The sequence below is a fragment of the Vombatus ursinus genome, unplaced genomic scaffold, assembly GCF_900497805.2.
Source record: "Vombatus ursinus unplaced genomic scaffold, bare-nosed wombat genome assembly UNPS02014499.1, whole genome shotgun sequence".
In the NCBI taxonomy this organism is placed as follows: domain Eukaryota; kingdom Metazoa; phylum Chordata; class Mammalia; order Diprotodontia; family Vombatidae; genus Vombatus; species Vombatus ursinus.
Genome location: NW_020954277.1, coordinates 41,733 through 113,821, shown reverse-complemented (window position 1 = coordinate 113,821; position 72,089 = coordinate 41,733). Strand labels below are relative to the sequence as shown.

The following is a 72,089-nucleotide window of genomic DNA, read 5'->3' as shown; positions in this document are numbered from 1 at the left end:
GTCTGTGGGCCAGAAGCTCTCACTGAGGTCATAGACTTTTCCTACTGACCTTCTAAGTTGTCTTTGGCATTTGTGGGTTGAGAATTCTGGAAATTGCCACCGCTGCCTGTGATTCAATCCTCTGAGGCCTGCTCCAGGTTTGCTGAGGCCTGGTCTTTGCATGTGCACCCACAATGAACTGTGTTCCTCTCTCAGCCTGGTGCAGTAGACCTTTCCAGTCAACCATCTAGTTTGTCTTGGGCTGGAAATTTGTTTGCCTCTGTCTTTTTGTGGGTTCTGCTACTCTAGAATTTGTTTAGAGCCATTTTTTACAGGTATTTGGAGGGGTTTAAGGGAGAGCTCAAGCAAGTCGCTGCTTTTACTCCGCCGTCTATCCTCTGCCCTTGGTATCTCACATAAAAAAGATTTTCCTCTTTTTCCTTTCTCTTCTCTTTGAAAAACACAACCTTATTTAGGTCAGGTTGAGCCATTACAATATGCTTTTGGCCAGGAGCATTTTAGCAGCTCCTTAGCCTCTTCCCTCAGCCTGTGGTCCTGCTTTGTCCCATGGGAGGTCCTATCTGGAACACTGGGTTGTCCCCTTAGCATGTGTTGCTCCTGAGCTGCTTGTAGCTCCAGATTGCTGGGGATTTTTCTGTCCCATTGACTCATCCCATTTGTTCATTAGACCTATTCCCCCACACCTCCAGCCCTGTGACCACATCCTTTGTCCACCATGGTATCAACTGAGATCCTGAAAGCACACCCTGAACATGAGCTGTTGTAATGGTTCCCACTGCAACTACCTCCTAGCCACAGGGTTTCACGCACCACTTCCTTTCTCTCCCCATTTCTCTGGGGGATGGTCTGGAGCTTTTTGCTTCCCGGTTATATAGCTTTTGCTCATAGGCCCAGGCTGGCCAGAGTGATCTGAAGGAATCTCCCACACTGTGAGAAATATTTATCCCCTCCAGGCCCCATCATGCATCTTCCTTCCACCATGGATGAACAGAAAGTTGGAAGGGGCTCATTGATCGAAAGTCTGTGGAATCTTTCTATGGGCCTTGGGTGCAGGAGTCTCTGGAGGGGCTGTAGATCATAGTAGGTCTCTAGGGCACAGATGTAGGGTTTTTTGATGGGCCAAAAGTGTAAGGAATCTTCCTGTGGCCACAGGGAGTCTTCTCTAGGCAGTGGATGTAGTAGTGTTCTGTGAACCATACATGTAGGATCCTTTCTACAGGCTTCAGGTGTAGGCGTAGGGATATTTCTCTGGATTACAGAGGTAGCAGTCCTTATCTGGGCTGTAGGAATAGGAGTCTCTGTCTCTGGGCTACAAATATAGAAGTCTTTCTACATGCTACGAAAATAGGGGACTCATTCTGGGCTACAGGAGAGAGAAGAGGTCTCTTTCTGGGCTACAGGTGCAGGGATCTTTCTACTGGCCACAGGTATAGGGATCTTTCTGCAGGCCACAGATGTATCCTATCTAGCCTTGTTCCAACTCTCCTTTGTACAGAATCATTCCCTTGGGAGCCAAGATAGCCAGACAATTCATTGGCTAGTCCTTTCTTGGGGAGTGCTGGATATCCCAGTCACTTCCCTATATCTGCTCCCATGCATCCTGCCCTTCATGTTTCAACATGAGATTATGCCATTGATTGTTCACCTATCAAAATGCATCCATAGTTTTAATATAATTTTCTCCTTACAAGAACATGTGAGAGAAATTGTGCTGGGAAATATTGCCATATTTCAGATTTGGAATTAAAACTCATTTAGATAACAATGTTATCCTCTTCCGTCTTTCTTTCTACTCCGTTCCTCAGAGAGGTTAGATTTTTCCTGTGACTTCCCTTCTTGGTAGGTATGAACATGTATAGTCAATCAAAGCAAATTTCCACTTTGCCATGTCTTAAATAACATTTGTCTCTTTCTGCATTCTGCATCCTTCTCCTCTCTCAAGAGTTGGGGAGCTTGTTTCATCATTAGTTATCTGGAATCTTGGTTGGTCATTACACTGATAAAAGTTCAGCACAATATTATTCCATCCCATCTATATACCATAACTTGTTCATCTGTTCCCAAGTTTGTGGCCACCCCCACAGATTCCCAATTCTTACCAACTCAGAAAGGGTTCTAAATATTTTTGCATATCCTTGGTTTGTTTTGCTTAGTACTAATCCCCATACCTTAATCTACCCTCCCTCTAATGCCTCCTCTTCCCTTCGATTCCTTTACCTCCTATTTCCCTGTTGAGTAAAATGTATTTCTGTACCTTGTGTGTGCAAGTGTGTGTATTCTTTCTTTTGATCAATTCAGATGAGAGTGAGGTTCAAGTGTCAGCTGCTCCCCCAACCCACTCTTCCTCATTTGTGTAGATGTTTACTTATATACCCTGATTAGATAAGATAATTTTCCTTATGTTCTTTTCCTCCCCTTTTCCCAGTGTATTCCTCTTCATCTCTGTCTGTTCTTTTCTTAAAAACATCAAGACCTAATGGAGTAACTCCCAGGCCTGGTCTAACTGGACTCTCTCTGAACCCTGATAATGATACTGTTCAGAAAGGTGACACACATTTTTTCTCCCCATATTTAATTGTAATCAGTTCATCCTTACTTAATCCTTTACCATTATTCATTCAGTACCTTTGTACATTTCTCTTCATTTTCTTCACTCCCGAGTTTGAACTTCTCATTTTCTCCATAGCTTTGGTCCTTCCAAAGGCTTGGAAATCTTCTGTTTCTTTAAAGGTCCGTTTTTTTTTCCCCTCTATAGCTTTATATTCAGTTTTGCTGGGTAAGTTATTCTTGGCTATAAGCCCATGTCCTTTACCATCTGAAGTATCATATTCCAAGTTCTCTGCTTCTTTTTAGTGATGGCTGCTAAAATGTATGAGTTTCACTCTGGTTCCTTGGTACTTGAATTCTTTCACTCTGGCTTCTTTGATTTAGAGGCTCTGAATTTTGGCTGTGATGTTCCTGGGAGCTTTTTGGGGGGGGGTTTCTTTCGGGAGGTGACAAGCAGATTTCTTTCTTTACCCTCTAGTTCTAAGAGATCTGGGCAGTTTTTTTTCAAAATTTCTTGAAATATGATGTCTAGGCTTTTTTTTGGTCGTGGAGTTTAGATAGTCTAATGATTCTTAAGTTTTTTATGCTAGATCTGTTTTTTAGGCGAGATGTTTTTACAGTGAGATACCTCACACTTTCTTGTATTTTATTCAGTCTTTTGACTGTTTTAATGTTTTTTGTTGTCTCATGAAGTCAGTGTCTTGTGTTTGGTCTGATTTTATTTTCAGGGAGTTTGTTGCTTGGACAAGTTTTTGTCCCTCTTGTACCAAGCTGTTAATTCCTTTTCCAATTCCTGCTTCTATTAGTTTCATCATACCAGTTGATAATACTTCAGATATTTTAAAACAACAAGCACATCGTATTTGAAGTTTTCTCCATGATAAACATTCTCAGGGCTTTTACCCAGTCTTCAAGTTTTGGTATCCTGATCATTCACCATCTTTCTGCCTTCTCATCCACTCTTCCCCCCCCATTTCAAAATAATAATAAAGCAAATTTATCTATTGTTGCATGTTGTGCTTTTTATTGTATCAAACCACCAGGTATTTATTCACTTGAGCTGTCTTCCAACAGGTTTTACCCTGACTTGAAATGGTGTGGATGAATCTTTTAACATTGAATAACTGTGGGTCTTCAAGATTGATCCCTGTTAAATTTCATATCCTGCTTCTTGGGTTTCTCCACTGAAGTCCTACATCAATACTTCATCAGGATATGAAAGTAGTTGTTGGCACCCTTAGCCTATGTTAGAGGAGGGTAAATTGTGGTGGGTCCTGCTAAGCTTGAAGATCTTCTGGTGTCTAGCCTTGACCATTGTTGATATGGCCTTCCTAGCAACTTTGGTAAGGATCTTCACCAGGTTATCCATGGACTGATGAATTTTGGGGCCACACAAATGCTAAAAGGTGAAATACCACATAGTAGAGGGGTTGTAACCTATGTCCATGGAGCAAGTACACACACGTCCTTGAAGCACTTGAAAAATAATTCCATCTCCTTTAGGTTCTTAAATCTGAATTATGTCATCTAGTGCATTAGCTGTCCTTTATAGCTTTGTGTAGGCAACAAATATGATTAGCACATCTTCTTTGTTTTGAAATTCAGTAAAATTATAGGAGAGAGTAAAGTACATAACCTATTGTATATGTGGCAATAGATACTTCTTTGCAGGTTAATATCTATCTAGTAATTTGATTCTGTTATATATGATATTTCAGTCAGTCAGAGATCTCATAACTGAAGTGTATTTTATGACCAGTCCTTGCAGCAGCAAGGGTAACCTAAAAGATTTTTGTCAGATATGTCGTTGAAATCTAACTCCATGATGACTAAAGCAGCCTTCCTAATAGAGTAGGATGAATTCTCATCAGTAAGGAAATGGGGGGGGGGGCAGCTAGGTGGCACAGTGGATAGAGCACCAGCCCTGAAGTCAGGAGGACCTGAGTTCAAATCTGGCCTCAGACCAAACACTTGTCACTAACTAGCTATGTGACCCTGGGCAAGTCACTTAACCCCAAATTGCCTAAAAAACAAACAAAAAAAGAAATGAGGGATAGTTGAGTTGGCATGGCTTGAATTTTTGCTTTTTGATTACTTACAAAATGTGTGCTCTGATTTGATCAGACATTGATATCAAAAGGGTAAGTGACTTTTATATAGCTCTTTAGGTTCTAAAAAGCACTTTATCTTATTTAATCTTTACAACATCCCTACAGCTATTGGCATTCCCAATTTGTAGATTAGAAAACTGCACCTAAAGAGTTTAGTGACTTGTCCTGATTTCAAGTTCAATGCTACCTCTTGCCAGTTGTAGTTTTCAGAATCTACTTCTTTCTCCATTTAAAAAAGTATGACATCTGTCACAGTTCTTTTAGGAACATACTTTTTCTTCATGATTTCTCAGACATTAACATACCTTTGCAGGTTGTTTGAGTACCCTGTGATATAATCCTTTGGGATCTGGATATTGGAACTTACTCACTTTGAATACCTGTTCATATGGTATCTCTCAGCATTGACTTCTGATCCTTATATAATGTTTGAGAAGCAGTTAAGTGGTGTAGAAGGAGCCATGGACTAAGCTAGTCAGAAGATCTGCTGTGGAGGTCTAGTCAGCCCTCATTAGCAGTTTGGTCATTCACAAAGTTAAGTTTGCTCTGAGCCTTCAAATGTAACAATATGTGTCGCAGTTTGCTTCGTAGGGTTGTTGAAAAGATTAAATGAAGTAATATATGTGAAAGCACTTTATAAACTGTCATCACTAAAAACATGTAAATGCTGGTATTTAATTTATTCATTCCAGAATGGAAAACTGAGCCTGAAACAAAGGAATCTGTTTCAAATGACATTGTTATGGACAAATCATCCCAGGAACAATACTCAAAAGATGATTACCAGTGTGCCAAGTTGGGAGAAGAATGGAATTATGATCCTGAGAAACCTTCTGTGCACAATGAATGTGGGGAATCATTCAAGTGTAATTCAAACCTTTTTCAGGATCATATAATATATAACGTAAATCAAACTCGTGGTTATAATGAGTTTGGAAAAGACTTAATTCAGGGTAAACACCATACTGAGCATCAGAAAATCCATCCTAGAGAGAAACTTCACGTATGTAAAGACTGTGGCAAAACTTTTAGCTTCAGCTCATCCCTTATGTACCATCAGAAAATTCATACTGGAGAGAAACCTCATAAATGTGATGAATGTGGAAAAGCTTTCATTCTTCGAACACAGCTTAATTCCCACCAACGAATTCATACAGGAGGGAAACCATATGAATGTAATGAATGTGGAAAAACTTTTAGATACAATTCATCCTTTACGTACCACCAGAAAATTCATACTGGAGAGAAACCTTATGAATGTTACGAATGTGGGAAGGTCTTCAGAGGAAACACACAGCTTAATTCCCATCAAAGAATTCACACAGGAGAGAAACCTTATGAATGTGATGAATGTGGGAAAACCTTCAATCAGAGCACACAGCTTACTTTCCACAAGAGAATTCATACTGGAGAAAAACCTTACGAATGTAACGAATGTGGGAAGGCCTTCATGCAGAGTGCACATCTTGTTTCCCATCAAAAAATTCATACTGGAGAGAAACCTTATGAATGTAATGAATGTGGGAAAGCTTTTAGTTCTAGTACATCCCTTACTTACCACCGGAGAATTCACACTGGAGAGAAACCTTATAAGTGTAATGAATGTGGGAAGGCTTTCATCCAGAGTGCACATCTTACTTCCCACCAGAAAATTCATACTGGAGAGAAACCTTATGAATGTAGAGACTGTGGGAAAGTTTTTAGCTCCAACTCATCTCTTATTTACCACCAGAGAATTCATACTGGAGAGAAACCTTATGTATGTAATGAATGTGGGCAGGCCTTCAGAGTGAACACACAGCTTACTTCCCATCAGAGGATTCATACTGGAGAAAAGCCTTATGAGTGTAATGAATGTGGGAAAGCCTTTGTTCACAGCACACATCTTACCTTCCACCAGAGGATCCATACCGGAGAGAAACCATATGAATGTAACGAATGTGGGAAAGCTTTTAGCTCTGGTTCTTCCCTTACTAACCACCAGAGAGTTCATACTGGAGAAAAACCTTATGAATGTAATGAATGTGGGAAATCTTTTAGACATAATTCATCCTTTCTTTACCACCAGAGAATTCACACCGGAGAGAAACCTTATATATGTAGTGAATGTGGAAAGGGCTTCATTCTCCGAACACAGCTCACTTCCCACCAGAAAAAGCATACTGAAGAGAAACTTTATGAACATAATGAATATGGAAAAGCTTTTTGATACAGTGAATTGCTTATTTATCTCCCAGACGCTTTGTAGCAGAAGGAAATGTTAATGTAATAATGTTGGAAAGCCTTCTACTGGAGCATATACTTTAGCATCAAGATGTATGTCCTGAAAAGATCTATAGAAGTAATGAATGTGTGAAAGTATTCATTTTAAGCTCAGAGAAACTTTATAAGGAATTATGGAAAGCTCTTCCAACAAGGTGTACACAATAGAGAATACCAGAAAAATACTGGAGAGAAGTCCTGTAATTGTAATTCATGTGGGGAGGGCTTTAAACATCAATCACCCTTTAATTACCATAGGAGAATTCTCGAAAGTGAATTTTTTGGAGAACGTAACTGACTCCATTTTGTTCTGTGTTGGCCATTTTTCTATGTGGGAACCCTGCATGAACTGAAAGACCTGCTACTATAGTTGGTTCTCTTCAATTTCTTCTTTCATCTTCTAATTGGTCCAAAAAGACTTGATTGCTGAAAAAGGAGGATTCAACAATCTCTGGAATGTCTTCCCTCCCTTATCTAGCCTGACAGGTAGTTCCCTTTGACTTAGTGAAATTAGCTATACTAAAAAGGGCACATCCCTTCTCTGTCTCCTATAGCTAATCATATACACTTTCTTTAACAAGTACATGTTTTTCTTTGTAACACCAGTTGCATTGTAATGAACAGCCATCTTTTTTTCCTTTGTTTCATGTAATGTATAAATAATGTGAATGATATATTTGCATCAACTGCTGGTGGAGTGTCTTGCTCTCTGAGTGTATGATAAAACCTGTTTCTCTGATTTGTGCTGGCATATTGGCAAAGGCTATTCAAACTGATAAGAAAATTCACACCACAATTTTGGCAACATGGTGTGATGCTGGCTAGTTCAATCTTTACAGATCCCCATCTCCAAGAACTTTCCAACCACGTACCAGTGATTTACCAGTTCAGGAACTTCTAGAGATGGGGAACTGGGAGGGCTGATAAAGGCACAGCCTAACACTTTTGTGCTCCAAATCATGAGATCTACAGAGACAAGTTAATGTTTTCTGTGTTTTTGTATTGTGTGGTCTGTTCGTGTTCACTCGCTGTTTTGGCCAACCTTCCTATCTAAATTCTTGGTTAAATTTTTATTCTGGTCTGGTGTCTGGCACTAAGATACCAAGGAGCCTTTGGAAAAACGATAACTTGGTAGTGCAGAACCAGAGGAAATTGTGGTGGATGTCAAATAGGTCATCTAACCATAAACTCAAGTGGTGGGGGGGGGATCCCAAACATTAATGATATAAAACTGATAAAAGCCTCAATTTGACCTTGAGTAATCAGTCATCATATGGTATCTGCTTGGTATTTCTTTTCTAGAATAGAATATTCAGATCCATTTTGGTGAATTGGGAAAAAAATTCTAGGAAGGACTAGTCTCTAAGTGTGAAGTTGTTCTTTGTTAAACTAAATGGTCATCTGATATTTAATCTTAATACATAATGGCCCCGGCCATTATGATCTCATGAACATGATCATGAAACTCTATAAATTCTAGAGGGAAAAAATAGAGGTCCATTTCCCAAGACAAATGAGTTATTGATTTATTTGGGTAGATCCTGAAGTGCATAAATTTTGCCAACCAAATTGTGAAATTAATGAATCTTTCTCATGGGGAAAGAGAATGCCGCCTCCTTGTGAGGCTTTGCCAGAGGATGGATGCTGGCATTCTTTGTTACATTTTCCACCTAGTGCTCCACCACTTGTCTCAGATACTCCCTCTCTGGAGATACCAGCTACCCAGAGACAGTACCTTGTTCTTTTAAGGGACAGTAACATTGCCCTTTACAACCTTGCCCTTTAGGGGCAAGAAAAAGCTCTCTCTGAAATCCTCTTGCTGATAACTTTTATCTTCAGTGAATGGGATGAGAAGAGAGAAAGGTAAAGACCCAGATGCAGGAAGATCACCAAGTACAACTTTTAGCCACCTTGCAGTAGAATTCTGGCCAAGACTGCTATCACCTCTGGCAGTGGCAGAAGAAATGCCCTTTTCATCCAAAATACCCAGCCAGTTAACAGTGTTAAACTGTCCCATTCCCATTAAACTTTCCATAGAAAATTAGGGGTGGGAAGGAGGGAATGAGGACTTTATGCCACAAATTTCAAATCTTTCAGAAGATATAATTCTGTATTCTTAATTCTAGCCAGGTTGGGAGTACACAGAAAGAGATCGATAAGAGGGACTAAAATCCTTTTCCCATTTACATAAATTTATGGTATTATAAACTAATTAGAGACTAAATTTGTGACTGAATGTAATTTCTTTACTGTGAATTTCCAAAATGTGGTTTGGATGTTTTTATAAAGGCTGAAATAATCTCATGAATTTTTGGGGTTGATGCTTCCCAAAACTTTAAAAAAAATGAAAACTTTGTGAAAATTACATGCAAATAGCACTTCACCTTTTTTTTTTTTAACCACCCTCTCTCTTCCTTGAAGTGTGACAGATTTATTGTTTTAAGGTAAGAGTAGAAGGTGATTTCACTGACTAGAGAAAGCTAAGAAAGCTTTAAACAGTAAAAAAATAAATAAAAGAAAATAGATAAAGAAACATGGTTTTGAAGTCTGCAGTTTCTAAGTATCTGGTGCTTATGAACCACATAGTGCAATTATTAACTCTTCTATACAAATTGGAAAGAAAGGTTTGTTTAAATCATCAAAATTTCATTTTAAGGGAAAGTTTTCATTTTACCTCTGTGTTCTGTGAATGACTTAATAAAGTTTAATTGCCTAAGTAAATTAGAAGCAGTCAGCTGAAAAAAAAATTAGAATTGACTGCATTTGCAAATCCTTGAAGAAGCAAATTGGAAATGTTTTACCTGACAAAATAAGGAACTATCTGTAAGCCTTAAAGTTTCAATTTTGATCAAGGAAAAAGTAAAAGTTTTGCAGTTAACTGGAATTGTATAATAAAACTTGTGCTAATTTAGAGAGGAGAGATTTTAGTGGCATAAAGAAAATTAGTTTTGTGGATGGAGTGGGATATGATTGGGAAATAAAAGATATGAGGAATTGAGAAAGTAGAGAAGGAAAGTGAAGGGTTGAATCAGTTTGGAAATCAAAGTTCAGTTTTGAAGGGAACAGAAAGTTAAAGGATATTTGGAGACCATTTGCACTTAGTGTGAATATAAAGCTTAATTAGAAAGCAATGAGAATTGAGAGTTAAGATTTCTCAAAAAGCAGGAATATTTCTTTACCTAAGTTGGCACAATACAGAGTCCTTATCTCTGCCTGCTGCCAGAATGTCCAGAAGAGTCAAAAGAAAAGCCAAGAAGGTAATAAAGTATTATAGAGAAGTTTAAGTTAAATCTTACAGCTAGTCTAGATTAGAGGAGAATAGGAAGATCTCCATGCCAGTAAGATGATTGTTACATCTGGAGAAGTGCTTATTTTCTTCTTAGATAGTTAAAAGTTAATTTTGAGATTTCTCATGATTGCCAAGCTTTATTTCATTAATTTGTTCATGTAGAAAAGTAGCTAGAATTGAGCCAAAATTTAAAATTGAGCATTTAAAAATTTTTATTTATACTGCCTTTTGATAAATCCGGCGAAATTACTATTTTCAACATGAAATGTGTTCTGAATGGTAATTACTGATGCCATCTTTTATAATATAAGGGCATTCAGTTTTAATTACTCCATACTGATCTCTGAATGCAACTAACATAGAATGCCAAAATCGATAGATGAAATGGTTTTCTTTGTAAGATAATTCAGAATGCATTCAACTGAGTTGATGTCATTTGACTTGCAATGTTTTGTTTCATGTTTGAAGTCCATAATATTTTTTAAAATAATGTTCCTAATTTTTTGCATTGTGATTTTGGGAAACCATATAAGAAATGGTGTTTATTTGAAAAATGATACCTAGAGTGTACTTACTGTACATTTGTATTATTAGGATATTAACTCCTTTGATCTGAATGCTATGAAATGATGAATTTGAGCTATCACATATTAGAGACTTATCATTATGGTAAACACACACACAAACACACACACCCCAAAAACTTGTCTATTTCCTTGGTTATATTTTGCTTAAAAAATGAATAATGATGGTAATTATTTAGAATTTGGCAAAACCTAAAGACCTTGTAAATTCTTATCTGTGAAATTCTTTAAGGACTTGCCAGGTCCTTTGGATCTTCAACTTAGGCAAGATCATAAAATTTTATCAGCTTCATGGAAGAAGGAACTAAAAGAACATACATGACAAATGAGAACTTTGCAAATTCTAAAATAGTAAATTGAATTACTAATTAAGAAATTTATGAAAATGGTTAAACTAGATAAAATTATATCTGAAAAATATGCATTGAAGTTATATCTTTGAGCCAACATAGTATAGGTCCCAGTGAGAATATTTTTCTTTTTGCCTTAGAAGTTAATATATGATACCCTAAGATATCCAAACTGACAGAAGCCACTTTCTCAAATTTGAGTGAACTGTATCAAACATCCAATTTTTGTATAAAGCCCTAGAATATGATTATTTTCTTAATCTTTAACTACTTGGTTATGACATCAGGATGTCTGAATATATACATACACAGAAATGAATTAAAGTTTTTTTTTTTTAAATGCCTTGTATATACTTGGTGAATACTGAGGATCAATTTTTAAAATTATTTATTTTAATCGAATATTATTGCAACAACAAGAAAATAACTATGTCCTCCCTTAAGTTGTGAATAGTGGAATTTTCTATGTTAAAGGAGTTAACTTCTTGGGAGTATAATTGGATTTGCTCAGAGTTTTGAATTCAGGTATAACTGTTTGAATTACTGCACCATTCAAAGGAAATGCCATGAACAGCTGAAAGGGTGTGTGTTCCGAGAAATACTACAGGTGGATGTAAGTACCTGGGAAGACTGAGAAAAGACAGCCTTATGAAGGTAATGGAAGGATTTTCTAGACTCAGTTTCCCCACTGTGGCTCTTTCCTTTCTGAATAGCAAAATTTCCCACCTGGTTTATATTGAGCCTGGCCATGATACCCTATGAATAATGTGAAACTTGCATGATTGGTTGTTCCAAAATGTTACTATGAACCCAAAATCAGCAAAAAAACAAAAACAAAACAAAAAAACTTTATCCTGTTATATTTATGATAGATCAGTCTGTGCTTTAGGCTTAATCCTGAAGGAACATTCTTCACATTGTTACAACCATGTCCTTCCTTTTTTCCGTTTCATAGCAAGTGTCTATAACCACGGTAGGTGAACTACAAAGGTTTTCTAATGAATCTTAGTGTTACAAGCCTTGAGCATCTCTGAGCTGCTGTATTGGGATGCATGTAGGAAGGCCCCTATTGCTTTTATTTTTACTATTTGGAGTAGGTAACCACTACTCATTTCAACTTTCTAACCTAAATTACTAGGACAAGTCAGTTCATAGACTTGCCATCTCCTTGCTCATTTTAATACTTAAATATTTGTGTATAAGATTATGTCCTTAAAGAATCACATTCTTTCTGAATGATTTGAAGATAAAATATGTCCTTATGGATTAATTATGTGATACGGAATAAAGATGTAAATGCTTTAATTTAATGAAGTAATAATCTTCACTTTGTAAAAAGCAACAAAATTCGACTGTTTCCATGTGAGAACTATGATATATATGATTGACTTTCAAGTGATTTCCATTGGGTAAAGGAATATAATTAAAGATTCACAATAATTGTAACTGTATTAGTAGCTTTAGGACTTCAACTGTTGTGCCAGTGGAAAAATAGTGGAAAAGTCCAAGGAAAGATGGTGGTCCTAAATGATACATTTCAAATTTTATCCTGGAGATAATAAAGAACTATTGAACTTTCAGGTTTCTTTCAGGTCCATTAGAATATTCACAGATGCCTATCCATACAAATGCCTAAATACACAGGCTTTGGATAGGTTTTAATAATTGTTTATAAGATCTCAAGTTGGATTGAGGCTTTCCTATATAGAATTGTTTAATTAGTTATCAAGAAACTTTTAAACCATTTTTTAAATAAAAGGATAAAGAGGAAATAAATGTTATCCATCTCCTTCACAAAACAACTTCAACTACTGTACCTGGAGCTATATACATTATATGTACATAGATTGGAAGAAGAGAAGAAAAATACTTGTGGTCCTTGGCAAACCATGTAATATGTCAGGAAAGGTTCAATGAGATTTTGAAAGCATTAACTTGAGACTGGAAAAACAAAGATGGCTAGATAAAATATGCTGCCATTCTTTAGAAGCAATATGTTTTTATGGTTTTACACGTCAAAACTTAAGCTCCAGTAGCTTAACCATCCAGGGAAATATGTGAACAGTAAATACAGAATTCAGTGTTCTCTGTTACTCTGTAGAAATTGCTGCTTGCCCTAAGCAAATGGCCAAAGATCACATCCCCTCCCCTTAGTATGTCTGGCTATATATGATACAAAATAATTGGATTATTAACTCATTAAACCTAACAGGTCTTTACAGTCGCATAATTCTAAAGCACTTAGCTTTAGGAAAAGATTTGTCTCAATTTGTTAAAGCTCGTATATTAAATGGACTCGTTTTCCAAAGCATTTTGTTATGTGCAAGATGGTTGAATGTTAAAACAAAACATCTGGATCTTATTTTGGGAATGTTAAAATGGGAGATGGATTGTTTTCATTTCTGTTTGAGGTCTCTCTCTGATAATATCAAGAGAAAGAAGGACTTATTTTACAAAGTCAGTTCTCAAGGATCCTTTTTAAGATTGTTCTTTAGCCCACAGATAGCATTGTCTAGAATGATGTGTTTGTACCACATGCAGGTTTCAGGTAAAGATCTACAGAAAAAATATTATGTAAATATTAAAAACTAAACTTTCAAATGAGTTACAGGTGACCTAATCTGATGTTCTTCCTATAGCCGTGATGTTCATAAAGTTAACTCCATAAGACTTGTACCAACTTTCACCATGTGAACTAATTACTGGAAAACCAATGTAATTAGTTTTGTCAGGCCTTACTAAACCGTATTAAGTCTTATCACCAACAGATTAAAGACAAAATTACTTTAAAGAATCTCCATAAGTGACCTGGAACCGGGAAAGTAGTCGAGAAAATACCTCTGCAAATCCACCCTGTAAACAAGGTGAAAAGACCCATTCCATGTACTTTTGACAACTAACACCTCAATTAAACAGATTTTGATTCAAGGATGCATGTCTCTGAGTTTAAGTAGATTAAGCTGGATGTTTTGTGGACAGTGGTCAAGAACAGTCCCCCTTTAACACGAAATTTCCTAGGAAAAGTGTTTTCCAGAAGCAGACGACTTCATGAAGTAGACAGCTAACCCAAAATGATGGGAAAAGAAACCTGTTTTCTAAGTGCATGTTATGATGCATTCTCTGTTTTGTTTTTCCCCTCCGACAATACAGCTGTGTTTATTGTCCATTATCTCTTAAGAGTACTCTGTTTTTATCTTAATTTTCTTGTTCCTTCTTAGATTTACTGTAGTACAACTAATTTATTGATTCAAGTTTGATGATTAGTTTTTAAGGGAATGTTCTGAATTTTGTATGATTTGTTACCCGCATATCTTTGTTTCATAACCGCTATAACCCTCTTTGGACCAAGTTGCCTCTCTTGCTATACAAGCTGACTTAATCTCATCCTCATATTAGGTGTCCCATAGAAAAAATGGCTTTATCTAGGGACAGAGGGGAAATTGTTAAAAAACGAGTATTTAGGAGAACGTAACCGATTCCATTTTATTCTGTATTTGCAATTTTGCTGTGTATGATGTCTGCATGAACTAAAAGACCAGCTGCAGCAGCTGGTTCTCTTCAATATCTTCTTTCCTCCTATAATTGATGCAAAAAGACTTACTTGCTAAAAAAGTTTTTTTTAAAAAAAGGACTCAATCATCTCTGGAATGTCTCCCCTTATCTAGCCTAATATCTCGTTCCCTTTGACTTAGTGAAATAACTGTACTAACAAGGGCACATGCCTTCTCTATCTCCTTTAGCTAACGATATACACTTTCTTTAACAAACATACTTTTTTCTTTGTATAACCAGCTGCCCTATAATGAGCAGCCATTTTTTTTCTTTGTTTCATGTAATATAGAAATACTACTAGTTGAATTATGAATGACACACATTCTCATCAAATGCTGCTGTGGTGTGTCACTCTGTATAATAAAACCTATTTCTCTGATTTGTGCTGGCTTATTGGCAAAAGCTAGTCAAACTGATAAATTCATGCAACAGAATGCATACTGTACTTAACTCTTATGAATGTAATTAATGTGGGAAGGCTTGCAATGAGATTGCACACCTTATTATTGATCTTCCAAAAATCTTTACTTGAGAAAAACATTTTATGGATGTGAAGGCCTTTAGTCAGGAAATCTCTCACTAACTATAAGATATACTGGAAAGAAACCCTATTAATGCAGCAAATGTGGGTGTATGGAGATAAAGGGGCCTTTCTGCAGGCACGGAGATAAAGCCCTTATGTCTATTTCCCCTGCCTATTCACCAGCTAATGCTTTCCAGATGGGTAGTTTTGCAACGTCTGGCCACACAAGAAAGGTGAAAGACAGCCTATACTCAAAACCAAACTTGTTAAGGGTAGAGTTGGTTACCTCTTGGTCCTGTGACAAGGTACAGGAATAGGACTACTAAAATAAGCCACCAGGAAGGGTATTCCATTAGGCCTGAAGGAATTTTTGCTTTGAGACCCACAGCTGAACTCACTGATGGAAATGCAAACAGCTGGGAATATAATTAGACTTGGTGCAGGGACAAGTAATTTAAACCAATTAAAAGTCCTTGGCTAGAACCCCGAGATAGCTTCCCAGATTTGACAAGACACCCTGATTCATGCAAGCTGCTGGAAATTGCACAAAGCCACTTTGGACGTGTCCACATCAGGGATATCTTTGCTTATTAATTATGTATCTTTGCTTGAATAAACATTAGCATTAAAAAAGTAAAAGTGCCACATCTGCCTCATTATTTTTTCTATTTCCCACCCACCTGCCCTCCTCTGGACTTCATCATGCCCTAGAAACCTCTTCAACTTTTAAGACCACTTCAACCCTGGAACTCCTAAGTACCCTGGGGGCCCCTCCCCGAATGTCCATTTAAGGAAGGCATCCCCGCTAGCCATCTCTTCACTGAACCCTTCGGACTTCTTCATCATGCCTCTGTCCTGGATACCTCCCCCTTTCTACCTACCTGCTTTGCACCTTCCTTCTCCCATTAAAATGGAAGCTCCTTAAGGACAGGGGCTGCTGTCTTCTGCCTCTTTTTTGTATTCCCAGCACTTGGCATGATACCTGATACATAGCAAGTGCTTAATGCTTATCGACTGACTACAGGAAACAACATGGTGGTTGGCCTGACCTCTACTACAGATCCTGACACGTGGAGTCATGGAGGGTGTGGCACAAAAGCCGGTCAGGGGTAGACCTTACCTTAGATAGTGTCTTGAAATATTGTTCCTACTACAACTACCCCATCCCCCTTAGTAGTAAGGTGTTCGAGAGGACCTCCCAGCAGTTAGTAACTTTGGGGCTGTTTCTCAACAGTGTTGATTCCTGATTCCTGGCATAGCCTGCCTAGCAGGAAGAATATAAGAAGTAAAAAAGATAGGAAAAACAAACAACCCCCATCAAACAATGTAATGACTCCCTGAAGGAGTGGAAATCAAAAACCAGAAATCTAAGGTTTCACCCACCGCATTCAAGAAAACTAAGTCCTAGATCGTAACAATCTCATCCATGTAGTAAGTGATGTGAAAGATTTCAGGGAAAAACAGATTGTCAAGATATACAGGGGGTATATCTAACAATATCTAATAATCTATCTAATAATATATATATATGTGTGTAGAAATCTGTCCTACAGGAAAATAGAAGAGGAAAGGAATAAGAGAAGGGGGTATGATAGAAGGGAAGGCAGATTGGGGGAAGGGGTATTCAGAATGCACATTATCTTGGGGTGGGGGGAGGGGAGAGATGGGGAGAAAATGTGGAACTCAAATCTTGTGGAAGTGAATGTTGAAAAATAAAAATAAATTAGTAAGAAAAAAAAAGATTGTAGTTGGCAGAACATAGGTTTAGACCAGCATATAACAGTATATAACACAATGGATCCCAAAGGAATAAACCATATTAAATATAAAATGCTACTCTATAAAAAGCATAGGGAAGAATAGTAGGCTAGATTTTCTGCAAATGTGGATATAGAATAAATTTGTAACCACCCTTGGAATAAAGACTATTCTAGAAGATAAGAGAACGTGTTTATGTAAAAGCAAATCAACAATAACAACAACAAAACTTGTGCACATGTCAAAACCAATGCACCTAGAATAAGAATAAATTTGGCCTGGGGAAAATGTACTAAACATCTCTGGTAAAAGTCTGACTTCCACATCTCTAAGGAATTGACACAAATTCAAAAGCTTAATAAGTCATTCCTCAAAGGATAGGAACAGCTTTCAAAGAAAAAAAAGTAAATTACGGATTTAAAAAAAAGAAGTTTAGAAACTACTAATAATCAATGAAGTACAAATTAAAACTGAAAATTACATACTGAGAAAGATTATGAAATGGAAAATACAATATTTGATGATAGTAAGACACAAACCATTATGTACAAAATTATTCACAGCAGCACTATTTTTAATAGCAAGATGTGAGAAATAAACTATGTGCCCAGCAATTGAATAATGGCTGAACGAATGTGATTTATGAGTGCAAGGGGTTATTATCGTACCATAAAAAATGACAAATACTAAGAATTCAGAGAAAGAAAGGAAAATTTGTGTGAAGTTATAGGAGATGAAGAAACCAAACCCATAATGTATATATGTATATATACATATATACACACATATACATGTCTATGTATACATTGTGTACATATATACATATGGTTGTACATATACGTGTATGTATGTGTATATACAGATAGATACAGCTATCTAAACTACAACAATGTAAATAAAGACAACATCAAAAAGGCAACAAAATTCTGGTCAACTACAATGAAAAATATTGGTATTAAAATATTTTCATCTTAAAAAAACATCCTTTTCTGTTAAATTTGGTGTTCAGTGGTTTCAGTTGTGTCTGACTCTTCATGACCCCATTTGGGATTTTCTTGGCAAAGATAGGGGAGTGGTTTGCTATTTCCTTCTCCAGCCTCATTTTACAGATGAAGAAACTAAGGCAAACAGGGTGAAGTGACTTGCGCAAGGTTATACAGCTAGTGTCTGAGACCAGATTTGAACTCAGGAAGATGAGTCTTTCTGATTCCAGGCCTGATACTTTGACACCTAGCTGATAACTGTGGTAAATATAAAAGTGGCCAGTGACGTGAGTCACAAACACTATCAGGTGGTTTCGTTTAACTGTTCTTTGAAGGGGATATCTGTTGTTTGTTTGTTTGAGAAGGCCAGTGGATGACAAAGAAAAAGTTTAGAAACCCAGAAATGCATAAAATTTATGTATAGCATTGTATAGTATCAACCCAAATTTTACAATAAGATATTGTAACACCTCATAAAAGAAAAAGGAAAAAATTCAGACTTCTTCTCTGGTATGAAGGGAGGGCCAAAAACTTTTATACAGATTTTCCAGATCACAGGGGCGCCATGCCCCTAGTTCCTTCGATGTAGAATGGATAACAGTGAGTTGAAAACGACCCTCTCTAACTTTAACAAAGCAAAGACTGAGAACAGGGAGCAAAAATACTGTCTCATGAACATCATGGGTTTAGGGATCTGTTTTCTCCATGTCAAAAAAGCACTGTCAATCCTTAACGGCCACACACACCCTGCAATCCCCATCCCCATACCCTCCAGTGCATAGCTTCTCAGTAATAGGGAGAAGCCATCCTCTCCCAGAGAGACCAGATTTCTTTAGTTCTCCAGGATGGCATCTTTATAAAGCTCCTTCTGAGCAGGGTCCAATCACCTCCATTAAGGTCATGGACTCCCAAAACACACACACACACACACACAAAACATTCCTGCCTATCCAGTCTCCCTCACTTGGAATGTGGGGGAAGCTGACTTTTTTTAAATGTTCATTTTTAAAATTTTGAATTCTGGTTCTCTCTCCCTCCAGCTCCTCCCCTACCCACTGAGAATGCAAGCAATATGAAATCTACATAATATCTGTGAAGGTGAAACTGACACAAAGTTTGGGGAGCATCCCTGAGGTCAATATGAACTGGGAACTGACTGGAACCCCACTTTGTGCTGGAGGAGGAATTGTGTGACAACAGCTGTTATTAATTGGGGCTCTTATTTATAATGCATTTCTTCACAACTCTATGAGGTAGTGAAGGAAACTATTGTCCCCACCTTTTTTTTTTTTTAAGATGTTAAAAACTTAAGCACATGATTTAAAACTTCAGACAGACATCAAAGTGCCTGGCCAAATACACTGAAACCTCTTAGATTTAAAGGGATCTCCACTACAAATGATTCTGTATCTCCAGGGACCTAACGCCAAGCTTCAGTGCCTAGAAACAAACGGTTTCCCTGACTTTGGCCAAGATTCAGCTCACCTCCTACAGGAAGCCTTTTCTGCCCATGCCTTCTCTTTTTGTATTCCCTTTCATCTACTTTGTAAAATACCTAATATGTGCCTCCTTATTTACATGTTGTCTCCCCCAGCCAAATGTGAGCTCCTGGAGGACAAGGGGCTGTCTTTTGCCTTTCTTTGTGTCCTCCGCAGTTAACACCGTGCCTCACACATAGTGGATGTTTAGTAAGTGCCTGCTGACTTACTGACAAATTAAACTGTGAAGGTTGGGGGCGGGGGAAATTCCCTGCAATTAGAGAGTATTCGTTTTTGGATCACATCACCAAGATACTCCTAATAATAACTGACAACTAAAACGTTTGCAAAATGCTTTACAAAGTCACCTGGGTTCCAGGACAAGCTACCCTCAAGCAGGAGGAAACTGCAGGCCAGGCGAGGAAGCGAAGCGGGAGAAGGGCTGGACTGGCGATTGGAACGTGGGCCCGTCACCGGGATGCCCCAGTGATAGCAAGGGGCCTGTATACAGCGGCTGCTGCAAGGTTTGATAAAAGGTCTATACGTAACATCTCAATCGGAAAATATTAAGCGTTATATATAGGCTACTAGGAAATAACTCACAGAAGGAAGCTAACAGAATTTAGAGGGGTTGGGGAAGATTTCCTGTAGAAAGTGGGGTTTGAGTTGGGACTCAAAGGAAGCCAGGAGGGCAGAGGTCCGAGCGGAGGGCAGAGGTCTTTCTAGGCAATGGGGGAAGGCTGGGGAGAATGCCCGGAACCCAGCCAGGAGGATCTCCAGGCTCCTGAGCTGCAGCACGTGGCTGAGAGTTGCGTCCACCCTCGGGTCCACTCCAGCACCAGGTAAGTGACCAGGCCACACTCAAGACTATGCCAGTGCCTGGATAAGAGATGTGTCTACACTAACGGCCATTCCGGCAGGTGGAGAAGGGGCGTGTCCACACCCAGGAACATTTCAACAGAGGGAGAAAGAGGCGTGCCTACACTCATGACCATTCCACCGGCTTGGCTGGGGAAGAGGTGTGTCTATACCATCCTAGCGCCCCCCAAAGGGGCGTGTCTACAGTAAAGGTGGGGAAGGGGCAGGTCTATTCGCAGGGCCATTTCAGCAGGGGAAGCGGCGTGTCTACACCATTCTACCCATGGGAAGGGGCGTGTCTATGCCCCAAGTCTCTCCCCCTTCCCCAGGAAGGTCATGTATGGAGCCCGCGCGGCCCCGCCCACCGGGAATCATCCCAGCTCCATCCCTTCCCTCGGCTCCTCCTTTGCAGGCCTGGGGGCAGGCAAGGCCCGCAAGCGGCCCGGCCTGGAGGTGGGACGGCACATTCCGCGCGGGGCCGGCCCCCGGCTCAGGCCGCTCCCGGAGGAGGTCGCTCGGACCCCAGCCATCCCCCACCAGCCCCAGCGCTTTCGTAGGAGCGCGGCGATCAGGCGTCTCGACCTCCAGGGGCGGGGAGGGGCGGGGCGGGGCAGCCAGCATCTTCAGCTGATTGGTTAGAGGGCAGCATCACATGGACGGAGGGAAACCGAGGTAAGTTCAAGGGGCGGGGCCAAGGAACAAAGAAAAAGAAGTTCCTTCTGAAAGCCTGCCCCTGGCATTGGATGCAGGAAGGAAACGGAAACTCCTGTGGACGCATGGCCTTGTGGGAGTTGTAGTTCAGAGGCCGGACTGTGTGGACTTCTGCGCATGTGCCCTGAAGCTGTCTGGAGAGCCACTAGAGGTGACGGCCCGGCGGGGCTCCCCCCAGCGGCGGAGTATGGCGTTCTCTGCCTCTCTGGCGTTTTCTGTTCCCGCAGCAGAGGAGGCTCCCTGGAGGAAGAGTGCAGGGCACAGCGTGAAGGAGAGCAGAGCCTGGATGGGCAGACGGGAAGGGTTTTTTCATTGCGAAATGACTTCTAGATATGGTTTCCATTTCTTTCCTCCCTCCTTTCCCTCCCCCTTCCCGAAAACAAAACAAAAAAACGAGAAGAAACAAAAATGCAAAACACAAAAGCCTTGTTTCTTAAAAGAAGAGTCCGGCAGCGTCTTCGCCTCTGCACCCCGAGTTCATGCCCCCTCGGGCAGGAGGCAAACACGCTTCACGCTCGGTCTTCCGGGGTTCTGGCCGATCACTCACGCCTCACAGCGCCTCACGCCTCACAGCGCCTCCCAGCGGTTGCTCAGCCTTCTGGGCTTTTTTTTTTTTTTTTTTTTTTACAATATTAATGTTACCGTATTAAGTGTGCCCCTGGTTCTGCTCGCTGTGCTCTGCATCAGTTCAAACCATTCCCCCCATCATTTCTTAAACCACAACGGCATTATTCTGCAGTTGATGGGGAACTCCTTGGTTTCCAGTTTTTCTGCTGCTACAAGATCTGCTATAAATACATATAGAACATATGTATGAGTGGAGAAAAGAGAAACGTGTTTTGGACGCCATATCAACAAGATTTGGCTCATTCTTCAAACTACAAGTAAAACCTAGTCTAGTGTCTAGATCTGGAGATCGCTCTGCAAATTGTTTCAGATTTCTCCTCCATGAATTCAAGTCTGATTTCCTCCCCTAGTCCAAACTCCTCCAAGTCACCTACATAATTTCCTTCTTCTTCTTCTTACTTGGTTAAAGATCTCTCTTCTCTCATGCTGCTCCTTAGTCCTTTTTTCCATAGAAGCCAGCAGTAGGAAGTTGGTTACGGTTTTTGGTCACCATTTTTAAAAAAATTAATAAGGTCAGAGATTTTTCCACCAGAGCTAGAGAGCTAGAATATTGGTGTCTCAGAACACTTGCAATTGTAGTTCGTCTACCATAGATCTCCTTTTTATATACTTGGTCCAACCCAGCGGTTTTTTTAGGGTTTGTTCTCTTCAGTGACATTTCTGTCTCTATCAACAAACACATGAAAAACGTTAACAGTAATTAATATAGATTGAAATAGAAATGAGAACAACTAAGATATCACCTTATACCCATAGGATTTGCAAAGAGTAGAGAAGCTGTGAGAATAGAAGCATGGTAATTAACTGCTGGTGAGTTGTAAATTCATTAAACTATTCTGACAAACAAATTTGAATTATTCAAGAAAAGACACTCTTGGCCAGGAACTGGACTACTGGGTTTAAGCTCTGAGGAGGAATTGGCTTCCAAAATTATTCATAACAGCAGTATTTGCAATAGCAAAAAGCTGGAAACAAATTTTGTGCCAACAATATGATCATGGCTGAACAAATGATGACATTTTAATATAATGGGATTTTACTGTGCAGTAAAGAATGATGACTATGAAGAATTCAGAGGAATATGGGAAGATTCTACTGAGGCAAAATCACAAGAAGAAATAAAAAGAATTATCTGAATTTTTTTTTTACATAGTTATACGCTAATAAACTGAGAATGCAAGAGGAACAGGGAAAATCCTACAAAAGTATAAAATGCTATAATTAATGGAAGACCAAAATAAAAACATGGATCCTTTCTTTGCATTAAATAGTAAATTGGGAAATTGGCATATACTATCAGTATATGTACACTATCAGCATACCACATAACTTTATTTGATTGTTTGGGGTGGAGGTTGTATTTTGTAGAGGAGATGTTTGAGCATTTGTGGGGAAATATCTGTTGGGTCAAAACAAAATATGAAAAGAAAAAAATTCCCTCACCCAGCTAACTGCATAGCAAAATGATAGGCAGTGAGATGCCTGTAGGGTTCTGCTCCAATAAGAATCAATTGATAGCCACTAAAGTCTCTGTATGATCTAGATTAGTCATTCTTCTATAGTCATTAAGTGTATAAAAATGTACTTAAACCAAATCCTTTAATCTGGAAAAAGGAGTAACTCCAAGCCGAAAGGCTCGAAAATGAAATCTTTTTCTTTTTTTACTAGGCCCTATAACTGCTGGCCAAATCATTTCATAGACATGCAAGCCCCAATACTGCAAATCTGCCTTTCAGTACTGAATATTCCCTATATATATGCTAAATGGGATCAAATCAGGGAAACTTAGGAAGACTTGTATGAACTGATGCACAATGACGTGAAGACAGAGTGGGGATGCTATTAATCACCCCAACACAGTAAAAGAAAACAAGCGAAAAAGTTAAGTACTTAGATAAGTGCAGTCACCAATCAGGAGTCCAAAAGAATGATGAAATATGCCTCTTACCTTCTGGTGGATCATAGGGGCAGATGGAAAAATACATTTTCAGACATGAACACTGCAACACAAATTCTTTTTACTTAAGTATAAATTTATTATAAGCAAGACTTTTATATTTTAAGAGATAAGAAAGGGGTGGGGGGGAATAGTGACAGTGATGGAAAAAAAAAGGAAAATGGACATCAATGAAACATTTAAAAGTACACAGAATGAAGTTCCAAAGGGGACAAAGATAAGTAAGGCAATGTTGGTATTACTACATTAATATTTTTTAACTGTCCGTTCATTATTTTAAATTAACAAGGACTTTTCCCCTACCTCTCACTAACTCCCTCAAAAAAATGAAAAAAGAAGGAAACCAAATCTTTGTAATAAATAGGTGCAGTCAAGGAAACTGGCCATTTCCCAAAAGTGTTTATCTAACTCTGTATCATGAGTCAATTACCTTTCTGTCAGGAGGTGGGTAGCATGCTTCACCATTGATCCTTTGAAAATGTGAAAGAAAAAAAGACTATGTGTATGAGTATGTTTGCACATATATGTATGTGTTTGTACATGTAGAATATATATTTAAAACAAGCTATATGTAATTACTGTTTTATACAATCCCCATTTTCTGACCTTCTTTGTATATGGAAATATTTAAATTTGTTGATGATTTTCTAGTTCATGATAATTTTTTAAGAGAAAAAGCTCTATGTACATTGTTAATTTATTTGTTTGAATGTGGTCTAAAGGTTGAAGCATGAAGACCTAAGGGGTTATACACTTAAGGTCACAGAGAATAAAAGTGAAGGAAAATCTCCCTGGCCCTTTTCTGCTTTTCTTTCTGCCTCTCAAAACAAGCCCCTTTTACAATACTGAGTCATATATCCTGTTGCCAGCAACTAAGAATCACACCTGACGGGAGAGCGTGAACTGAAGAAACATGGGCCAGGCTGGTCAGCCAAGACTGAACCGTTTATTCATCTGAGGGTCACAGCATATATAGGAAAGGGTTTGGAACTACAAAGGATCCCTTGTGTGGGAAAACTATGCATATTCTGTAACTGTTACTGATAACTTTCAAGGTTCAGAGCTCGGTAAAAAAATGCTTTCAGGACATACATCAAACGAGCATACAATAAAAGTGTAAAGAAAAAAGGACTACATCATTTTAAACAAATGGTTACAAGATAGAGATTAACAGTGTGAGGGACTGTCTGATGTTGGCAGCTACCAGGTTGGGCGCTGTGGCAAGAGTAGGGTAAGATCTGGGTATTTTGGAAGTCGAGGCAGGGGCTGTGGTAGGCAGAGTCGTGTGTACTGGGATGGGCTGGATACGGAGAAGCCCTGAGGCAATTGGGCAGTGCTATGAGATAAGCTGGGTGCAAGGAAGTAGCCGAGCCTGAGCTCCTGAGGCAAGGGGCGGTGCCATGTGGGAGTGGGATGGCAGAGGACTGAGTTCCCTCTGCTTAGTCCCCTCCCTATATGCAACGTCATCCCCAGACGCCTCTTGTGACCTTCCTGACCTCCGGGTCCCTTTGTGCAGCACTGACCCAGTCCCCTCCTGAGTCTGACTTCCTAGGTCACGTACTCTTGTCTATGCGTCAATCCCAGATGCCTCCTTCCTGTATCCAATCCTAGCCTCCTACGTCACTCCCTCCCCCTTGGTGTGCTAAACTCAGACAGCCCCTTCTGGTATCTGACCCTACAATCATTGGCTAGTAGCGGGCTGGGGAGGAGGGGCTAAGTAGGTACTTAGGAACAAGCGTGGTCAGATCACACACGTGCACTCTCCCCTGGCTCCTGCCCTGTTGCTCTGGCCTTGCTGCTTGGGCTTGCTGTGATGGTTTGCTGTGTTGGCCTCTGAATAAAGCTCTGGTGTTGGTGCCTCCCGATGGCTCGTCTCTGTGTGGTGATCCGGCTCAGAACCGAAGACCCAGGCATGGGTAAGACTCTGGTAGTGTACTTCTTTTAAGAGAAGTAGGTACTGGCGCACGACTGGCAGAAGGTCGGCGTGCGGCCAGTATAAACAGTCAATTAACAGGCCTCGACAATCATTCTCGGGGCTGTCTCAGGTTCTTATCTCAAAGTATGTGACTAGTCCTCCCTAGTTTGCCACATGTTATCCCTCATGCCAGACTGTTATTGTGTCATGGTTGGGCAGTTCCAGGAGCCCCTTAATGAACAGGAGAGTGGTGAGCCAACATCCTGATTAAGTGAGCCCTTGAAGGTAAGAACAGGCAGGAGTTAAATTCCAACCTGAATTCTTTAACCCTTTCTGGAGTGATCAGAGCTGGCCCTCTACAATATCCTAGCTCTACATATTGCTGATTTGTGGGAGACCATTAAATTGAGTGGGGACCCTAATATAAACTTAAATATAAAGTAAGAAAAGAAAAAATAAGCATGTCGTGCATAGCAGAACATAAGAGAGGATTCAAAATATGTAATGATAAATTTTCATTTCAAGAAAGCCTGTATAAGTACTACATGTTATGTTGAGAGCTGTCCATGTTTTCTTTGCATCCTTGTAAGTTTGCTTTTGTTCTCTGCTGTGCACTTTTTACTTTTTTCTTTTTTTGCCCTTTGTACGCCCCCATTTTATTTTAATTCTTAACTTATACCAGATGAAATGGCCATTTCCACATACACAGTAGAATAGAAAATGGGGATGGTACATGAAATTGTAGATAATTGTTATGTACAGTTTGCTTTTCTTTTTAATTATATAATAGATTCAATTTGTAACTTTCAAAATGGTATCTATGAAAGGCTCCAATTTACCCTTCTCTGCGTTTAAAAAAAAAAAGATGCCTCAATGATTATCTTTTATTGTAGGGGAGGGGGTACAGATAGTACAGTGGATAGAGTCCTGGGCCTGGAGTCAGGAAGGCCTGAGCTCAAGTCCAGCCTCAGACACATACTAGCTCTGTGACTCTGGGCAAGTCACTTAACCTCCGCTATCTCTACTGTACAACAGAGATAATAATAGCACCTACCTCACCAGGTTGTTGTGAGGATAAAATATTTGGTACAGTGATTAGCACAGTGCCTGGCACTTAATGCTTATTGCCTTCCCTTTCTGTTTTTGCTTCTTCTTGGGGGGAGGGATATCTTTTGCTTAAACCACCTTGGACTCCTAGCCCCACTGGGGGAAATAATGAAATGCGTGTAACACATATGCATACTTAAGCAAAACAATTCCCCATATTGGCTGTGGTCAAAAATGTGTCTTATTTGGCATCTTAAGTCTCTTCACCTCTCTCAAGAAGTGGATAGCATGCTTCATCGTCAGATTCTTACAAAAGGTGTCTCAAAAATCTTAGCACAATTTTGAGCTTTCATAATGATTAGAGCTATTAAGCTATTGAAACTTAGATTTGGACTTTTGGAAAACTGTATATTTTGAATATGAGACTTTTATGAAAGAAACATGCTGTGAAGAATTTTTTCCTGTTTAACTGTTGCCCTTCTAATCTTTAGTTGTATTGATTTTGTTTGTGCAAAAACTTAAATTTTATATTATCAAAATTATTTATTTTATCTTTGGTCAACTCTATTCCTTATTTGGTCATAAACTCTTTCCTTAGTCATAGATCCAAAATGTAATGTGTTCTTTGCTTTTGTTTAAAATATAATGCTTTATGTCTAAATCATGAATCCATTTGGGCCTTATCTTATGATATGATGTGAGATGTTGATCTATAGTTGGTTTATGCCAGACTATTTTTCAATTTTTTTGGTCAGAATGGTTTCTAATCTAGTAGCCAAAATTTGGCTATCTATATAACACTAGAGTACTGAGTTTATTTGCTTCTGTATGTCGTGTACCTAATCTATTCCACTTGATCTGTTTTTTTAACTTGTATCAAATCATTTTGATGATTACTGCTTTGTAATACCCTTTGAGAGCTGGTACTGCAAGGTCTGTTTCTTTTTTTTTTTTAATTATTTCACTTGGAATTTTTGATGTTATGTTCCTCCAGGTGAATTTCATTATTGTTTTTTCTAGTTCCATAAAGTAATCATTTGATAGTTTTATTGGTATGGCACTGAATAAGTAAATTAACTTAAGTGTTATTGTCATTTTTATTATATTTGCATGGTCTACCCAAGAGCTTTTAATATTTCTCCATTTATTTAGGTCTCTACTTCTGTAAAGTGTTTTATAGCTGCATTCGTATATTACTCATGTGTGTCTTGGTAGATAGACACCAAAACATTTTATACAATCTGTTGTGCCGGTCGCGCCGTGCACTCTCCTCCTATAAGGAGCAGGCTGCCAGGGTCATACTACTTACCAGTCTTCGGTGCCCACCCGGATAAACACAGAGACGAGCCGATCAGGAAGTGCAAACACTCGAGCTTTATTCAGAGGCCATCACAGCAAGGCCAAGCAGGAAAGCCAGAGCAAGAGAGCAGGAGCAAGAGAGAGCAAGCTCCGACCCCTACCGCCCCTATATACCTTCCTAGCCCCTCCTCCTCAGCCTGCCTACTAGTCATTGATTGTAGGATCAGATACCAGAAGGGGATGTCTGGGGTTAGCGCTGCACCTAGGGAGAGGACGTGACGCAGGAGGCTAGGACCGGATACAGGAAGGAGACGTCTGGGGTTAGCGCTGCACCTAGGGAGAGGACGTGACAAAGAAGGCTCGTTCTCTGCCGTCCCACTCCCACGTGGCACAGCCCCCTGCCTCGGGAGCGTGAGTTCCGGTTACTTCCTAATATCTTGTCCCTGCCCCATCTTGCCACAACCCCCACGTGGCACGTAGCCACATCAGACAATCCCTCACAATTCCCCCTTTTTGTTTAATTGAGGGGGTGGAGACGGGGTCTCAATACTAGACCCTCGGTTTTGAGTGCCTCTATTGAACCTCTAAGAATCCTAAGGAAACATCCTAATATAGTGGGTAGTAACAATAACAGTATAAATGCAAAAGAGCTATAAATGCCCAATGGGTTACAAGGGAGGGGATGGGGAAAGAGGCATGCTTAATCCAGTCGCTAAGGTGATGAACAATATCATCAGTCTCATGCTGGTGCCAAGTGTCAGATATGTTCCGCGCCAGTGTAATTAACACCCGTAAAGCCTGGAGTTCAGAGGAAAGATTTGTAGCCTGGATCTGGGAAAGGGCACTGGTATCATTACACCAAATAGAAAAGAAAGGGAGAGTGTCATTTATGCTTTGAGAAAGGGCGTTGCAAGTGGTGTTATGGTTTAGGGGTGTTACACAAATGGATCGGTATCAGCCATCGCATGGCAACTGCTGTCTCAATTCCAGCCACATAAGTTCATTCCCAATGTCCTGGGTAGCCAATGCTATTTTTTGAATCTGCTCCTCCAGCTGCTGATCAATATCAGCCTGCACTTGGAGGGTGTGGGCGAATTTATTGGCCAGTTCCTCTATTTTTGAGGCAAGCAATTGCTGTCCGCTATATAAGTCCTGTATCTGGAACTCCTCGAAGATGGATGCTGCCAATGCCAAGTGCCCCCAGCCATTCTCTCTTGTGTCGACGATAATTGACAGGGGTGCCCAGGGCACTGGAGCTGACGCAACCTGTGGCAAAGTCCCGATCGCACAAAAAGTGAAAACAGTTTACTCAGTTTAGTCATCCTGTCTTTTCTTTCTGCTTTCTGAATTTTCTGTTGACTGTATTTCTTCTCCCGTCGTCGTTGTCTCTCCCGGGGCTTCTTCAACTCGTTTTGTTCTTCTTTCTGGTACCTAGAAGCTCTGGCCATCAGGATCTGTAAGACATAAATACTCCGGCCCTCTCCACAACACTACTGATGGGCCTTGCCAGTTTCCCTCATCGTCTTTCCAGAGGACTTTCTGGTTAAGGGATGGTGCATGTAGTGCTGTTTTTAAGGGGCCAGTTGAATTGCAAGTGGGTGGTGTTATTAGCTGTAGCATGCTAGGGGATAGGCCCGTGTCTCTATCTAGACAGAGAAAATTGTATGTATATAAAGCTTTATCCACATCTGCTTGGGTAGGCCACCGCCTGGAGCCCCGACCTCCTACTCCCCCTTTTTGTTTACTGAGGGTAGCTTTCAAGGTACGATGGGCTCGCTCAACAATAGCCTGACCTGTGGGGTTATAGGGGATCCCTGTAACATGCTTAATGCCAAAGGATGTAAAGAAGGCAGTCATTTGTGTAGATAAATAGGCAGGCCCGTTGTCAGTTTTAATGACGTGAGGGATCCCCACAGAGGCAAAGCAATGGTACAGATGCTTAATAACTGATGGGGTGTTCTCCTTACTGGATACAGTGGCCATTATAAATTTGGAAAAAGTATCAATGCAGACATGGATAGCGACATGACCAAGGTGAGTAACATCCATTTGCCACAAGTCATTGGGAAAAAGACCATGTGGGTTAATCCCCTTTCTGGGTGGAGGGGGGAGAAAAGGAACACAGCGCACACATCGCCTCACAATTTGTCGAGCCTGTTCATGAGTTAAACCATACAGGCGTCTCAGGGAGCTCGTGGGTAGGTGTAAAAATTCATGGGCTTGTTCAGGAGGAGTGAGGACTGGCAGTAGGGAGCACTGTAAAGCACGATCTGCTACATCATTGCCCTCAAAAATGCCTCCTGAGGTGGACTGATGAGAATAAACATGGAGCAAGCATGGAGGATGGCAAAGAGCTCATTTTTCTGGATAGAGTCATAGGGGGTTTCTAATACTGTTATTTCCTTGGAGGCCTCATGATAAATAGAGGCCTTTTGGTTTTTTGTAGCATCAGTGAAAACATTTGGGCCTTGAACAGGTTCTCCCATAACCTTTTGTTGGGGGGGTACTAAGGTTATTTGCTCTAGCATAGGGAGGAGCAGGCAGGAGGAATGGGGACTCACCTCGGCCCATTGGGAACAATGTGCCCAAGACCAATAGGTTTGCATAATGGCTTCTCGCTGTCCAGGTTCAAAAGCAAGTAAAGTAAAGGTCACTGCCCAGAGAAGTGGACAGCCCTTTGTATGGCAGCTAAGGCTAGTTCCCCTAACATCTCATAATAATTTGGCAGCACCTTGTGAGCCTTCTTTGCATATACAAATTCTAACAATTTGGGACCTTGGTGTATAACACAAAAAGGGCTCTGTTGATTGACCAAGGAGACCTCTATTCTACCTTTGGGGTCCCATCTGGCGGTCTGGGCCTGGACAGCAAGTGAGAGTATTTGGGACACTGCCACCTTAGCAGCAGGAGTCCATGCCCAAGGGGAGTTCAAATCTGAATTTCCTTTTAATATATCATATAAAGGCTGCATTACAGCAGGAGGAATGAGTGTGCGGGCCCAGAGCCATTGGATCTGTCCCACTAACTTTTGGAAGTGATTCAAGGTGGTTATCTTATCAAGCCCTAGTTCAGGAATTTGATTGCTAATAGAAACAGCCTCCATAGGAAGGCCAAGGTATGTGAGTGGGTAATTTTGTTGGACTTTGTCAGGGGCCACCACCAAACCATAATGAGCAAGTGCAGAGACGGTTTCTTTTACCAATCTTGCTAGTGTCTCATGACTGCTGGTGGCTAATAAAATATCATCCATATAGTGAAGTATTGTGGCTTTAGGCCATTTGCCCCTGATAGGGTCCAGCACTCTCCCCACATAAGCCTGGCATAAGGTGGGACTGCAGCACATTCCTTGGGGCAGGACCTTCCACTGATATCTTAAATCTGGTCCTGCATTATTGGTAATGGGTGTGGTAAATGCAAATCTCTTCCTGTCTTCTGGGGATAATGGGATAGAGAAAAAACAATCTTGGATGTCTATGACTGTCACAGGCCATCCAGAAGGCACTAAATTAGGGGAGGGGAGGCCAGGCTGTAGGGTTCCCATGGGCTCTAGGGTGGTGTTAACTGCCCTGAGATCTATTAACATTCGAAATTTCCCTGATTTCTTTTTTATTACAAACACTGGGCTGTTCCAGGGGCTGGACATGGGCTCAATGTGCCCCGCCCGTAACTGGTGCTGCACTATATCATGTAAAGCCTGGGCTTTCTCTTCAGGGAGGGGCCATTGGGGTACCCAGACTGGGTTATTAGATCCCCATGTTAGAGGAGTGGGTCTGATACAAGAAAATTTTTCTCGTTGCCCAACGGCCCCAATTAAAAATCCTGCGGGGGTGGTATATAAACAGATGCCCCACAAGCCTTCAAAATATCCCTTCCCCATAAATTGTATCTCAAACCAGCAACCACCGGGGTCGATTTGTAAATTTACTTTGCTGTAAAGGGGAAGTCCGAACCACCGGGTAGAAGTCGGAGATATTCCTGATGCAGCCCTGAAGGCACATTCTGAGGGGGTGGAGCTTCCATCTGGTAAGCTTGTTGAGGGGCCCTTGAGAGGCCCCTTGCCCCGTTTCCCAACTTTCTTGCAGCATTCCTTAGCATAATGGCCGGATTTGTTACAATTGTAACAAATTACCTTGGGGCGGGCTCCACCAGGTTTCTGGCAGCATTGTGCCTTGAAATGACCGGCTTTGCCGCATTGATAGCACAATTTAGTCTCTTTTGTTTTCAGCACTTTTGATAGCCCTTTCGAAATGGCTGCCGCGAGGGCGTCCATTTGAAAGGCACTGGACCCGACATGGTCACATCTCTTTATCATCTCCTCTAGGCCAGCGTCATTATCTAATGTATGCATAGCCTTCTGGCAATTTGTATTGGCATTGTCCAGTGCTAGCCTCTGTATAAGGAGGCTGGTGGCTTCTCCCCTGCCCACGGATCTCTCAACAGCCGCCTGTAGGCGGGCCACAAAATCTGGGAAGGGTTCATCAGGACCTTGTTTAATCTGGGTCATGGAGGGCCCTTGTTTCCCCGAAGCCTGAATCCTACTAAAAGCCCGTTGGGCACATTGGGAGACAGCTGCATACACTGTACTTACTGCCTCTTTTAACTCCTTAAATTTCTTCCATTCTAGAGGGGCCCAGGTCCTCCCTCCGTCGGATAAGTGTGGGGGAGGGGGCCACCCCTCCGCATAGCTTTCCTTGCTACGGCTTCCTGCTCTCTTGCTCCTGCTTTCTTTTCCCTTGCTTATTCTCCCATTCCCTGTTCCCAGTGTCCTCTGCCTCACTCCCTGATTCTTCCTCACCACTGATTTCCACTTCTTTCACTATTTTATATACTTCTTTCCCTAGCACCTCCTGATCTGGGACCTTAACAAACATCTGTCCCATCTTCCTTCCTTCACCCTGTTGGCTACGGGTCTCGTCTCTCTTCCCGTGACCAGACCAGCTGATCCGCGGGCCCCTGGCCTATTTCCTCCGCCCCATGTTGGGCGCCACTTGTGCCGGTAGCGCCGTGCACTCTCCTCCTATAAGGAGCAGGCTGCCAGGGTCATACTACTTACCAGTCTTCGGTGCCTACCCGGATAAACACAGAGACGAGCCGATCAGGAGGTGCAAACACTCGAGCTTTATTCAGAGGCCATCACAGCAAGGCCAAGCAGGAAAGCCAGAGCAAGAGAGCCCGAGCAAGAGAGAGCGAGCTCCGACCCCTACGGCCCCTATATACCTTCCTAGCCCCTCCTCCTCAGCCCGCCTACTAGTCATTGATTGTAGGATCAGATACCGGAAGGGGATATCTGGGGTTAGCGCTGCACCTAGGGAGAGGACGTGACGCAGGAGGCTAGGACCGGATACAGGAAGGAGACGTCTGGGGTTAGCGCTGCACCTAGGGAGAGGACGTGACAAAGGAGGCTCGTTCTCTGCTGTCCCACTCCCACGTGGCACAGCCCCCTGCCTCGGGAGCACATGCTCCGGTTATTTCCCTGTATCCAGTTCCTATCCCAGTTCACCACAACTCCACATGGCACAGCCCCCTGCCTCGGGAGCGTGAGCTCCGGTTACTTCCTAATATCTTGTCCCTGCCCCATCTTGCCACAACCCCCACGTGGCACGTAGCCACATCAGACAATCCCTCACAATCTGTAGTTATGTTTAAAGAAATTTCTTTATTTATTCCAGCTTACTTTTATTGGTAATACAGAGAAATGCTGAAGATTTATGTGGATTTATTTCATATTTGGTGACTTTGCTAAATTATACTGGTTCAGTTAACTTCTTTATAATTCTCTGAATAAGCCATCATGTCATTTGGAAAAAAGCAAAAATTTTGTTTATTCTTTGCTTATATTTATCCCCTCAATTCCATTTTCTTATGCTATAGCTGGCATTTCCAACAATGTTAAATAATAGTGGTGTCAATGGCATTCTTGCTTTATACCTTATCTTACTGGAAAAGTCACCAATCTTTCTCCACTATATATGTGTCCTCTTGGTTTTAGAGATATTACTTACCCTGTTAAGGAAAATTCTATTTATTTCTATGCTTTCTATTGCTTTTAATAGAAATGAATTAGATTTCATCAAAAGTCTTTTCAGCATGGATTGGTATAATCATGTTTAAAATTCTTTTTATTATGGTCTTTTATGTTTATAGTTTTCCTAATCTGAACAAGCCCTGCATTTCTGGTATAAATCAAACCTGGTTATATGTATAATCTTTTCAATATGCTATTGAAGCCAATTTGCTAATCTTTGATTCAATGTTTTTTGCACCAATGATCAATTAGAAATATTCATGTATAGTTTTCTTTCTCTGATTTGTTCTCCACTTGTTTAGGTATCAAGATCATAATTATATTATAGCATTTAGAAGGGTCCTTTCTTTTATTTTTGGAATCAGTTTGTGTAATAATGGAATTAAGTATACTTTGAATTTGATAGAATTCAGTTGTAAATCCATCTAGTCTTAGTGGCTTTTTGTTTTGTTTTGTTTTTGCTAGGCAATAGGGTTAAGTGACTTGCCCAGGTCACACAACTAGTAAGTGTCAAGTGTCAGAGGCTGGATTTGAACTCAGGTCCTCCTGACTTCAGGGTTGGTGCTCTATCCATTGTGCCACCTAGCTGTCCCCTTGGTGGCTTTTTTCTTCAGAAGTTCAATTATGACTTTTAAAATTTTCTGATAATTAAAAAGAATTATCTATTTCTGTTTCTAATCTGGATATTTTATGTTTCTGTAAGTATATTATTTCATCTAACTCAAAATTTAATTGGAATATAATCAGGAAAAATAATTTCTGATAGTTACCTTTATTTCCTTATTTATTGTGAATTCTCCTTCATTTTTAATAGGAACATTTTGATTTTCTTCTCTTTAAAAATCAGACTTGCTACATGTTTGCTTTTAAAAACAAAATCAGTGCCTTCTTTTAATTTGTCAATTCAATGGTTTAACTTCAATTTGGTTGATTTCTTTTTGCTTTTTAGAATTTCTACTTTCATGTTTGGTTAGGGGTGGTTGACTTGTTGCTTTTGTAGTTTTTTTTTTTTTTCTGCATGCCCAATTCATTGATTTTGCTGATTTCTATTTTGTTGATGAAGGTGTTTAGAGATGTAACTTTCTCCCTATAATGATGGCTTTAGCTGGATCTCATACATTTATTTTGGTCTGTTCTATCATTGTAATTTTTTTTTCTTTTTGAGCTAGCTAGGTGGCACAGTGTATAGAGCACTGGGTCTAGGGTAAGGAATACCTGAGTTCAGATCTGGCTTCAGATACTTATTAGCTGTGTGACTCTGGGCAAGTCATTATGTTTCCTCAACTGTAAAATGGGGATTATAAAAACATGTACCTCACTTTTTTGTGAAGATCAAATGAGAAAATATTTGTAAAAAGCACTCAGCACAATGTCTAGCACACAATAGATGTTAAATACTTAATCCCTTGTCTTCCCTCCCCTCTTTGTTTTTGTTTTTTGGTTTTTTTTTTTTGGCTAGGCAATGGAGTTAAGTGACTTGCCCAGGGTTACACAGCTAGTGTTATGTGTCTGAGGGCAGATTTCCCTCCCCTCTTTGAAGAAATTTTCTATTCTTTCTATGATTTTTTTGATCCACCAATTATTTAGGTTTAAATTATTGTCTCCAATTAATTTTAAATTTTCTTTAAAAATTCTTTAGATACAATTTTAATTGTATTAGTAGAGTATGTGTTTACCAGTTTCACTTCTTTAGGACTGATTGCTGCTAAATCTCATGTGATTCTGACTATGGTTCTTTGGTACTTGAATTCTTTTTTTTTGGCTGCTTGAAGTTTTTTGTTTTTTTTTTAATCTCAGGAGCTCTGGATTTTGGCTATAATATTCCTGGGAGTTTTCATGTTGGGATTTCTTTCAGAAGGTGGTAGATTCTTTTAATTTCTACTTTACCCACTGATTGTAAAAGATCTGGGCAGTTTTCTCTCAAGATTTCTCAAAATATGATGACTACGTTCTTTTTTTTTGGTTATGGCTTTCAGGTAGTCCAATGATAAATGATCTCATTCAAAATCATCAAGTAGATCTTTTCAGGTCATTTTTTTTTTTTTTTTTTTTTTTTGCTGGGGGTTCTCACATCTTTTTTTCTTCTTCTTCAGTCTTTTGACTTTGAATATTTCTTGATGCAGGGGCAAGGGGGTGGCACAGTGGATAGGGTGCCTGGCCTGGAGTCAGGAAGACTTCTTTTCCTGAGTTCAAATCCAGCCTCAGACATTTACCAGCTGTGTAACCCTGGGCAAGTTAACTCTGCCTCAGTTTGCTCATCTGTAAAATGAGTTGGAGAAAATGGCACACCATTCCAATATCTTTGCCAAGAAAACCCCAAATGAGGTCTCAGTGAGTTGGACACAACTGAAAAGTCTGAATAAATTTCTTGATGTCTCATGAAGTCATTAGTTTCTATTTGGTCAATCTAATTTTTAAGGAGTTATTTTCTTGAGGAAGTTTTTATACCTCTTGTTCCTACTGTTATTTCTCTTTTTGTATCTTCCTTCCATAGCTCTCATTTCTTTCTCCATTTTCCCCTCTACTTCCCTCATGTTTTTAAAAATAATTTTTAGCTGTCTCATTATTATATTTTGGCTCTTGGTTTAAATCTTCCACTAACGATTTAAAATTTATGTTTGTTTTTGATCACATACATTTAACATTTTCTTTTTTTGTTCAATCTTTTGGTTTTGTTTTAATGTTTCTGGTATCTTGGAATAATTTTTTATTTGTTTGGTACACTCTGAATTTTCCAAGGATTAAATTCTTGAGCAATTTTTGCCACTATCTGTTCAAAAGTAACAATTCTCCTTGCCATTTTTTCCCTCCATAGCTATACTAGTTTGCATCTCATTTCATGTATTCCATGTACTCTTGTAATTTATGGTCATGACATTATTTCCTTTGAGGATACACTCAGACTTGGTGAACAGCTATTCTCTTCTTTTGGGTTTACCCTTTTCACTTCTCTGAATTTAAGGTATTTCTTCCTTGTGTTTGTCATTTTCCTTTGTTTACTCATATCTCCATTTTCAGTTTATTAGGAATTCACATACAGGTCAAACTCTGCTCCTATATTCCTGGAAGGTATATAACTCTGCTTGATTCTGAGTTTGGTAGCCAAGATTGAGCTTGGCTATTTCCTACCACAATTAGGGCTCCTAGGTCACCCTACCTTGTATACCAATCTGTCCCCATTTGTTGTCTCAGAGTGGGCCCCTGAGAAAACCCATACAGGATACTCCTTTGGCTCCGTCTTCTATCATGGAAGTTATCTGTAAGTTGCCCTGAGCTGGGTCTGGACATTGGTTTGAATCTTTTTTCTGTCATTGATGATGTCCTTGGATCACTTTGACTATGCTGGTTGGGCTGTCTTCAGCCTCAGATCTGGAATGGGTCTCTGGGTTGCCTGTGTTAGGCAATGCTCTGATCCTTTTTACTAAGTGGGACTGGGCTGTTTCATATTTCACCTTATACCTACCCAGTTTATCTCTGATAAAATACTTCTGCAAGATTCTAGCAATATATGTTTTTTAATTTATTTTTTTTTCTTTGTGCAGTCTTTGACCAGATCTAGGAGTTTATAGTGGATTTGCTTTGATTTTATCATAGTTCCTTTTGGTGGATTTTTAGAGCTTTACTGGGTGGGTCTGGGCTCTGCTATGTCCTAACACACTGCAATCTTCCCAAAATCCATTATAAATTCATCTCAGACATTTTCTTTAAAGATAAAAACAAAGGAAAGAAATCTGTTCAGAAACAAAAGCCCTTTCACCCAATAGAAATAAGTTAAACGTATACAAGAATCTATCCCTGCATTTTCTTGGGTGAAGAAATCTTCTTTTATGGCTTTTCTCTTAAAGTAGCCTACACAAAAAATATGCCAGACTTGCCCAAATTACCTTCTAATATCCATTAAAATAGATAAAGAGATTGTCTGCTACATACTGGTACCAATGAATTACTTTTAAAGAAAATTTTATTGATGCCTTTTGTTTTTATATCACAGGTCATTTCTTAATAATTCATCTTTCTCCTCCTCTACCCAGGGAGCCTTCCCTTCTAAGAAAAAAGGGAATTTAACAAAACCACTCAATACATTGACTACATCTAATAGCATATTCAACATCCCATGCCCATTATCCATCTCCCAATGAAAGGAGAAATATTTATCTCCTCATCTCTTCTCCACGGGCAAAGACTGGCCATCATAATTACACAAAGCATTAAATTTTCAATTGTTTTTGCCATCTGCATTGTTGTAGTTCTGTTTTCTTGGTTGTACTTACCCCATTCTGCATTTATTCAGACAAATATTCCAATGTTTCCTTGCATTTCCTAATCATCATTTTTACAAGGCAATAATATTCCATTACATTTATGTACCACAATTACTTAGCCATCCTCAGTCAATGGACATGTACTTTTTATCTACTTCTTCACTACCCACAAAAAATAGTGCTATAAATATCTTGGCATACATTGATTCTTTCTTTCTATCCTTGATCTCTTTAGCATAAGCCTAATGGTAACATCTCTGGGTAAAAGGGTATGAACATTTAAAAGTCAGTTTTTCACATAATTCAAAATTGTTTTACAGAATAGTTGGAACCATAGCTTCACAAACATATTATTGTGCCTGTCTTTTCAGTCTCTCCAACACTGACTTCCATCCTTTGTCACCTTTGCCAATTTGCTGAGTGTAAGGTGAAACCTCAGATTTGTTTTGACTTGTATTTCTCTTATTATTACTGATATGGAACAATTTTCACATGCTTTATAATCATCTCCAGTTCTTTTGAGTTCTGTTTCTCCATATTCTTTGACCACTTATCTAGTAAGGAATGGATCTCAGTCACATATTTGTGTAACTTCCCATTTATTTAGACATCAGACCTTCGTCAGAAATATGAGATGCCAAGGATTTTCCCCCCAATTGAGTTACCCTTTATATTAGATGCATTGATTATTTTCTCTTCTATTTCACTTAAAGTCTTGTATACTTCTATTCTCTACTGTGTTATGATTTTAATTAGGAAAACATTTAGAAGATAAATGTACATATATGTATGTATAAATATACATACTATATATATGAAATAACCACACATTACACATTTTGAAGCTGTCTCCATTTATATTGTAATAGTCAACATGCATACTATCCTTTAGGCTATACTTTTTTTCTTCCATCACTTCATAGAAGTTTTTGCATGTTCTCTGAATTCTTCATCTATGGCTATATTACATCTTTATATCAATACCTACATATCTTCATATGTAGCTTTTGCGTGTGTCAGAAATACCCCAAGTCTCACTCTTCATTGACTTTGCTTAAGGCTGCGGGGGGGCCCTTCAAAAACTATCCCCTTTGTCTGTAGGCAGGCTTCTGCACAGTCCTCTGGAAACACAATAGAAGCCTGGCCCCTAGGTTCCACAGAGCAGAGATTCCAGACCTGGGGAAAACTGAAAACGATGCCACAGCCCACGTGAGGAAGCAAGATTTCCCCTACATATGAGGAAATATCAACAATCTTCCTTTGGGCTACTGCTTTCTCTGCGGATCTACATTTCAGCTATTGGCACTTACTCCTGTTTCTGTATCTTGATATGAAGTCAAGAAGTCAGTTAACTGAAACCAAAACTTTCAGCCCAGCAAATGTGGCTTCAATACATCAGTTTTGTGCATGAGTTATCCTTCATCTTTTTTGTTGTGTCTGCTGAGTGTTCATAAAACTACCCCTTTAGAAAGCATTTACTGCTAAATGGTGGGAGAAATGCACACAAGACTCCTGTCCAAGCTGCAACAATGCTTTTTGATTTATTGCTTACCCTTTCAGGGCTGCTCTACAATATGAGTTTTCTTGCACCAGGTAAGGGATAAGCTTCAAATGAATGCTGCTCCACATTCAGAAATCTTCTTAGGATGAATATTTTGCTAGTTATGTTCTCCAGCCAAAGACTTCCTAACATTGATTACATTCATAAGGTTTCTTGCTAATATGAATTTTCTGACAGGAAGTAAGGCATGTTCTACCCAAAGGAAGGCCTCTACATCTTTATTATATTAATATTTCTCTCCAGAATGAATTCTCTGATGGTAAAGAAAGGATGAGTTATATCTAAAAGCTTTGCCACATTCATTACATTCATAAGGTTTCTCTCCAGTATGAATTCTCCTGTGGGTAGTAAGTGGTGTGCTCTGGGCAAAGGTCTTACCACATTCATTACACTCATAAGGTTTCTCTCCAGTATGAATTCTCTGATGGGAATTGAGCTGTGTTTTCGACCTGAAGGCCTTCCCACATTCATTACATGGATAAGGTTTCTCACCTGTATGAATTTTCTGGTGGTAGGTAAGAGATGAGTTGGACCTAAAAGCTTTGCCACATTCAGTACATTCATAAGGTTTCTCTCCAGAATGAATTCTCTGGTGTGATGTAAGTTGTGCTCGTAGAATAAAGGCCTTTCCACATTCTTCACATTCAAAAGGTTTTTCTCCAGTATGAATTTTATAGTGATACTTAAGAGATGAGCTGCAGGTAAAAGATTTTCCACATTCTTTACATTTATGAAATTTCTCCCCAGTATAAATTCCCTGATACCTAGTAAGATGGATGAAGGCTTTCCTGTATTCATCATATCCATAAATTCTCTCTATAATATCTGTTATATGATCCTGAAAAGGGTTTGAATTATAGTGAGATGACTCTCCAAATTCATTATGCTTAGAAAGTTTCTTATCATCAAAATCCCAGTCTTCTTCCAGTTTGGAATCCTGGTAATTATTCCTTGTGTATTTTTCCAGGGATGATTTATCCCTATCAATGTCCACCTGTAGAACTGGTTTCTTTACTTCAGGTTTAGTTTCCCAATCTGAAATATATTTTTAAAAAAATCACTATTCCATTTCCTGTTAGAAGATTATTTTATGCATTTAATTCTAGAAGAAAGCATACAGTACATTCAAATCTGTTCCTTCTTGGGGCAGCTAGGTGGTGCAGTGAATAGAATACCAGCATTGGAGTCAGGAGGACTTGAGTGACCACAGACATTTACTAGTTGCGTGACCCTGGGCAAGTCACTTAACCTCAACTGCCTCCAAAAAAAAAAAAAAAAAATCTGTTCCTTCTCATCAAAGATAATTATCCTCAACCTTGAAAGCAAAAAACAAATAAAACACTCCTCACACTTATAACTGTGTAGTGATTATAATTTATAAAGAACTTTCACATATTTAGTTTGTTCTTTCAAAACTCTGTGCAGTAGGCAGGGCAGGTCTTATATTATGTAAGGAAACTGAGGTTCAGTGTAAGTGATTTGCCAAAGACCAAAACGATAACATGGAAAGACTGGGATTATAACTGGGACCTACTGACTACTTAGTCCATAGCTCCTTCCATAATAGCACGGTGCGTCTCAAACATCACTGGAGGAAACTTAAGCCCTGGGTTGAGAGACAGTACGAGAGTACTGAAGTGACTTTAATGAGTTCAGACATCGAGGCCTGGCACAGAGCAGATCTGCTGCTACCTCTCGTCATTTCTACCTTCACAACATGTGATCTTGACATCCCTTTTTCCCACAGTCCCTCAATCACTGCCCTTGCAGAGGCCCTCAGCACCTTATTCCTGAACTGTGATAGCTTTCTGGTTGGTTTCCCTACCTCAAATCTCCCCTCCCCAGTCTATCCTCCAATTAGCTGCCAAGTGATCTTCCTAAAGAGCAAATCTGAGCATGTTGACTCCAGTGCCTTCCTATTCCCTCCAGAGTCAAATAGCAAAGTCTCTGTTGGGCTTTTAAGGGCCTTCACAACTCTGAGGGCTTCCTACCTTCCCAGCTTTCTTGCACTCTACTCTTCTCTTTCTCCTCTACGATCCAACATGTGATTCCTTGAACATGCCACTCCCCTCTCCCAACTTCATGCCTTTTCATTGGTTGTGCCCCCTCCCTGGAATGCTGCCCTTTACCTCTCCTTCTTGGCTTCCTTCAAGACCCAGTTAAAATTCCACCTCCTGTAAGAAGCCTCTTCCAGTCCTCCCCTGCTTGTCTCCCTGCCCCATGCTGGTGCCATCCCTCTGAAATCACTTCCCATCTATCCTGTGTAAACCTTGTAGGTACACAGTTCTCCCCCACTGGAATGTGAGCTCCCTGAGGAAATGTGGTTGTTTTTTTTTTTTTTTAGTATCCTCCGAACTTAGCACAGTGCCAGGCACACGGTAAGAACTTAAAGAGATGCTTCCTGGCTGACTGACCAAAACAATGACATCACACGACAATAATAATAGCACTTTATGTAGGGCTTATGGGGGCAGCTAAGCAGTGGATAGAGCACTGGATTTGGAATTAGGAGGACTCATCTTCCCGAGTTCAAATCTGGTCTCTAACACTTACTAGGTGTGTGACCCTGGGCAAGTCACTTCACCCTGTTTGCCTCAGTTCTTCAATTGCAAAATAAACTGGAGAAGGAAATGGCAAACCACTCCAGTATATTTGCCAAGAAAACCCCAAATGGGGTAACAAAGAGCTGGACACAACTGAAAACAACTGAACAATAACAATACATATGGCTTTAAGATTTGCAAAGTGCTTTACAAATTACATCTCATTTGATTCTCAAAATGTGCCTGGGAAGCAGGTGCTATTATCAGCCCCATTTCACAGATAAGGAAACTGAGGGAGGCAGAGGTTAAGTGAATTGCCCAGGGTCACACAGCTAGTAAATATTTGAGGCCAGATTTGAACTCAGGTCTTCCTGACTCCAGGTCCACCATTCCATCCACTGTGCCACCTACCTGCCTAAAATGATTTGTATATGTGACTAAAGATCTACTGTTAAAAATCTGAAAATCACAGAGAACAAGGGAGGCTCTATAAAAATGGTGAAAGGCAGATGAGAGGTGGATTATGAAAATTCCAGCTGGTTGGAAGGGAGAGCAATGATGTAGGGAAAGGCAAGCAGTGCTGGTTTTGGAATCAGAAAAGAGGGAGGCTTACTTTCAGCTTCTGGACCTGGGAAACCAGGACAAGGAGTGCTGAATGAGCCCCAGTTGACTTAACTGGCTGACTACATCTCAGGGATGCAGTCAGGATCAAAGGAGATAATCTAAGCAAAAGAGCTTTTTCACTCCTCATTGGCTATACAAATATCAGCTATGATTATTACTTTGATATCAAAGCCTGTTCAAATTAAAGAACAAGTAAAGAAAGTATGAGATCCAGCCACAGCAAATAAGCCTCCTTTCTTGTACTGAGTGGGAAGTTCTCCTGCTCTATCAGGAGAATACCCTAGCTGTCATGTATCTAGACTTCACAAACACATTTTAAAAAACCTTTCCCAATAATCTTGATGATGGGAGATGAATGTGTCACTAGGTGTCTGATCAAACTCTCCTACCTAAAGACAGAGCTCAAGGGATTGATACTAATTTGGTGGGAGTTTTCTGGTGCCTCCTGTACTATAATACCTTTGTTCCTTCCTCCTCAATATTTTTATCAGATGACTTGAGGACAGAGAAGACAATGCTTATCAAATCTGATGATGACATCAAGCTGTGAAGGGGTAGTTAACACTCTAGAAGACAGCAGACTCAAGCCCCAAAGACCTCGACTGGACGGAATTTGGGGCCAAAAGCCATCTTTAAGTACTTCCAAGATGTGTGGTTTTCTGTGTGGGTCCTTAATCCAAAGATCACTATTCCCTTATCCTTTACCAGATGGTCTTCTAGCCTTGCTCTGGCCCAAAACTTCATCAGCCCATGGTTACTTTGAGTATAATCTCTTCTGAACTTGCCAGGTGGGTCCATTAACAACAGACATTCTGGGCTAGTACCAGAAAGCTTTTAAGCTTGGCAAGACCCACCGCAGATTACAATCAATCCCCTAACATAGCCTTTGAGAATCTAAGGTCTCTTCTGTGTTATAAGAAAAGATGGTCATCTGCTCTTTCCAGTATTTGTCTTAAATTTGCTAAGCAGACACACAACTAAAGTGTAAAGAATATATTTTTCTTTATCTTGCATCTACATCAAGTCCTAGGATAGTGCTACAGATCTATTAGGAATGATCAGGGAAGGAGGGGCAAGTAATGTCTACTGTGTAACTCTATAGAAATAGTCACTGCTGTAAGTCCATAGAAATATGAGAAAGAGTTTTCTCTTGCTGAGGACACTGAGGCAAACATGAAGGAATGATTCAAGAAAAATGACCCGTTAAGAGTTTGACGCTCATTTGAGAATACAAGGGAGTTTCTGCTAAACAGTTTTAGCCCTGCTACAAGGCCTGGGGCTTGGAGGGGAGTTCCCTGAGGTACCTAAGGTGCTTCCTCCTGATTAAGAGCTTACCTAAAGCAATAGCTCCTGCCGGCCTAGCTCCTGTGCACTCACCCATATAGGGGCCTCTGGGGTCTTCTCTCCCCAGCATCCATGGCGTTTTCCTTTGTTCCAGCTGAGAGATCACATCTAGTGTGGAAACAGGATGAAAACTACTCATGAAAAATGAAAAGCACCAAGGACAGAGAATCACTTCAGAATTCCATTAAAGCCCATTCTTCTCCAGAGAAAAGAAGGCATTACAGGATGATCACGGGGTGACACCAAAACCCTCTGAAGGCTGCTCTATGCAGGTTCCCAAAGTGGGCGATACTACCCCGGGGTGGGGTGGGGGGTACTGGACCAATCCAGAGGGCGGTAGTGCCCTTCGGTGCAATTGGGGAGTACTGAATACGGGTCAACCTAACCTAACCCCAGGGGGGCAGAGTAATTTTTTTTGAAAGGAGAGGGAGTCAAACGAGTTTGGGAATCTCTGCACTATAATGTGCTCCTTGGGAGCAGGTTTATTTATGCTTGTCGTTAGGGGATTTTTTTGTGTGTGGGGGAGGAGGGTGTGCATAGGAGGGGAATGGCTGTATAGTTCACACACTGGGTTTGGAATCAGAAAGAGAATAATTTCACTCGTCCTTTTTCCTTTAAAAAACCAGGATCTTCTCCATGTTTAGATATCTACCCTGGGTACTGCCCTCGATATAAGGCAGGGCTTCTTAAACTTTTTCCACTCAAGACCCCTCAGCACTTCTTAAACTGTTTAAGAAGCTAGTTTAAGAAGTGCTGAAAGGCAATGAAGAATGGGGAACAGGCTTTTCCCAATTTCACAAAGTAATATCTGAGAATAGGGAGCAGAAAGATGAGGGTTCTCTATTCTCTCTGTTATGTCAAATAAACATTGCTCGACACCCTAATGGACTACAGGGAACATTTCCTGAGTCACTAGGGGAGGACAGTGTCCTCACCTAGGAAGACAAGGTTCCTGTAGTTCTCCAGCATCACGTCCCTGTAGAGTTCCTTCTGAGAAGGGTTCAGATGCCTCCACTCTTCCTGGGTGAAATCCACAGCCACATCCTTGAATGTCACTGACTCCTGAAACATAGAAGACATTTCTGCTTAGCCAGAGGCTGTCCCTCACATGGATGTTAGTGAAAGGGAAAGTGAACGGAAGTTTAGAGATTGGGACTTAAGAGTATAGAGGGTTCTGAAACAAGGTATTTATTGAGAGTACTCATTATGTGCCTTATACATTGTACTAAGGGAAATGGAAAGGAATCAGCATTTATTAATCACCTACTACGTGCCAGACAGTGCTAAGTTCTTTACAAATATTAACTCACTTGACCCCACTAGACTCTACTTCTCATGATAAGAAATGTTCACCCTGATTTTTTTTATCTTATTTTATTGGATCTTAACTTAATAAGCACCAAGTAAAATGGACATTTCCAGAGACATAGTGCAACAGAAGAAGAGGACCATACATGAGCCTGTTTTTCTTTTAAACATACATAAATAGATGGGAATGATATGATAAAAATAAATATGCATGTACTTATATTCAAATATATATTAAACATATGTAATAAATTCAACATGCCATTTTCCCAATTGTCCTATTTGTTTATGGTTCTTTCTGACCTTTTTTCCTCTTCCATGCATCTCTTACGACCCTTTGGTTTATAAAGTATTTTCCTCACATTAACGTGGTGAGGTAGGTAAAGTACTTACAGTCCCATCTTACAGATGAGAAAACTGAGCCTCTGGGAAGACAAATTCTTTGCCCACAGTCACGTAATCAGAATGGAGATGCAATTGAAGGGTAGTTTAAGTTCCAACTCACCATTCATTACACCACACAATTCAGAGCATTGCTTTATGGTTCAGTCTCACCTTGCCATACTTTTTCCCAGAGACTGCCACTCTTAAACCCACAAATCCCACAGCGGGCATAATCTACATACATTTGGTAATGAGACATACCACACAAACAACATTGCAAGCAGAAATTTCCAGTCAGAGGCAACACAGTGAAGACTCTTCTTAGCAGTTAATTACCATTCCTATGAAACAACGAACACTCTCCCTTGCAACGTCTTCCAATTATACAATTTAACATTGCTAAATTAAAATGTGCCTGCTTCATGTAGCAATCCCAAATGGCTCTTGTCACTGTATTCAAGGATCTCACACAATCTAACCAAACACACAAGAACCATCACTTGGGGCTTTGCTCAAAGCTGCTACTCCCCAGTGCATTTTAGTCCACTTTACTTTTATTTGCAAAACTCTACTCGGTCACATGTCTTTGTCTCACTCCAACTGCCCCCCTCCCCTTACCTAAGTCTGCATTCAGTTCCCCACTAAGTTTTGTCTTTAGCTGACAAATGCTAGAAGTGGACAAAGTACTTTACATACATTATCTCAAGTCTCCCAACAGTTCATGTGCTAACATTGCTCCATTTTACAGATGAAGAAATAGGTTCAGAGAGGTTACGTGACTTACTGGGGGTCACACAGCTAATGTTAGAGGCAGGATTCCATATGTTCTACCTTGCTGCTTTTCATAAGAGCTGACATTCACCAATCAATGAGCTTTATGTGCATTCTTTGTATTTTTCACTCACCTGTCCACCTATCTCTCATTTATTTTTCCTTAGGCACCCATCCCTGATGCTGAAACCTACCTCTGATCAACAAACATGAAGCCAAACCAACAGGTAGGAAAAAAAACATTTATACTTGCGGGGGGTGGAACTAGATATCCTCAGCTGACGATGTAATATTCCATCTATGAACTTATCTGATGGGAAATGTTTCTACCAACTTATTTTGGATATTAAAGATCAACTGTGCAACTAACAAATATTAGACAAATTTTATCACTTCTGACCAATTAAACTCAAATGATCCTAACTTAAAGGCCCCTCTCATGTTTATCTGGGTCAACTGATCAACAAGAATTTATAAACCCCCTACCATAGTAGAGTTAGGGTTTCTGGTTTTTCGGGTTGGCCTCCCTACCTCCAATCTCTCTCCACTCTAGTCTATCCTCCAATCTGCTGTCACAGTAATCTTCCTAAAGGGATGACCTGAGCATGTTAACCTCTTACTCAATAAACTCCAAAGCCTCCCTGTTGCCTCCAAGATCAACTATAAAATCTTTTGTTTGACTTTTAATGGCCTTCACACTCAGGCACCACACTAGACACTGAGGATACAAAGTTAAAAATGAAACATTCCCAGCCTTCAAGGAGCTAGTATCTACTGGGGAGACCATATGGGTACATAAGTATATCTATATGCACATACATGCGTATATATGTATGTGTATATAGGTGTACCTAAACATAGACATTTATACACAATGCATACACAAAAAGGCCATTCCTTTATATCATATAGCTGAGTACTAGGCAAATAGTACTGATTGGGCAAATGAAAGCTGTGGGAAAAAGGAGAGGGATTCTAGGCAATCAGGTACATACCCATCGAGTGCAGCATCCAGGTCTCTGGGGTTCCAACCTGAGAGTAAGTCAAAATGTATCAGAGAACTAGAGGGACATTTCAGGAAAGAGAAAATGCCAGAGGGTGCTAGAGGAGGAAAACTGGATTTGGAGAGAGGGTTTGAACTACAGCTCAGAGTGACTCTGTGCAAAGTGGCTGTCCCCTAGACTTCAGGTTCTCCCTCTTCCAAATATACAGGTTAGAAGAGACTGAGATTTCTCCCAGCTCTGCGTCTGTGATCTCACCTGGTGGAGCCAGCTTGTCAGAAATACATCAGCCATTCCCTCCTCCTCCTCTGTGCTCTTCTCTTGTGGAAGAGCAGAGTTGTCAGAAGGCACAGCTAGGGAAAAGAGCAGATCCATCAGGGAGACCATCATAACTTTGCAAATCCCAGCCGTCTAGGCTAAAACACCTGTGGACTTCCCGACAGGGAAAGAAGTCAGAGGCAGCAAGTACACAGCACGCAGTGTGCTCCAAGGATGGAGACAAGGGCTATCACTTTGGCTCGCTCTTTCCGGGAAGAAGAGAAGGCACATACCAGTCCCACGGGGAGAGTCACAACCTAGTCATAGAAGGCAGGCTACACAGCTGCCAATGCCCAGCTCTTCTCCTCTGAGGTCAGACCTGGGGTCCAGAGGTTCAGACTGCATGCAGTAAAAGTGGGGTACCTCCAATCAATGAACAAGTATTTATTAAGTGCCTACTATGGGCCAAACCTTATGTTAGGCACTGTAGATACAAAGACAAAGCAGAAACAAAACCCATCCTTCAAGCAGCATGTATTCTATAGGGGGGAGAGAATATGTACATGTATATGCATGTAAAAATAAATACAGAAGTACAAATTAACTCTGGGACAGGGAAAAGACACTAGAGTTAGAGAGGATCGAGAAAAACCTGATATATAGATAACTGAATTTAAGCTTTGAAGGAAACTAGGGCTCTAAGAGACAAAAGGCAGGAGGGAGAACATTCCAGAAACAGGATCAGAGATGGGGTGCTGTGAGGGAGTCAAAGCAGGTCAATCTGGTTAAAGTTAAGGGAGGTGAATAGGGGATAACTTATGTATTAAATGCCAGCCCCAGAAGTTGTTTGTTTTTTTTTTTCTCCTTCGAAGTAATAAGGAAACAGTGGAGTTTACGAAGGAGAATGACGGGGTCAGGCCCCTACTTTGGGATTTCATTTTGACAGCTGCGTGAAGAATGGGTCGCATGGGGGAAGAGTCTGGATTCCAATTCAGAACAGCATCCTATAGCACTTCAGGTTTGCAGGGCCCTTCACATGTGCCATCTCCTCTGATCCTCAGGATTCATGCATTACTGCCTTCATTTTACAGATGGGGAAACTGAGGCAGCGAGGTTAAATGACTTGCCCGGGGTCACAAAACCGGTAAGCTTTTGCAGCTGAAGTTACTGCAATAGACCAGGCAAGGGAGGATGGGAGCAGGAAATACCAATTACGAGACCTCGGCAATGGGAGACTCGCGCCTCGGCCTGCCGGAAGGCTAGCCCTGCCGTGTCCCGGCCGCGGGGACTCACGGACGAGCGGACGGCCGGCTCCCGGACCGCAGAACTTACGTCGGCGCGGGGAAGGGCAGCTCCTAAAAGGCACCTGAGGGGGACGGGGTGCAGGGGAGGGCGCCCGGCTGCGGGGGCAGGGCAGCGAGGCATGGAGGCACGGCAGGCCCGGGGGTCCTGGGGGGCAGCGGCTGGTGGGCCGGAGGAGTCCGAGGCAGGCGCCGGCGACGAGCGGAGGCCCGGAGTCTGGGGGAAGCCGCACGACGAGCCGGGGCTGCATCCGGCCCGGGCCCCGGCGAGGCCGGCCGGGGGCGCCCGGGATCGGCCCAGGGGCTCACGAGGGGCGGGCCATCCGGGGGTTGGGCGGACGAGGCCCGGAGCAGGGGTCGCGCGGCCCTTGCCCGGAGCGAGCCCGAGGCGCGCCCCCCCTCCCCCCCAGCTGGGACAGGCAGCCTTCGCAGCCCGCCCAGCCCACTGGGAACGCAGGGGCGGGGCCGGGGCGCTCGGAACCGCTGCTGATTGGCCGAAGCCCAGAACCGGCGCGACGGGGGCGGGGCCAAGAGCCTGGGTCTCGAGGCGGCGTCACGTGGTCGCAGGGCAGCTGAGGGAGACTCACCGGGTGGAGCAAACAATCCGGAGGATCGGCAAACAAAGAGGGAGCGAAAGCGGAAGTTTCCCCCGGTGACGCGCGCCTGCATCATGTAACTCCGGGAAGGAAGCGGTAACGGCCTTGGCCGCAGCGCCTTGTGGGAGTCGTAGTCGCGAGACCCGGGGAGGCTTCTGCGCGTGTGCCGGACAAAGGCGGTGAAAAGGCGGAGAGAGGGTGAGGTCCCGGGGGGCGCCTCCTGCTGGGGCTCACTCCTAGCTCCCTAGCTGGGGTCTTCTCCTCCTGACAGGCGGGGAGGCTTCCTGGGGGAAGAGTGGCAGATGCCCAAGTGAAGGAGGGAAGTGCCCGACCTGCGCCGCCTGGAGGCGTGGCGGACACAGTGCAGGGCTGCGCTGGGATCCTGCCCCAGACACGTGCGCTCAGCTACCCCGGGGCAAGCCGCGTAACCCTCAGGGGGCTGGACTCGATGGCCTCCCGATCTAGGATCCCACTGCAGCCCAGGCGCTGGGCCTGCCCTCCACCCCCACACTAGCTCCCCAGCAGGTGGCTTCTGCATCCCCACTCTCAGTATGCGTGCTCCCACATAATCAGCCAGCCAAGCTTAACTGGCATTTGACTCCGGTTATTTAGAAGGCGTTACCTCCAGGAGAGTCTCTGCAAAACATACAGCTCCCCCCGAAGCCTGGGACAGGCTCTCCCACAGGTACACCCGGCTGCGCTCAGAGCACGTGCGTTCCCGAAGGCGGCCCCTCGGAGCGCCGGAGCCCTCCTGCAGCACGTGCTTTCCTTCTCCTTCCCGGGGCCCTCCTGGAGGTCCCCACACGTGCACCGCCCCTTTCTGCCGGGCCGCTGAGGAGTCCTGCAGCCGGCTTTCCTCCGCGTGTCTGCGCCCGACCCAGGACAGCCAGGCTCCGCTGTCCGAGAGGACGCCGATGCTCCCGGCATCCTCGCAGGGCTAGGAAACTGAATTCCAGAGGAGTGAAGCCATTGGTCTGTATCTTACCGCGTGTCATCGACCCATTAACAGGCGTTTGCTCAGTGTCTGCAATGAGCCAGGCACTGTGCCAAGTGCCAGGGGTACGAAGAAAGGCAAAAACCAGACACGACCTTCCGAGAGCTTACGTTCTACCAGGGGAAACATGCCAGCGATTACGTAGGAACGAAGTAGTTAGAAAGTAACCTTCGAGGGGAGCCAAGGGACCGGGAGGGCCTCTTGTAGAAGGCAGCCTTTGGGCTGAGTCTTGGACGAAGCCAGAGATCTAAAGAGGGCAGTGAGGAGCAGAGCCGTCCAGGCAGAGCGAGCTGGTGCTATCTCAGTGGCTTGGTCCCACCAGCAATCAGGGCAGCGCTCAGGTATGGGCTTCCATGAGAAGTTTGACTCGGTCCCCTAGTTGTAATGCTGGCTTCCTTCTCAAAACATGTATTTATGTTTACGTCATATCAACCCAGAAGCAAGTAAGGACCTCCAGAGCAAAGACACTTTTCCCTCTTGTACAGTTATACCTCCTTTCATCGCTTAGCTTTATTGCGCTTTGCAGATGTTCCTTTTTTTAAGAACAAATTGGAGATTTGTGGAAACCCTGCTTTGAGCAGTTCTGTATACAGGTGCCATTTTTCCCACAGCATGTGCTCACATCATGTCTCTCACATTTTTGTAATTCTCACAATATTTCAGACTTTTTCATTATTGTTATATCTGTTATGGTGGTCTCTGATCAACGATCTTTGATGTTACTATTATAAGTGTTTTGGGGCACCAGAAACCTAGCCCATAAGACAGAACTTCATTTATAAATGTGTGTGTTTTGACCGCTCCACCCAACCAATTTTCCCCAGTCTCTCTCTCCTCTTGCCTTGCTATTCCCAAAGACACAACAATATTAAAATTAGTCCGGTTAGTAACCCTACAATGGTCTCTAAGTGTTCAAGTGAAAGGAAGAATCAATCCATGCAGCAAACTTCATGTTGCCTTATTTTAAGAAGTTGTTATAGCCACCCTAACCTTCAGCAACCACCACCCTGATCACTCAGCAGCCATCAACATCGAAGCAAGACCGTCCACTAGCAAAAAGATTACAACTCACTCAAGGCTCAGATGACGGTTAGCATTTTTTAAGCAATAAAATATTTTTAAATTAAAGTATGTACATTGTTATTTTAGACCTATTACTATTGCACACTTGTGTAAACATAACTTTTATATGTCCTGGGGAAAAAAAAATTCTGTGACTCACTTTATTGTGTTATTTACTTTATTGCCATGGTCTGGAACTGAACCAGCAATATCTCAAAGCTATGCATGTATTTGTATTTCTAATGCCTACCAGTGTGATGCATATAAAATCCTTGCTGAATCAAATTCAATTGGACTGGTCCTCCTATGTAACAGATAACTGTTTAGCATAATCTTCAGGGTCAAGGGGTGTGTGTGTGAAAGCATTTGTTGATATTCCCACAAATCCATGTATATATTTAATGGCACTTTTTTTGATGAAATAGACACATGTATATGTATAAGATTATATGTATATATGTAGATTTTTATTACTATCTTTTGATTTTAAGTCATCCCATATCCCTACCTTTTGTTACCATCCCTTATAAGAAAAGAGGACAAGAAAAAAATAATTTCAGTAAAACCAATCAACACATCAAAAAAAGGTTAATGTTATATATAATGTTCCATACCTGTGGACACCCCCCCCCCCACTCTAGAAAGAAACATATCTTTTTAGGGCCAAGCTCAGAGAGGAATATTAAAGTTTCCTAATATCACCCTGTATTTTTTATTGCAGTTTACCTAACTTTAAGAATATAGATGCTATGCCCCTTGATGCATATGTAATTAATAAATGTTATTTTTCATTATCAATGGAGACTTTGTTTCCCAGTTTGCCACAGTGCAACAGTATGTACATCTGGTATAGTATAGTGTGGACAATGAGTGAGCACAGAGTTGAAAAGGAAGAGACCCAGCAGAATTACTTTCAGGAAATTTCAAAGCTCTTTTACTGGCCCTAAACTTCCCAGGAAAGGAAAGGTCCATTTTTTTTTCAAACTAAAACAGTTTTGCTATTGTGTATAACAGTGACATGCAGAGCATCCTTGTCTCCAAGGAACTAAAGATAGGTATTTATAGGGGGATGGGATTTGTGCTGGACCTCTACAAGGACCCCAAAGCCCCTGAACCAAGTCTCTGGTGTTTACCTGAGGCACCAGTATAATCCTTTTAACTGCCTTTTCATCGTGGCCCTCATTGTCTGCATCTGGCCCCACCCCAGACTACCTGGCCACTCCTAGATCACATCCAGATCTTCTTACAGCCTTTCAGTATAAAAGATCCATCTTGCCCTGCCACTCCCCTCCTCCATTAAATTGTGTCACAAATGTGTGGATTCTTAAAATCTTGCTCATCCCAACCAGTATTTTAATAAACCTTGTCTCTGACCGAAAGAAGGCTTGAGTCGAATTCTTTTGAGGCAGAACCCCTGTCTTTTGCCCTAGAATTTTGGGGTTTTCAGCACCCCCAGACCACAACAGTATCATACAAAGGGAAATGGAGAGATACGTGGTGAAGTGGGGCCAATGAACAGGCTGCATCCCATAACCAAGGAGGAACTCCAAGGAACAGGAGGAGGAAAGGACAGCCTCAAGTAATTGTATGATAATAAGGGAAGATGGGCTGGGCACATGGCAGGAATGAGAGATGACAGACAGACAGCTAGCGTACCTTATGGGTAGCCTTCCTTATGATATTGGGAGAAATCATGGAAGGCCTCCAAGCATGCTGGCTGTGAGTCTCCCCTAATCTCTTTATGAGGTATAAACACCTTTCTTTGCAGTTCTGGAGTTGTGAGTGGCTTGGCCTATGTTCCTTATATGTATGCGTCACCACCATGATATAGTCTCTGCCCACTCTGCTCAGAGATGCTGTGTTGTTTGTGAGAATGTGCACCCCAGGTTGTGGGTGTGCACAGTTCTGTAACCTGGCTTGCACAGGTTATGGGAATTTGTACTCTCTTGCTAAGAGGTAGTTATGTCTACTAGTTAAAAGGGAAGTATATTTATGGGAGCCCCCTGAGCTACAGTGTTAGGAGTGTAGATCTATAGGATTACCCCTTGAAGTGAAGCAGTCAATACCACACTTCCCTCCCCACCCCCCATTCCCAGGGACCCAGTGTGCAAACCTGTGACTGCAGCATTGGGCTGAGTAGGGGGAGTATGTTACACTCTCTTTACTCACTTAGAAACATGTAGTTTCCTAGTAAAAGGTAAATTCCTTGAGAGTGGGAACTATTTCACTTTTGTGTTTGTAATAATAGTGCCTGGCATAAAGCCTGCCTGGAAACTAGCAGGCATTTAATAAGTGTTTTTTTATTTTTCTATTTTCTTCCTTCATTCTTTTAATTGGGGAACTAAAAATCCACTCACATTTCACGTTATAATGGTTTGTATTTTCTTCAGTTAAATTTTTTCCCTCCCCCTCCCCTGCCCTTTTAAGTCAGCAATGGCTTTGTAGTCTGTTCTGCTTACATTAATCTGACCCTGGTCACCTTCTCCTGATGCACTTTCATCACTACTATATTACTCTGACCAATCCCAAAGTTCCTGAATTTATTTCTTTTTCTGTTACCCTTCCCATTTTCCATACTCAGATGAGTACGCTGCCAACTGTCTCCTCATCCACTCACTCCCTTGATTTTAGGTGGCATTTGTAAATGCCTCCCCATGAAATGTTTTTATTCTACTTCCCTTCCTTCTTTCATTTTTTAAGGATATTCTAGAATCTTAATAGGTTATGTTGTCATATAAGATATCTACTGTCACAAACATCTGACCTAGAAAGCAGCACAAGAAAAGAGAATTTAACAATCGCTGCGACTCCCTGAAAACCATGACCAAACAAAAAATGGATATCATAGTGTGAGGAATGCTAACAGTTTGGTTCCCACAGAATTGATAAGAAAACAGGCCAGGGGGAGATTAGGTTATTGATTAATTGATTTCTTGGTCTATTGGTTTACACAAATATGTAAATAAGATAAGGGAGTACATCAGGCAATGTCCTCGAAAGTATCTTGTTTGTCCAGGCTTTCCGGCTCTCCCCTCCTTTTTTCTTACTTTCCTGCTGAACCAACAGTTTCTTGTTTCGAGCCTTTTTGCAAACCTTGTTGCTGGGGAAAAGTTTCCAAGCTTAGACTGTGAGCTCTGAAGCCCAGCCAATGGGAAGAGGAGCTAGTGGGAGGGTGGGGGGTCCACCTTAGGGTCTATATAAACTGGCTTTGAGCTACACTCCCTCGAACACCCTGGCTGGGGCCATCTTGAGCAGATGCTGGGTGTGTCCTTTCTCATGAGAAAGCAATAAAACTCCTTTTTGCCTTTCTTAAGAAAAAGTCTCTGATTTGATTATTTTGGGGGTCACAAACACCCTGCACAATAGTTCAATAAATCATAAAATAAAATTGCCCAGAATTACTAGAACCAGAGCATAACCTGAAAATAGAATCCATTGCTCAATTACTTGAAAGAAAATTCAAGTGGAAAACATTTGGAAATATCATGGCCAAAATCCAAAGCTTCTAGGTAAAAGAAAAATCCTACAGGCAGCTGTGCTGGTCAGGCCATGCACTCTCCTTCTAACAGGAGCAGGCTGCCAGGGTCATACTCACCAGTCCTCGGAGCCCACCCGGATAAACATAGAGACGAGCCGATCGGGAGGTGCAAGCACTCGAACTTTATTCAGAGACCATCACAGCAAGGCCAAGCAGAAAAGCAAGAGCAGGAGTAAGAGAGCGAGCTCCGACCCCTACCGCCCCTTATATACCTTCCTAATCCCTCCTCCTCAGCCTGCCTACTAGTGATTGATTGTAGGATCAGATACCGGAAGGGGATGTCTGGGGTTAGCACTGCACCAAGGGAGAGGACGTGACAAAGGAAGCTAGGCCCAGATACCGGAAGGAGACGTCTGGGGTTAGCGCTGCACCTAGGGAGAGGACTAGACAAAGGGAGCTCGTTCTCTGCTGTCCCACTCCCACGTGGCACAGCCCCCTGCCTCAGGAGCACATGCCAGCTACTTCCCCGAATCCAGTTCCTATCCCAGTTCCACAACTCCACATGGCACAGCCCCCTGCCTTGGGAGTGTAAGCTCTGGTTACTTCCTAATATCCTGTCCCTGCCCCATCTTGCCACAACCCCCACGTGGCACGTAGCCAACATCAGACAATCCCTCACAGGCAGCTAGACGGAGTTCAAGTACTAAGGAATCACAGTCAGCATCACATATGACTATGCAACAGCTGTAGTAAAGGAAGGGAGTTCTTGGAGCATGATATACCAAAAGGCAAAAGAAAAAGCTCATAACCATGAGTAATTTTTCCTACAAAATAGGGTAATAATACAGGGGGTGAGGCAGAGAATTAACATAATAGAAGACTTTCAAGAATTCATGATAAAAAGACTAGATCTGTGTGGAATCTTTGGAAAGCAAACAAAGGAGACCAGGGAAACGTACAAAGGGAAATATATTTAAGCATTTTGAAAGGAGCTAAACAATGATCAGGTGCTTAAATTCTAATGAAGGAGAAGAGACAAGTGTCCTTTCAGAATCCTACTGTCTTTAAGGGTCACAGAGGGAATAGAGAAAAACAAGGGACTGAGTGTGGTTGTGTTCTGTTTCAATTATTTTAAAAGAGGAAAGAAAGGGAAGGATAAAGGGATATACTAGGGAATGAGAAAGACGAGGGATAAGCTTACTATTTCTTGTAATTGAGGTGTACCAGAAGAAGATTGTATAAAAACAGAAGTGGGGTAGGAGAAGTGGGCATCTCACAATGTCACACTTAACCTAAACCAAGCAAAGGAGTGGTGAACATAAACATAGACAAATTTCCTCATAGATACGGATTCTATTCAACAGGGAAATAGGAAGGAACAGGTAGAGGGATGAGGGAAATTTAAGAGGGAGAATTAGAACTGGGGAGGTAAATGTCACAAGCAAATTAACCTTAAACTATAAAAGGTGGATCATAAAAGAGAGAATTAAAAGGAGAGAAAACCCTGAGTTCAAATCCGGCCTCAGACCAAACATTTGACACTTACTAACTGTGTGACCCTGGGCAAGTCACAACCCCAATTGCCTAAAAATAAATAAATAAATAAATAAAATAAAATAAAAGGAGAGAAAAGGTGTGAGAACCAGTGATCTGGGTCTGGGATGGGTGAAAAGAGAAATAGAAGAGGAAGGTGATCATATTACTTAAATTATAGCTTAGTAATGGTGAACACCTTCCCTTTCTTTCTCTTGCCTTCTTTTTCTTTATAAGAGAGAGCAAGCAGTTGATAAAGAGGAAAATTTTAAAGAGGATATGATGGAGAAATTGATTAACAAATTTTACTCATGAATATGAATGAGATAAACTCACCCATAAAAACAAAGGAGCCTAGCAAGATGAATTAGAAAGCAGAATCCAAAAACTTCTGCAAGAATACAAATTTTCATAAAGAATTAAAATGATGGGGGCAGTGAGGTTGCACAGTGGATAGAGCACCAGCCCTGATGTCAGGCAGATTTGAGTTCAAATCTGGTCTCAGACCAAACACTTGACACTAGCTGTGTGACCCTGCACAAGTCACTTAACCCCAATTGCCTAAAAAAAAAAATTAAAATGAGGGGACAGATTTGAATTTAATGTGTCTCAGGAAAATCTGAAAAAGCAGGAGTGGTAATCATGATCTCAGACAAAGCAACAGTAGCAATGACATGGTTAAAGGAAATTATTAAGGTAAATACATTATCCTTAAAGGCATCATAAATATGGAATATGCTAGTATTCAATATATAGACACTGAATAGCATAGTCTCTAAATACTTAAAGGAAAAGCTAACCAAACTATAGGAAGAAATAGACATCAAAACTGTTAAGGATTTCAATGTGTTCCTTTCAGATCTAGACCTAATAAAAAGATAAACAAGAAAGAAGCTAATGACCTAACTAGAATTTTTGAAAAGTTAGATAATGTTGATCTCTGACAAATTGAGGAATGGGCATCAAAATGAGTACATTTATGTTTTAGTTTGGGATAGTGCCTTTGCAAAAATTGGCTTTTTCCTAGGGCATAAAAACAAACAAATACAGGAAAGCAGAAATATTAACACAACCTTTACTGACCATAAAGCAATAACAATTTTAATCAATAAAGGGAATCTGAAGAAAGGATTCAAACTTAAATGATAACTAAATAAAATAATACCAAAGAATGTGTAGGTGAAATAAAAAAAATAGAAACAATACAATAAGACAACATACCACAATTTTTAGGTTACATCCAAAGCAGTTCGGGGAAAAATTGTTATCTCTAAACACTGTCATCAATGCAAATTCAATAAATCAAGAATTGCAACTAAAATAGCAAAACTAGAAAAATGTATCCTATCTTCAAGTTCAGTATTATTGTACTATAGACTTTTTCTAATATTTCTGTCTTTTTGTTTTGATCAATTAATTTTCCTTTTCATCTTGCATTTTTACATTCTAATTCTATTGTCCTATTTTTCAGAGACTCTGCTGTTTTGAAAAACAGTAAATCTTGTTCTAAATTTTCTGTTCTTCTGCTAGACATTTCTTACTAGAGAGTTCTACTTTCTGCTCTTATTTCTTTAATATCTTCACTTAATTCTTTTATTGTTTTTCTGAAATATTTCCGAAGCTCTTGCTGCACTATCATTTCTTGCCCTTTTCCCGCTTCCTATGCCATGAAATTCCTCTTCACTGCAATGAGTCACTTCTCTTTTGTCAATTGTTATCTGTCACTGCTGATTTTTCTACAGTGTCCTGCTATGATTGTGATTCTTTTTTACATCTTCTGTACTATATAACTATGAGAGAGGCCCAGAACTGTTGTTCTCTGTCCTCCTGGCCAGGAGTAGGAGTGATCGCTTGGGACAGGACACCAGGGAGACTCCAAGAGATTAACATAGCTAGGTCTGCTCTCTAATTTTTTCAATCCTATTCTTCTGGCTCTACCCTCTTCTTGGCATAATGAAGTTGATTCCATAAGCAATGGAGAGAGGGAAGAAAGGAATAAGCATTTCTATAGTACCTAGTATGTGCCAGGCACTGTGTAAGTACTTTTACAAATATCTTATTTGATTTTTATAACCCAGCGAAGTACATGCTATTGTTATCCCCATTTTATAGATGAAGACACTGAGGAGTATTTACTCATTTAAAAAAAAAAAACAAAAAGGATAAAATTTGATATATTAGAAAGCAACCATCATAATGTCTTCAAAACCCAAACAGCCCTTACCCAGTCTACAGGTATGCACCAACCCCAAGTTCTTGGAAAGTCAGTTCAGGTATTTGGACTCAAATCTCCCCAAAGCTCATCATACCTGGATAGATCAAATGTCCCCAATACTGACACTCACAAAGCCTTCTTTATTCACTTTCCTGTTCACAGCTTCCTAAAGGGTACATGATCAGTCTGTGAGAGTAATTCATAAATCTTCCTCTGGTCTAACCTCACCTTATTCACCACTCTGTCACTGACTGGGGCCTCTAATTCTGTTCTCTAGCTCCTTCTTGGCACAAGATAATCCTCAGCTAGGTTATATAAGACATAGCTCACTCCTTGTAGCTTGTTGATTGCTAATGTTTCCATTCTTTGCCTTACCTTGAAGCCTTCAAATCTTCATGTTGGCCAACTTCATGATCCCAAGCATCCTCAAGCATGCCCAGCCCTATGCTTGCTTCCAACTGCACACCCAGCAAAGGGCAAGGAACTGAAGAGTGAGGTGTTTATGTTAACATGATTGGGTATAAAACAAATATAAAAAAGACATTTCATATCCTTGAAATTCTATGGAGAGAATCATGTACCAGGTGTTCCCCACCTGACCTTTTTCTAAGTCTATACTGATGAGGACCCCAAATATTAATAGCATTCCAAGTGTGATTCTACAAGTAGTAAGTCACAACAATCATAACTATAAAATAGTCCTTTAGACACATGACCAGATCAATTTAATCTCTAACAGTTGTGCCCTTGGGAATTTTCTCCTGATACTGATGTTTCCTAGAGTCATTCTCCATACTCATGTCATTTTCAAAATCAGTTTCCCCATTATTTCTCAGAAGTACCTTTTGGTTTTCCAAGTTTAAGCAGACATAAAAATTCTATAATCCAAACCCAATATAAACACCAACTAGTTTCTTAAAATAATAAACAGCAGTAAATTTTAGAATCAAAGTAACTATTACATTGCCTTTCCAAGAATAAATGTTCCCTAAACCCTTTACATATCCAAAAACATGCATATTCTTCTTTTGGCTTACAATCTAATTCCACTGTAACCATATTAGTCAAATCCCACCCTCTTCTAAGAATATTCACTACTTTAATATTGTCTACTTTGTAATATTGTCTTAGGGTTGCTCCACCATCATTTCTGAAGGCTTTGCCTTTTTTCTGCTTCCTATGCCATGAAATATTTATTCCCTGCAATGACTCACTTGTTATCTGTCACGGCTGATTTTTCTATGGTGTTTGCTATAATCGTGGTTCTTTTTTATATCCCTTCCCTTCTGCATTACATAACTATGAGACAGGACCAGAAGGGTTGTTTTCCCTCTCCCTGGCCAGGAATAGGCGTGATCACTTGGGACGGGACACCAGGGGACTCCAAGAAGTTCATAGATCTAAAATAGTTCAGATACCAAAAGAATAGGACTAGCCTGTAGTTCTACTCTTTGATCTGTGTCAGTGATAGTTACCTAAAACCTGTAATATTGCTCATTAATAGATCTATCATAGTACTCAGTCCTCAGAGGATCCCAAATTTAATATAGCATGTGCATCACTTTTGAGTACTACAAATAGTTAAAAATCCTTCCCAACCACTAAAGTCTAAATAACTTTATAAAAATTTCCAAAAACCATAATCCCAAGTAACTAGCACATATGCACAGCATAGACATAAAATAAAACTAAATTGAAATAGTATCAGTTAAATGCATGTCCAAATTATCAACATGGATAAAAACCTCCATTTGTAGCTAAATGAGCCTATAATTTATGTCACAGCTACCAATGTGTGGTATCTATCAATCACTGCCTACTACAAAAACGAAATATACCACGAATGAAAATTATTCCCAGTTAGTATCACCAACTCGATTAATTTCTAAATAATATGGTAAATTCAGTTAGATTCACATTAAAAACAGGCTTCCATTCTATAATTTGTAACTCACCAAGCTCAGAGTTAATAACATTAACCTATAAAGAATTTCTGTCCATGAAATAAAAAGGAAATGGCAAAAGTTTAGAGTTTAATGGTTTTTTACTATGTCATTTTTTTATCTAAAGGTAGGATCCAATATGTCCTTGTTACTGTGAGGAACAAAGTTATTGACATGGACATATTTATCAGAACATATAATCAAGCAGCAAACATCTGTTAAGTACCTACTATGTTCCAGGCACTGTGCTAAGCACTGGGGATACAAAGAAAGGCAAAACCAAAACCAAAACAAAAACCAGTCCCTGCTCTCAAGGAACTCACAGTCTAATAAAGGAGACAACATGCAAACAACTATGTACAGACAAGCTATAGACAGGATAAATTGGGGGTAGTCTCAAAGGGAAAGCACTAAAATTAAGAAAGGGCTTCTTGCAGAAGGTGGGATTTTAGCTGGGTCTTGAGGGAATCCAGAAAGTGAAGGAGATGGAGATAAATAGTGAGATAATTACAGGCGTGAGCAAGATTGGGGGAGGCAGTCAGTGAAAATGCCTGGAATCAGGAGATGAAATGTCTTATGGGAGGAAGAGTGAGGCTGGTGAACAATGAGGTCGGTGTCACTGGATGGAAGAGTATATGGTGGGGTATAAGGTCTAAGAAAAGGTAGGGAGGGGAGAGGTGATAAAAGGCATTAAATGCTAAACAGAGGATTTTAGTATTTGATTCTGGAGGTGACAGGGAGCCACTGGAGTTTATTGAATAAGAAAATGAGATGGTCAGTTCTGTGCTTTAGAGAGATCATTTTGGCAGCTAAGTGGAGGATAGACTGGTGTGGGGAGAGACTTGAGGCATGGTGAGAAACCGGAAGGCTACTACAATAGTTCAGGCAAGTGATGAGGACCTGCACCAGGTGGTAGCCATGTCAGAGGAAAGGGGACATATATGAGATGTTTGAAGTTAGACTCAATAGGCCTTGGCAACAGATCATATATGGGGAGTGAGAGGGAGGAGTCAGGGATGACACTTTGATTACAAGCCTGGGTGAGTGGGAGTATAGTGGTGCACTAAACAGTAATAGGAAAATTAAGAGAAGTATAGGACTTGAGGAGAAAGACAGTTCAATTTTGGATATGTTGAGTTTAAGATGTCTATAGGACATCCAGGTCGAGATGCCCAGTAGACATTTGGACATGTGAGACTGGAGGCCAGGAGAAGTTAGATTTGATAATAATTGAATCCATGGAAGCCAACAGATCACCAAATGAAATAGTATAGAGGGAGAAGAGAAGAGGGTCCAGAACAAAAACCTGGAAACACCTGCAGTTGGTGGGCGTGACATCGGTGAAGATCCAGCAAAGGAGACTGAAAAAGAAATGGTCAGTATTGCCATGAAAACCTGGAGAGAAGAGAGAATCAAGGAGAAGAGGGTGATCAGTTGTGTCAAAGGCTACAGAGAGGTTGAGAAGGATGAGGATTGAGAAAAGGTCATTGAATTTGGTAACTAAGAGACCACTGTCAATTTTACAGAGAATTGTTTCATCTGAATGATGAGGTCAGGATTCAGAGTTCAGAAGAGAACACGAGGAAACAAAGGGGAGGCACCAATTATAGATGACCTTCTCAAGGAGTTTAGCCATAAAAAGGAGGAGAGATGTGAGACAATAGTGAGGATGGATGGATCAAGTGAGGGTTTTTTAAGACTAGGGAGACATGGGCATGTTTGAAGGCAGGAGGGAAGCAGTCAACAGGCAGAGAGAAATTAAAGAGAAGTGAGAACATAGGTATGATAGAACGGCAATGTGATGGAGAAGTAGAGATAGAACGGGATCATTTGTGCATGGGGAGGGTTTTTCTTTGGCAAGCAAAAGGGCCACCTCTTCATGTGAGACAAGGATGAAGGAACAGACAGTGGCAGAAGTCATGAGGGATAAGTGGGTTAAGAAAGGAGCAGAGAAGAGAATGTTCTAGATGAATGACCTCAATTTTATCACCAAACTATGAGACAAGATTCTCAGCTGAGAGGATAGGCGGAGGGAGACCCGTGAGAAGTTCAACTGATCTGGAGCACCATCCTGCACTGGCCAGTTCTGAGACGGTGAGCTATCTGGTTATTATAGCCTACAAACCAAATCCCTGAATTCACAGGATACCCACTCCATCCCCAGGGTGTCTTCCCTTCCCTGTGCCCACTTTCTTTAGCTTGCCCAGCTAGTGTGGTGAGAAAGTGCCTAATCAACACACTTTTACCTACATTTACTACACCATTCCATAATGGTATCCATGTCTTTTCCTGGTTTCCTCCCTTCATGATGTATTTACACTCAGCTCCAAAAATGACCAAGGAGAGTCATAAAATGGCCAAATTTGGTAGGGCAGCTGGCAGATGGGGTGTTCTATGTTAGGATATGCTCTGAAACTGATCACCATTCGAAGGTTTTCTTTAATTTTAATCCAGTTTAGGACCTATTGTCCAAGTAAGACAATGAGGCAGTGGAATATGCTGTTTTGTTTTATACATTTTCTAGTAGCAAGAGGCTACAACAGTTATAAGACCAAACCAATCAGGAGTTAGCATTTATGAAACAAAGTAAGCCACAGAGAAGAGGAAGCTCAATTTACTTGATAAAATGAGAAGCAAATATTCTGCCGAGTAAGTGGGAGAGTCCGTGGCTTGAAGAGAGAACAGATTTGGAGTTCGTGCAGTGAGGAGTGCTACATGAAGATGATCAAGGAAGAATAAAAAGATAGCCAAGCCCCAGCAAGGGTCCAGTTAAGATAACACATTTGTATTGGATCTCATCAGCATAAACCCTTTCTGGTTTCTCAGATGTCTGGTTCAAGGAATAGAATGGAGACGTCACTCCCAAGTATAGACTCATAGCATGTGGACTCAACCAACATAAACAGCCAGAAGGCACCAGTGAGAAAAAACAATGGGTGCCCGGAGACGGTAAGCAGAATGTCATTTGTCAGGATTATTGGGTTGGAGATTTCTGTTCTGGTGGGCTCGTTCCCAACTGCTTTGGAACTAAAGAATCTTTTGGCCTAGGCAATCAAGGGCCTGCTGCTGGGACCTAAGGACACTCTAACGTTAAATCAGTATTCATTATTAATCATGCTAGTATCTCTTAATAGCATTTATATAGCAGTGTAAGGTTTACAAAGCACTTTCCATATGTTCTCTCTATGTGCCCAACGTACCGCTAAGCATTCGGAAGCATAGAAAGGTAATAAGAGGCCTTAGCTCTCAAGACATTTATGATCTGGTTAGGGAAGGAAAAATAAACAGTGCACACACACGCAACCACATAATTAAATACAATATTTTAGCTCATAAAATGGAGACTGGTGCAGTCCATGGTAATAATAAAGGCTTCACAGAGGAAGACCTTTGAGATCAAGCAGAGGAAGAGCTGAGTAGAGAGGAAGGGTGTGCCGGTCGCGTGGTGCACTCTCCTCCTATAAGGAGCAGGCTGCCAGGGTCATACTACTTACCAGTCTTCGGTGCCCACCCGGATAAACACAGAGACGAGCTGATCAGGAGGTGCAGACACTCGAGCTTTATTCGGAGGCCATCACAGCAAGGCCAAGCAGGAAAGCCAGAGCAAGAGAGCAGGAACAAGAGAGAGCAAGCTCCGATCCCTACTGTTCCTTAAGTACCTTCCTCGTCCCTCCTCCTCAGCCCACCCACTAGACTCGTTGATTGTAGGATCAGATACCGGAAGGGGATGTCTGGGTTTAGCACTGCACCAAGGGAAAGGATGTGACGCAGGAGGCTAGGACCGGATACAGGAAGGAGACGTCTGGGGTTAGTGCATAGACAAAGGGAGAGTACGTGACACAGGAAGTCAGGCCCAGATACCGGGAGGAGGCGTCTGGGGTCAGTGCTACACAAAGGGAAAGTACGTGACCCAGGAAGTCAGGTTTGGACACAGGAAGGAGAAGTCTGGGGTTAACGTTGCACCTAGGGAGAGGACTAGACAAAGGGAACTCATTCTCTGCTGTCCCACTCCCACGTGGCACAGCCCCCTGCCTCAGGAGCATGTGCTCTGGCTACTTCCTTGTATCCTGTTCCTTCCCCAGCTTATCACAGCTCCACATAGCACAGCCCCTGCCTCGGGAACGTGAGCTCCGGTTATTTCCTAATATCTTGTTCCTACCCCATCTTTCCACAACCCTCACATGGCAGTAGCCAACATCAGACAACTCCTCACAGAAGGGGACCTACATTACTGGTGAGATGAAAAAAGATGAGTAGAACCATGGAAGGGAATGAGCTTCACAGAATGGTCCTCATGATTTTCTGGGCTATTGCAATAGCTTCTTAATTTGACCCCTTACAATGGCCAAATTGATCCTCTTAAAGCACAGGTCTGACTCGGGCACTACCATGCTCGAGAAGCTCCAATGGTTATCCTTTAGGATAAAATAAAAATTCCCGTACTTGGCTTTTAAAGCCATCCACAGACACCTCAGCCTGCCTTTTCAGGCCCATTGTATGTTCTTCTCCACACTCTACCATACAGACCACCTGGCCTGCTCACTGTTCCCTATATATTCTAGCCCCAGTTAACCAGTCTGTATGTCCATTAAGCTGTGGTCTATGCTCACCTCCTCTCTCTTACAACCCCCAATTTCTTTCAAAACTCAGCTAAAGTGCCACTAGGAACCCTATACAAATTCTCCCAGTTGCTACCACCCTTCTCTGGAAATTAGATATTAAAAATATTTCATATTCATTTATCTACATTCACATCAGCTTCAACTCTGCATGTTAACGTTCTCGAGGGGAAGGGCTATCTTGTTTTTGCTGTTATATCCAGTGCACAACACAATGTCATCGTCATTTGCTGAATAAATCTGGGTCCTCAGAATTGAGGCCCCTCTTTACAGAGAGCACTGGTGATTAAAATCACACATCTAGTAAGGTATGTGAAACTAGGAAGTAAAGGTGATACATGATAGAAGAGACAGGAAAAGGTTTATTCATGCATACTTTCTTCAAAACTAAGCTGGAATGAACACAATTCACCAATAGTCCTTTTAATTTTTAAGTTATGTACTGCCCTCATACATGGGTCAGGAACCTTCAGAATTAGTCTTTCCGTAGATTTTGTTCTTACCAACTTGCTGAATCTTTCAATCTTGACTACAGACAGTTCAGGGATCTTATGATTGTGCAATGAATAAACCAACATCTTACAGTGCATACCAAAATAAAGTCAAAATGGGTACAAGATTTAGATATAAAGGCTGATACTATAAACAAACTGGGAGAGCAAGGAATAGTTACCTGGATGATTTATGGATAATGGAAGAAGTTATGGCCAAACAAGAGACAGAGAATATGAAATGCAAAACGGATAATTTTGATTACATTAAATTGAAAAGTTTTTGCACAAAGCCAATGCAATCAAGATTACTATGGAAGCAGAAAACTAGGAAAGAATATTTACAACCAATATCTCTTATAACAGCCTCATTTCTAAAATATATAGAGAATTAAGTCAAATGTATAAGAATAAAAGCCATTCCCCAGTTGATAAATGGTCAAAGGCCATGAACAAGCAGTTCTTAGATGAAGAAATTAAAGCTATCTGTAGTCATATGAAAAAATGCTCTAAATCACTATTAGAGAAATGCAAATCAAAACAACACCTATCAGACTGGCTAACATGACAAAACAGGAAAATGATAAATGCTGGAGAAGATGCGGGAAAATTGGAAGACTAATGCATTGTTGGTGGAGTTGTGAACTGATCTAACCATTCTGGAGACCAATTTGGAACTATGCACAAAGGGTTATAAAAATATGCATACCCTTTGATCCAGCAACACCACTTCTAGGTCTGTATCCCAAAGAGATCATACAAATGGGAAAAAGGACTCACATGTACAACAACATTTATAGCAGCTCTTTCTGTGGTGGCAAAGGACTTGAAATTGAGGGGATGCCCATCAATTGGGGAATGGCTGAACAAGTTGTGGTATATGAATATAATGGAATACTATTGTGCTATAAGAAATGATGAGCAGGTGGACTTCAGAAAACCTGGAAAGACTTATATGATCTGATGCAGAGTGAAGTGAGCAGAGCCAGAACATTGCATAGGAACAGTCACATTATTTGATGACTAACTTTGATAGACTTATCTCTTCTTAGCAATGCAAGGATCTGAGACAACTTCAAAAGACTCATGATGGAAAATGCCATCCATATCCAGAAAAAGAACTATGGAGTCTGAATGCAGATAGAAGCCTATTATTTGCTCTCTTTTTTGGGGGGAGGGTGGGTTCCTTCTTTCTTGTGGTTTCTCCCATTGGTTCTAATTCTTTACAACATGACTAATGTGAAAATAGGTTTAATATGAATGTATATGTGAAGCCTATATCAATTTACACACTGTCTTGGGGTGGGGGGAGGGGAGAGATGGGGAGAAAATTTGGAACTCAAAATCTTATGGAAGTGAATGTTGAAAACTAAAAATAAATATATAAAAAAAAGATGGTGCAAGAACTACTCTACATACTTATATATTGGGAGTAAACCTAATGGTGACAACTTCATGGCAAAAGGGTATAATGAAATATTTATGTTAATTTTCTTTTGAATCTCTTGTAGTGTTGATAGATACATGGGGTAATAAGGAATGGTAGGGAAGTTAGAGGCCAACCATGTGGTGCAGTGCCAGGCTTGTAGTCAGGAAGACCTGAGTTCAAATCTGACCTCACTTACTAGCTATATGACCCTGCGCAAGTCACTTAACCCTATTTGCCTCAGTTTTTTCATTGTGTAAAATGAACCAGAGAAGGAAATGGCAAACCACTCCACTATCCTTGCCAAGAAAACCCCAACAAGGGAAGTTACAGCAAAGCCTTATTTGGGGAGCTACGATACTTCTAAGCAGGGAAATTTTGGTTTAGCAGAGACAGAACTTTTGAAAAGCATGTGACTCTAATGAAAGTAGGAGTGGAGGGGGGGGGATTCAGGTGCTAATGGGTTCTAAGACTTTGTTTCAGTTTGGCAAATCTGCTTTTGCTTCAAACTTACAAATATACAGATATCACTGGGATAAGTGTGTGGGCAAAAAACATCTTCAAGTCCACCCATTTCATGGCTCCATAGTGTCAAGACCACTCCCAGCCATTCTGAGGGTTTCAGGAAAATCACCCCCTAGACGCGTTCCTCATTTCCTCCCAAGAAGCCAACCCCAAATCTCCCAAGACCTTTTGTAGTCCTCAGAATGGTTTATCCTGAATTCCTTCTCTTTCCGTTATAAGAAACAGAATCCCAAAATGTCATCCTTGTTATTCCCCTCCCCCCCCACTGATTGTTTAGTCACATAGAGGAACTGGACTCCAGGATCTTTGAGGGACCCTCTAGATGCTAGCATTTAATAACAGAAAGTACTGCAAGTACAATTACTTGGGCTCTTGAGAGGTAAAGATCTGCTCAGGGTTACATAGGTATTAAGTTATATCCCAGGGATTCAAACCCAGGTCTCCTGATTCCAAGTAGAGTTCACTTCCCACTACATCATGCTACCCAGGCCAAACTTGTAGATGGGCCCGGTCTTACTTATTTTTTTTAAATGACAAACAATATCAGACATTGACACAACCAATTAAATTTGTTTTGCAACTATTTACATTTAAATGAATTTCAATGCAAAGAAGGTCCTAACTTTCCAGTCATTCTCTAGGTCTCCCTCAGGACTCTCACTGTCCATTCTTTTTACATAGTTTAAGTGTACTCCATTTTTCTGGTTCTATTTTTTACAGTTTCACTTACTTCATAAAGGTCTTTTCGGATTTCTCTATTTTGCTCATACTTGTCAGGCTTAATAACATCATCATATTTCACTACATGAATGTAACAGAATGGATTTAACCGCTTCCCTGTTGGTGAACTTTAGGCTGCTTCCATTTTTTTTTTTAACAATTTAAAATAATCTTTCTATGAAAATCTTTGACAATTTTAGATAACATTTTTAAGGTATATTCCCAACCACAGAATTATGACTCAAAGGTAGGATTCTTTTCTTAATTTTTCATGTGAGCTTTCAGATTGCTTTCCCCAAAAAAAGATTCTCCTAGGTGAACAGTCTGAATTCAGACAGGCAGTCTCCATTTTAAACATTACCCAATTTGAGGCAAGAAAGTCACCTTAGCTCATTTCTCTATCATCTTTTATTTGCAATAAGAAGTTTCTGAAGTTTATTTTGTTAAATAGCATTTGAGCGGGTTTACTAGAGAGGCAACAAATGGTAGTGGCAAATGTTAAACCTGGAGTTCGGAAGACGTGGATTCAAATCCTCCCCCTTTATTGCTTTGCAATGATAGGCAAATAAGTTATTTAATCTCTGTGTCTCAGCTTTCTCATTTATAATACAAGAATATCTAGAGTAGCTGCCTCCCAGGTTTGTTTTGAAGCTCAAATGAAATAATGTATGTAAAGTGCATTACAAGCTTTAAAACCCTGTAAGTCAGCTATTAAACAGATTTTATTAAAAATCTCGACGTGTCTCATGAAGAACGACCTACACTTCAAAAATCTTCCCTTTGTCACTGCATTGATAGGGCTTATCTGTAGTATGAATTACCTAATGCTTGTTAAAGGTTAAGCATGCTGAAATTCTTCCTAAATTCATTGCATTCACGGGATTTCTTTTTCCTTGGCCTGATGGTTTTTTCCCCACACTAACAGTATCATAGATAAATGTCTGCAATGAATCATAGTGGTTATCTACAACACCTCTTGTGGGGACTGTAAAACACAAACAAACAAAAAACAAAACCAAAACCCCCAATCCAACCCTCTTTTATAGAAGAAGTAAACCCCAGAATGGTCGATATTTGCCCAAGTGTCACAGGTAGCCAGTAGCAGAGTCAGAATCTGAACCCACATCTTTTGACTCCGAATTCAGCCATCCTTTCGCTACATTCTACATTCATTTCTTTTGTGTAGTCTCTCTCCATTATGAAGTCTCTGATGATGAATGAAAGACGACCCATGAGTGAAGGCTTTCCCACATTCACTGCACTCAAAGCATTTCTCTCCAGTGTGAATCCTCTTATGTTCAGTAAGGTTTCCTCTCTGGCTGAAAGCTTTTCCACATTCATTACATTCGTAGGGTTTCTCTCCAGTATGAATTCTCTGATGATTAATAAAGGTTGTTTTGTGGCTGAAGGCTCTCCCACATTCATTACACTTGTAGGGTTTTTCTCCAGCATGAATTCTCTGATGTTCAGTAAGGTGACCCTTCTTGCTGAAGGCTTTCCCACACTCACTACATTCATAAGGTTTCTCTCCAGTATGAATTCTCTGATGTAGAGTAAGGTTAGAGTTTTTACTAAAGGCTTTTCCACACTCACCACATTTATAGGGTTTCTTTCCAGCATGAATTCTCTGATGTTCATTAAAATGTCCTCTCTGACTGAAAGCTTTTCCACATTCATTACATTTATAAGGTTTCTCTCCAGTATGAATTCTCTGATGGAGAGTAAGATTTGAGTTCTTGCTAAAGGTTTTCCCACATTCACTACACTCATAGGGCTTTTCTCCTGTATGAATTCTCTGATGATAAATAAAGGATGTCCTATGGCTGAACTCTTTCCCACATTCATTACATTTATAGGGCTTATCACCATCATGCATTATTTGATGTTCAGTAAGGTGGCCCCTCTGGCTGAAGGCTTTCCCACATTCGTTACATTCAAAGGGTTTTTCTCCAGTATGAATTCTTTTATGTTCATTAAGGTTTCCTCTCTGGCTGAAGGTTTTCCCACAGTCATTACATTTATAAGGTTTTTCTCCAGCATGAATCCTCTGATGTTCAATAAGGTGTCCTTTCTGGCTAAAAGTTTTCCCACATTCATTACACTCAAAGGGTTTCTCTCCAGTATGAATTCTCTTATGTAGAGTAAGGTTTGATTTCTGGCTAAATGCTTTTCCACATTCATTACATTCAAAGGGTTTTTCTCCAGTATGAATTCTCTGATGAAGAGTAAGGCATGAATTGTTGCTGAAGGTTTTCCCACATTCATTACATTCAAAGCGTTTCTCTCCAGCATGAACTGTTTTATTAAGGTGTATATTCTGGTTGAAAGCTTTCCCATATTCACTATAAGCAAAAGGTTTCTCTTTAGTATTAATCATCTGATATTGAATAAGACCTGAGTGGTAACTAAGAGGCTTAGAAAGATTCTTCCCTAAGATGGTTTTGTTACATTTAATTAGATCTGAAAATTCTTTAATGCTCTTCCCAAGGATATCATAATTATGAAGACTTCTTCCTGTATGAACTCTCTGTTGTGGAACAAGGATTGACCCAAGTTGAAAGCTTCTCCCAAATGTATTATATTCAAGGACACTTGCCTCATTCAGAGTTTTTCTGGGAGCAATTGTTACTTGTTTGGATTGTCTCTCCTGTTTGTCTTTCTGATTCTCTAACATTATATCATGTTTCCAAACTTTTCCCATTCTGGAATTCCAACTACCACCAGCCCCGGCCATTTTTTGTTTAGATGACATTCCCATGAAAATGGCTTTCTTTGGAGCTATGTTCCTGGTTTTACACATAGTCTCCTGACTGACAGAATCTGAAAAACAAAACCAAAAAAAAAAAAATATATCAATATCAACTGTTATATTAGCTAAGAGAAAGGTATTTCATGGTTAAGCTTTAGACTGTCTTCCATCAAGGAAAAAGATGACCAATCTGAAAAGGCAAGGCACTGTTTTTTTGGTTTTTAAAATTCAATTTGTTTTATTTTTTGATCTACATTCTTTGACTCTTCCCTCCATATAAGCTGGGTGACATAATATGTAGGTGGATTTGTAGTAGGTTGCATGTCTTCACTTGAAATGTCTTTAAAGGATTAATGTCAACCTGGAGGTCTATCTTTATTGTTGTACTTCAGGGGTCTATACTTTGGTCCTGTCCTGTTCAAAACTGTCATCAACATCTGTGATAAAAACATAAGATGTATACTGACATATAGGTGTGAAGGACAGCCAATACTTTGGGTGTTTA

General features: G+C 40.8%; 3 protein-coding genes across 10 annotated transcripts in view; 1 reads left to right on the top strand and 2 right to left on the bottom strand.

The window, feature by feature from the left end:
- The first annotated feature begins 5,354 nt into the window (after positions 1-5,354).
- On the top strand, positions 5,355-11,457 carry LOC114042514 (zinc finger protein OZF-like). Its single transcript, XM_027861209.1, has one exon. It carries the CDS (start codon positions 5,401-5,403, stop codon positions 6,865-6,867), a length of 1,467 nt encoding a protein of 488 aa, XP_027717010.1. The 5' UTR covers positions 5,355-5,400; the 3' UTR covers positions 6,868-11,457.
- A 27,263-nt stretch (positions 11,458-38,720) lies between these two features.
- On the bottom strand, positions 38,721-50,367 carry LOC114042508 (zinc finger protein 566-like). The gene is made up of 6 exons (XM_027861190.1): positions 50,162-50,367; positions 49,821-50,065; positions 47,933-48,027; positions 45,146-45,272; positions 44,202-44,318; positions 38,721-40,734 (listed from the first exon to the last, which is right to left on the bottom strand). Exons 1-6 carry the CDS (start codon positions 50,365-50,367, stop codon positions 39,926-39,928), a joined length of 1,599 nt encoding a protein of 532 aa, XP_027716991.1. The 3' UTR covers positions 38,721-39,925.
- An 18,316-nt stretch (positions 50,368-68,683) lies between these two features.
- The window catches only part of LOC114042513 (zinc finger protein 883-like), a 15,094-nt gene continuing 11,688 nt past the window's right edge, over positions 68,684-72,089 (bottom strand). For all 8 annotated transcript variants that reach the window (XM_027861202.1, XM_027861201.1, XM_027861199.1 and 5 more), the window contains one exon: positions 68,684-71,655. In XM_027861202.1, coding sequence (XP_027717003.1) covers positions 69,992-71,655 — 1,664 coding nt within the window. In that variant the 3' untranslated portion in view covers positions 68,684-69,991. The remainder of the gene's footprint in view (positions 71,656-72,089) is intronic.

Coding starts and splice junctions, on each gene's coding strand:
- LOC114042514 (XM_027861209.1), top strand. CDS start 5,401: ATGGACAAATCATCCCAGGAACAATACTCAAAAGATGATTACCAGTGT.
- LOC114042508 (XM_027861190.1), bottom strand. CDS start 50,367: ATGCAGAAGCCACCTGCTGGGGAGCTAGTGTGGGGGTGGAGGGCAGGC. Junction 50,066..50,161: donor CACGCCTCCAGGCGGCGCAG/GTCGGGCACTTC, acceptor CTAGGGAGCTAG/GAGTGAGCCCCAGCAGGAGG. Junction 48,028..49,820: donor CGGATTGTTTGCTCCACCCG/GTGAGTCTCCCT, acceptor TCTTTTCCCTAG/CTGTGCCTTCTGACAACTCT.